We start from the raw sequence: 72,089 nt of genomic DNA on the forward strand, positions 1-72,089 counted from the left end.
TCAGGGGGCACATAGTTGTCATCGTACTCTTCTTCTTCGCCGTCTTCCATCATAACCCCTATTTCTCCGTGCCTTGTCCAAACATTATAGTGTGGCATGAAACCCTTGTAAAGAAGGTGGGAGTGAAGGATTTTCCGGTTAGAGTAAGACCTCGTATTCCCACATTCAGTGCATTGACAATAAATAAAACCATTCTGCTTGTTTTCCTCAGCCGCATAGAGAAACTCATGCACGCCCTTAATGTACTCGCGGGTGTGTCTGTCACCGTACATCCGTTGCCGGTTCATCTGCGTGCACTATATATAATTAAGTGTCCAAATTAATAGAAGTTCATCATCACATTAAAACCAAAGTGCATACATAGTTCTCATCTAACAACATATAGCTCTCCAGAGCATCTAATTAATTAAACCATACATTGAAACTATGTAAAACATTTCAATGCGAAGACAAATGCGATCATAATCGCAACCAAGGTAACAATTGATCCAACGGCATAATGATACCAAGCGTCGGTATGAATGGCATATTTTCTAATCTTTCTAATCTTCAAGCGCATTGCATCCATCTTGATCTTGTGATCATCGATGACATCCGCAACATGCAACTCCAATATCATCTTCTCCTCCTCAATTTTTTTTATTTTTTCCTTCAACAAATTGTTTTCTTCTTCAACTAAATTCAACCTCTCGACAATAGGGTCGGTTGGCATTTCCGATTCACATACATCCTAGATAAATAAAATCTATGTCACGTTGGTCGGCATAATTTTCATAAACAATAAATGAACCATAGTTATAAAGATAATATACATACCAAATCCGAATCATAGACAGGACGAGGGCCGACGGGGGCGGATACCAAAACCATCGCACTATATAAGATGCAATAATAAATGTAAGAAAATGATACAAGTATCTATCTAAACATACAAGTAAGAATATTTTTCCTTTTAGAAAGAAGATAAGAACAAGAGGCTCACCACGGTGGTGTCGGTGATGAGATCGGCGCCGGTGATCGACGGCGGTGAAGACGGGGACGGGGCGTGACGGACCGCTAAATCTAGACAAATCTCGAGGAAAATGGAGCTTGGAGGTCGAGCTTCGAGAGGAGAAAGCTTAAGTACTGTGGCTCGGGCATTCCATCGAACACCTCATGTGCATAGGAGGTGAGCTAGAGCACCACAAAGCCCTCTCCCCCTCGGCCAGAAAAAACAGAGCACTGTGCTCTGCTCTTGCGCGAGGGGGTATATATAGGCACCGCATTAGTCCCGGTTGATGACATGAACTAGGACTAAAGGGAAGCCTTTGGTCCCGGTTCAAGCCACCAACCGGGACCAATGGTGGTGGGCTAGGAGCGAGGCCCATTGGTCCCGGTTCGTCCCACCAACCGAGACCAAAAGGTCCAGACGAACCGGGACCAATGGCTCACGTGGCCCGGCCGGCCCCCTGGGCTCACGAACCGGGACCAATGCCCACATTGGTCCCGGTTCTAGACTGAACCGGGACTAATGGGCTGAGCCGGCCTGGACCATAGCCCTGTTTTCTACTAGTGTCACTGCTCAAGTGTGCAACACTCATTTCAAATCGTCTAGATTCCCGGCCGGTCACCCATCCTCTCACTACTCCAGCCTAAGCACGCTTAACTTCCAAGTTTTAATCCCCCTAATTTACATGTCTGCACTTGTTGTTTTCCTGACTGAGTTCTACTCAAGCCTAAGCTGTCAATCCTATTAACCCTTAGGTCTACATTTCACATGATTTAATTATTTGAGTTCCAAACAATTGTTAATATAAAATAAGTAATAATAATATTGAATTTCAATGAAAATAAAAGTCGTACTATTATTTTATTCATTTTTTACCATTTATTTATTTAATATGGCATAATTAATATCTTTAAATCTGTAAATCAAAACTCGACAAATAATATATCCATTATTATTAGAAAATTGTGAGGAATCCAAATATGACATCTTTAATTTTTAAAATTATTTCTCATATGCTTTAATCAATTGCTTCTTGGTGATGTGAACTGGATGAGAACTAATGAGCTTTCTATGTTTGGCTAAGCACAAGTGCCTGATCTAGATTCATTGATAGAATGGTTATAATTTGATGATCTGGTACTAGCTAAGGTATAAAATGGTGAATCCCTGAATCACTATATACACTGTATGTCCAGTTGCAGCAACTGTTGTCATTTGATTTCAGGAGTTGAACTTGAGCATGAAGTCACACGTTTCACCGTCTAAGCTTGAAACTATTATTCTAAAAAATATTATTTAGTAACACTAAAATTTATTCAATAAGTAGTTTGACCATAGTTTGACAAAAAAATTTAAAAAAAATTGAGGATAACTTTTTCCCTTTCAGAATCTAAGGATTCTAAAAATGTTCAAAACGGCCTACGGTAGCCGAAATCGGTTCCAGAGGGCCTTTAGTCCCCATTTTGGAACCGGGACAAAACAGATGGGACTAATGCCCAAAAATTTAGTCCCGGTTGGCTTACGAACCGGGACAAAAGGAGGTCCACGTGGCCGCTGTGGGGCGCCCAGGCAGGAGGACCTTTAATCCAGGTTTGTAACACCAATCAGGACTATAAGGTTTGACGAGAGGCTTCCCGTGCTCATATCTGAAGATCTCTACTACCTCTAACGTTTCAAACTCTACATCATCGCTCAGGTAATAACCAAGATCTTGTGCCATATGCATGTCCGGATCCTGTGCCATAGGGATGTCCAGCATGTCCGGTAGCATTGCGGCATTCTTACCATGGCTTGGCGCCGGCACGACTGGCGGTCCTGTCTGTGGGGTGGTGTCCCCCGCCCCCAAACGGATCTGGCTCTTCGGCCAAAGCAGGGGCCAACTTACGCAGGCGCTGAGGGTCATCTCATCTTCTTCGTCGGCCCCAGCGGGTCGAATCGAAGGTAACAGCTCGTCGTTGCCTGGCAGCACCCGAACCACTTCAACCCTATACATTGTGGGTGGCATCGGATTACCGTGGAACACGGGGTTACCCGGTTGAACGATTCTACCCTTGGCGACATCGACCAACTCACCGCCCACGAAGTGCAGGAGAGTGCAAGGAACGTCGGCGGCGCCCTGCGAAAACATGTAGGGCGTCAGGGATGCCCAGTCAAAGGCAAGGAGATGAAGTCCTCGGCTGAGAGGCTTAGTTACCGTGATGCCGTCGAGCTCGGCTAATGTTGAGGCACCGCCAACGGCGGGCGTGCAACTGACGGCGAGGTGCCGGCCGGGATACACCCGGGTGCATTAAGATCCAATGCCGGCGTCGGAGACACCAATACCGCCGCCGCCGGAGACACCAATGGCGCCGCTGCCGTAGACACCAATACCGCCGCCGCCGGAGACACCAATGGCGCCGCCTGCGCGTTGTGCGAGTTGCTGGCTGTGAAGCTGGGAATCGGGGGCGGCCCCTATTGGCCACCCGCAATCCACGTCATTATCCCATGAATCAAGGTAGGCATAATGCTGGTGAGCCTCGATCCAAGTTGTTGTTGCACTTGCTCTTGGACCATCTCCAGAATCCGCGCCACTTTCCCCTTGAGTGCTTCAACCTCGCGCGACTGGCTTTCCGAGCTGGTCTTTTTCTCCTTTCGCCCACCAGCGGTATAGTATGACGACCATTTTGTGGACAAGCCTTTGCCGGCCACACGACCAGCTGACGTTGGCTTACTGAGCTTATCCTTGTTTTTCATTACGTTCAATGCCCTATTCAAAGGGGTGTCGAAAGGGGAGCTCTGAGACGACCACACGCTACTGCTTTCTTTGTCCTGCGGAAGGAACGTGAACCATTTAGAAATATTGGGGATTAATTAGAATGCAACCATATGGAGCTAATTATGCGGGGGTGTATTCCTTACCAGAACAAGCTCAAGCACCTTTGTCTTCGGATCCGTGGTAAGCTCCTTTGTTACCAGGTCCTCCTTGTACCGGGCCCTGAGAAAGTTCCTGGTCTGCTTGTCACGGTATTTCTCGAAGCAGGGCGGTAGGCCTTGCTCGACACGCTCCGCGTCCTCCTTGTCCCATATAGGCTCCGCCACTCTGTAACCGTCGGGACCGAGTTGGTGGACCCCTATGTTCAACTGCCGCATTTCTTTCCCCCACTGACTTGACTCGGAGGTTGCGGGGCTCTTGCACTTGATCTTGAACTCCTTGTAGTCATCTTCGCTAATCAAGGATATTTCTCCTTGATCTTCTCATAACTATCACCTTTGTCAATCATTGCCTTCACCGTGCTTTTCCAAGTAGACAGGGCCATGCCCATCCTTGTGAGGGCGGCACCGTTCACTTTATTCCCCGAGAGGCGTGTGTTTGCGAACTCAGCGGGGAACTTGTATCGTTCGTGCAGCTTCGTGAAGAGGAGGCTGCGCAAATTCCCTCGGTCCTTATGCCTTAGGTTCTCGGTGTTGATCGAGGTGGTGCTCCGGAGAATGCACCCGAGCTGAACCGAGTACCCCGTGACTACGTGTTTGGGCACCGTCGGATGCCCGCCGGAGTTCACTTCAGTAAATTCCTCCCTGACGGTGCCGAGCACATTTGGGTGCCGGTCCTTCCGTTGCCTCTTCGGTTGGCTGCCATCTGTGCGTGCGCCGCCATCATCAGTGGTGTCATCCCCGACGCCACTAGGGTTTGTGTAGTCAGGATCGGTGTCTTCCGCGGCGTCCTCATAGCGGTGAGGTTCTTCCTCCAACTCCTGGGACAGCTCCCAGAATTACTTGCCGCCCGAACCGCCGGCCTCATTGTTGTGGGCCATGTTTCGCTCTAAATAGGAAAGAAGTTTGGTCAAAAAGTTGGTTATTGTCAAGGAACAAGATCATGGTCTCATCATTTAGGGTTTGTCGACACCGAGGCATCCTAAAAGCTAATCTTTTATCATTTAGGGTTTGTCGACGCCAAGGCACCCTAAAAGCCTAAGCGTACATAATTTGGGTCTCTCATCGACACCAAGGCACCCTATAGAAGCCAAGTTAAGTTTTCATCATTTAGGGTTTATCGATGCCGAGGCACCCTAGTTTGGGCCTAATCACTTGGCACTAATCACTTGGCTCTATTGCCACCTATGTTGGGTTTATCATCTAGTGTTTATCGATGCTAAGGAGAATTCTAAGTTGGGCCTAATCACTTGGCTCTATTGCCACCTATGGTTTAATGCAACAAGAATGGCGGGGCAGTTGATCCTACTTAACTAAGTACTAAGATACCCCGGCCCATGCATTAGTCGCAAGTACCCCATATGTCCTATTTTTAGCAAAGTCATGCTAAAATTCACGGAAAATTTCAGCATGACCTTTGCTGAAAATAGGACATATGGAGTACCCGAATTTGCCGGAAGGGAAGTAATCGACATTCCGGCAAACTCAAGGGCCTCTCGGGGTACCTGCAAATTCATCACGACACAATGGTCGGAGACAAAACCCAGCCACAGACCATATGGTTCTCTGCTTTCATATGGAAAAAAATCAGCTCAACTTATGTGAGCTTCCATTCCAGATATAATAGGTCACCCAACAAAAAATCATCAATAGTATGATCAATTTTGAATCAATAGACATATTTCTCAAAAGAGGCATGATCAAATTCTGGTGCCCTTGACTTACTAGTATTTATCTCTTATGACTGATGAATGTGCATTGAGTCCAGAAGCAAAGACTCTACAGTGAAATGAAAAAAACCTTGGAAATATATTTATGATAACTCTAAATGGATCAGAAGGTGCAGATGCACTTGTAAAAAAAAGGTATGCATTTGCAGCAGGTTTGTTCTGATTATGACACCATTCTGTTAAGAAGGCAAAATAACATTATCATCCCAATTCATGGTTGAAGTTGAAGACCCTAAGCTTTAAAATGCCAAGTCTCACTTACGCATGTTAACTTATTTACAAGTTCAGAACTATCACCAGAAAATAGTAAATCCACATTGACCACATAATATTATTTTGCAACCACTCAGTTTGTCCTTGACTGGGACACTTCAAGCACAAAACAACTAATGCAGAGATAGGTCTACTTTGGTTCTGACAGATCACATCCTGGTGCATATGTGGGGTTTTTTACTTAGAAAATACAAAACTTCTATTATTGTTTTTATTTTTAACCAGAGCCTAACCACCTCTATAGTTTACAAACTAATTCAGATAATCACTAATCAGGCATGGAAAATTATTTTAGCCATGATCCCTGAGGATTAGAGCCTCCACAAGTCAGAGAAAATTAGTGTCTCCACTTATGTTGTCAATGCTTGTTGTATGTTTGGCTTAAGGGTTTTCCTTTACAAATTCTGACTATGTTTCTAAACAAAGTAGGCTTCTATCCTATCTAGAATGTAATGAAGATGTCTTGGATAAGCTGAGTGTTGTAATGAAGATGTCTTGGTGAGACTTGATATATGTCCAAAATTAGAAAAATCACAAGGTACTTTCTCTACCTAATAAACTCTATATGACCACATAAAACCCAGTTTAACACGCCTGTAAAGAAGAACAACCCCCCTAAGGAGCTAGAAAGCTATGTGAAACAAAATTGTCAAGCATAGGCATACAAATTCAGTACTGTATGAAACAAAATAGGTACAACAAGTAGCTGCTAGAGTCATATGCTGAGAGTAGGTGTCAGCTTAAGACATTTTGAAATAGTAAATAACTAAAGGGCACTTAATTATGCACTTAGTAACAAGGTATATTGCATGATTCATAATTTTATAGGAGACCAATAGTAGAAATTTGATTAGGAGTGCTCCATTTCACTAGCGGCCCAATTGCTTTTATCAGTAGCATGTGCATCACTACATCAGGACATTAACAGCTGCAACAATGAATGCATCGGATCCTTGCATTGCATAGTGGAATACTAACTTTACAATCTTTGTAAGCCTAAGCTCCCCTTTGTGTCATCAGATTCAGTGGAGTGAGCAAGCTACTCACACTGAGCTGAGTATGTGCCAACTGCCAACTACCGAGAGAGAGACTTTACAACCACTCGTACGACAAAATCTACCTGTCTGTAACCAAAAGAACCGAAAGGCCGCAACCAACTAATAATGATAACATGGTAACGTAACAGCTTTGGGGAAACAAAGCCAACCCTGAATATAAAAATTACAGGAGTACTGCAAAATATTACCAACAGTACAGTACCAGCTCGCTCGGAAAAAGAATACAACCATTCATGCTTTCCCTGTGCCCTCAGGTTCAGGATAGGAAAATTGCAAGTACCTAAACCTCAGAAAATGTGGAACTAACTAATCTGATAAAATTGATGTGTACAAATCTGTTGCGTCCCAACTTGATGTTCATATGTTCAGCCAAATTAAATCTCATCTTCCACATCGCAGCCCGAACATAGAACAAATTAGATAGCACTTCACACACCAATCAATCCCAATGGAACGAACGGACGCACACCCACGCACGCACTGCACGGGCGGTGCTAGGGTGCAGTGAGCGCGCCTGGGCGGGGCCAGGGCGCGGCCAGGGGCCGAGGGGAGCACGGCCACGAGGGGCGGCAACCAGGAGCTGGGGCGCGGTGGTGCGGCAGTCTACGGCGATGAAATCGAAGGGGGGGAAGGGGAACCGGGGCAGCTCACCGAGAGGAAGACGATGGCGAGCTCGTGCGGGGCCGGGGTTGACGAGGTGACGCGGATCGACGGTGAGGCCGCGGTGGCCGGAGGTGGAAGAAGACCTCGATCCGCATGATGCAGAGTCGTCGAGCTCGAACGGCTGGCCGTAGATGACGTAAAAGAACACTGTAGAGCTCCTAGACTCCTTGGTGGGGTGCGGGGATAACGGTGGTCGCGGGGACGATGCGGTGTCTACGAGGACGACCTAGTCGGGTGAAGCAGTGCGAGGGGAGGGGAAGTGGGGAGGTGCTAGGGTGTGGAGCGGGCGCGGGGGTCGTCGGAGCGGGCGCGGGGGAGCCGGAGCGGGTGTGGAGCAGGCGCGGTGGTCGTTGGAGCGGGCCGGGGGTCGTCGGAGCGGGTGCGGCGGGGGAGGGAAGGGGGATCTGGCGAGGGAGAGGGAAGGGGGGATCGGACGAAGGGGTATCCAGCTAGACACTATAGCAATGGCGCACCACCCTCTGGTGCGCCATTAGTAGTTTTTTTTTGATAGCAATGGCGCATCCTTCTCTGGTGCGCCATTAGTAACTTTTTTTTCTGACAGCAATGGTGCACCCTCCTCTAGTGCGCCATTAGTAACATTTTTTTTCATTATTTCTTGTTGCATCTAATAATTTGTTTTTTATCAAATTTGTTATTTTCATGAGGACTAGAACAGAAGATATCATCAAATATCATCAATTTTTTTTGGAAATATCATCAATTTTTTTTATTATTTTTAATTGAAAATATCATCAAATTTGTTATTTGAAGATATCATCAAATTTCTTATTTGTAAATATCATCAAATTTGTTATTTAAAAATATCTTCAAAAAGTGGGGGAGGGTGCGGGTGTCGGCGGCGGCGGTGGAGCGGGCCGGGGGAAGGTGCGGGGTGTCGGCGGCGGCGGTGGAGCGGGGGAGGGTGCGGTGGGTCGTCGGCGGCGGTGGAGCGGGGGAAGGTGCGGGGGGTCGTCGGCGGCGGTGGAGCGGGGGGAGGGTGCGGGGGGTGCTCGGCGGCGAGGGGGATCTGGCGAGGGGGATAGCTATCGAGAGGGAGGGGGGTCGAGATCGAGTGTCCTCATGAATATTCAATATTTTTTCATATTGAATATGAAAAAGTATCATCAAATTTGAAAAAATATCATGAATTCAAAAAGTGCCCATGAAATTTAAAAATATTCATGATATCAAAAAGTGTCTGAGAAATGAAGGCTACAATTTAAATACAATCGATCTTAGCTAGCTATCTGTTCGCAATCTTCTTGCCCTTCTTTTTCGCAAATGGAGTTCTTCTGTGGAACGGACGTCCTTTAGGTAGGGTGGTCCTGCTTCTTCTTGTGGTGTATGCTACTACTTCATCGTCGTCGTCATGTTCGATCTTCGGGTCGCCGTACTTGTCGAAGTCTTGCTCATTGGCTACTCCATCCATTTCGATGATCTTCCTTTCCACTAGAAGAAATCTGTTAATACGTGACGGTCCTTAGCTGTCACAGATTAGCCAAAAACTGTCATGCGTGCCCATCCATGATGGTTTTTGGCCGTCATGGAACTACCTCAGGCCCGCCCCAGCCCAAACTAGTGTGTGCGGTACAGACCGTCATGGACCAATGCCACGTGGAATGATGTGGCTACCTACGTGGACACCATTTTTTTGTCACAGGAACCGTCATGGATTTAGCATCAATTTAAATTTGGTCTCATCCATTTCTTTCGGCCCAACTTTGATCAAATACACTTTTAGCATAATGCATCATGTAAATCATAATGCGAATTTTGGACCAGAACAATATTTCCAAAGTACCATACGTTACACAAATATTTCCAAAGTACAATATTTCCAAAGAAATTTATCATATCCTCCATGAAATGATAATATACAACATATATTGACACAATATATCACACAGCAAGGATTAGGAACTGGTTCAATCCAATTCACTACTAAGGTTGTCACTCGTGTTCTTGTCGTCGACTCTCCTGATGGCAACTATATGTCATGGCAGATTGTGATGGACATCACCAAGTAGCCTGCAAATTACATGCTTTCCAAAATCCTTAGATCTTATTGTGCCTACAAATGAGAATAACAAAGTATCTAGTATAAAACAACAATAAACATGAGGTTGCTACAAATTAATCAAATAGATATGTGTCAAATGAAAGTATAATCAAGTTGACCTAGAAGTGATAACATAATAGAACATACATTGCAGAACTCAAGTATTATAGAAGCAGCATTTGAGGCCATATAAATCCAACAAAAAATGGCATCACCAACAAACTATATCCATGGCGTAGAGCCACCGCTCGTCGACCTGGCTGGTGTAAGCTTCAAATGTTAATATCTCAACAAGTTTACACATGAAACTAAATATTTATCAAGGCACTGACAATAGTGAACAATTAAATGCCAAGTCAACTCAAACGGCATGCAAAATAACTAAGAGCCATGGCCACTAATAGATCTATAGCAATAAGAGGCAAATGGTTCTGTTAAGAGGTACTGAGATGGTGGTTAGGATGTATAGGTTTACTTTGATTGGAGTGCGTGAGATGATAAAATTAACCACCAAGATCCATGGGGCACAAAAAAATTAGTTCGGAATCACACCCTAGTGATAAATGCGTAAATTCGAACCAGATCAACTAAATAGGTCAGTTCAATAGCAATTGAGTTGGCGAATGCAAAAAACAGAGAAATCATAGTAGTGAAATCCAAATATGCCGAATCGCTCGGTAGAGAACTAAACCTTGGTTGATCGCGGTTCAGTTCCACAACAGCCATCGTGATCGCCCTCTGAAGCTCTATTGTGCGCCATGCAATGACACGGCTGTTACGAAGCTACCCAGACCTGCATACCGAAAACAAGAGATCATTGTCAGAAAATTAGAGTGTCAAGTTATCAAAATAAAAAGAGAGGAATAAAATGAAGAAAGAAGATTTAGGATCACTTGTCAGGAGCACTATTGAGGAGAGCGACCTACTGATGGAGCAAAGGATTTGAAGAAAAAATGCATTGTGTCACTGTGTTGGCAAGTGCTATCTCTGTTTGTGCCTCCAGGTTGATATAGAGTGAGCAAACACGTGGCCTTGGTACTAGTACTAGTAGGTGCACGACCAATGGTAGTACTACTACTCTAAATTGACTCACTAATACATGTGCGTAGTACAAAAATAAATAGATTTAAACCTCTGTATTCTTACTGTAGCACTGCCACAATGTAACAATGTAATTTTCTTCTTAGAATCGTATTAAACTTATTTCTGGAATACATATTCACCGGGCTGCAGGAGACAACAAGGATAGAAAAAGAAATGCCTAGGGAGAAAACTCCAAATAGAACATGTTGACATATTAATACAGTAGCAGAAATCATCTCTCCAAGACCTAGGGAGGAATCTAAACTTAATTAGATCTTGATAGAAGGCCACATACCACAGTGCATCGGTTTGTCTCTACTTGGTACCCTGGAGTTTGTCTCTACTTGGTACCCTGCAGTGTACAAGATACAGAAGAAATTTAGAGAAAAAATAGTGTTAAATATTCAGAGAGGAAGCACGCACACACAACACACCGGCTGCTGCACCAGAGCCCTCGATAGCAGCTGGCGCCACCTTGTCAGCACGCACACTCAACACACACGTATAGTTAGAGAAGGCGGTGGCCACACTAGGCAGTCGACGGTAACAGTTTGGCCCTTTGTTATCAATCTATATAGGAACAGAGGTGAAGCGACTGTCGAAATACGCGTGCATCATTAAGTACTATCTATATAGGAACAAAAAGGATTAACGGATTGGCTAAACCAATTGGCACCAAAGAATCTAGCATTGCAACTGAAATAAGCACTATAGTATATAGCGATTGGGAAAAAACTCATAAGATTGTAACTTGGTATATTACTCACTGCCTCCCTCAAATACATCCGCCATTAAAAAAAAGGCCATCAATCGGGTGAGTCAACAACACACTCTGAACCCAAAGACAGAATGTAGAGTAGTGGGTCAATCAAGCACAAGCACAAATTTCCTGCTGGAACTTTTGTCAAGACAGAGAGAATGAATTCATAAGGTTATTCACTACAAGTAGAATGAACAATTTACCTACAACTGCTAAGATTTCGTCTTGAAACTTACTGCTCATCGACAGTCTGCTCCTTGAATGCCAAGTACTCATAAACAGATCGCAAACAGCGGGGCTCTCAAACACTTCCTACACGCACGCACAGGGGGATCAGACCAAATCAAGAGAGGTGGGTCAGGGGGCATCAGGGACGAGTTAGTGTGATCTGGGTCGGACGGGGGGCTAACCTTGGTAGAGAAGAAGGTGTTCCCGACGGTGGCCTAGGGGTTGGTCGCCCGCCGCTGGATGTTGGACAGCGTCAGCACCGTGCAGCCCACAAGGTGATTTCCAAGGGGGCGGTGTGGACAGAGAGGAGCTGCCGAGAGGCGTTGTGTGGATGAAGAGGAGCCGCCGCAGATGTTCAGCGTTGGATATGATGCTGCAGCCGAAACCCTAGCCATGGCTAGGGGTCACGGGCGAGCGCCAGATACCGGGAGCGACAGATCCAGCCGAACTGGAGGACGAAGGGGTCAGAGAACAACTCCTGGTGACGGACGTTGTCGGAATCGTCGGGCATTTGGTCTCGGCGTGAGTGGTTGCACCAGGGAGAGAGATATGTTTTGCGAGAGGGATGGATGGGTGGGGGATGCGGCGGATCTGGTAGTTGACAAAGCTGCGAGGTGAGGGGGAGGGAGGGCAAGGGCCAGCGGCGAGCTATGGCAGGAGGGAGGCAAAGAGGCGATGAGTGGCGGCATGGTGTGGGAGATGAGGGAGGGGGCTGCGTAGGGAGAGAGGAGGGCCGATGAGGATTAGGGTTCTCATTTTATACGGGAACGGTTAGGCGGGCTTTAGCGGGCTTTCAGCGGGCTTGCGGGGCTGTACCAGGCTGTTCATGACAGTTTTCAATATTGTCACCGGAAATCCGTCATGGATTAACAGGTTTCTTGTAGTGTTTGCCTCTCCTCACGACAACACGACTGGGCTTTGACGAGTCGGTAATGAAGAAGCATTGGTCCACTTGTGAAGCCAGTACCCATGGCTCATTTTTCGCGGTGACGTTTGCGCCCGCGGTCTTGGATTTGGCTTCGGGTATAACCATGGTGGTGAAATACCGGTCTTCTTTTAGGACGCTCTTGGCCCATCTGACACGGAACATCGGGACCTTCTCTCCAGCGTAGCTCATCTCCCAGATCTCCTCGATCCTTCCGTAGTATCTGTCCTTGTCGTTACCGGTGTAGGATTCCATCGTTACCCCGGAGTTCTGATAACCATCGCCCTTCATGTCCTTGTCCTCGGTGTAGAATGTGTAGCCGTTGATATTGTATGCCTCATAGGTCATCAGGTTGTGCTTCCGCGGAAGAATATGAGTTGTTCTTCCGCGGAAGAATCCTCATGTAAAGGGTACGACAGAAGCTTCTGCTTGAACCAACGCGTGAAACATGAGTTGTGCTCTTTGATTATATCTCCGTCCATCCTCTGTTGGCCTCGGTCATTGTACGTCTTCTCAATAAAGGTTTTGTGCTCTACCACCCAAGGATCGACCACGTCTATGTGTTGTAGCACGACTAGGTTTGCTCTTTCAAAGTCGGCGAGTCGACCCTCAAAGTCGACATGCATTTCACGGCGACCCTTATGGTGACCCCATCCAGCGAGCCTGCTGAGGTGCCTGTTGACGGGCAGACCAACGGGGTTCTCGATGCCTAGATAATTCGTGCAGTAGGAGATGCACTCTTCAGTCAGAAAGCCCCTGGCTATACTTCCCTCTGGACGTGACATGTTGCGAACGTATTCTTTGATGACACCATTCATCCTTTCGAACGGCATCATGTTGTGCAGGAACGTCGGCCCGAGTTGGATGATATCCTCGACGATATGGACCAGCAGATGCACCATAACGTCGAAGAATGCGGGCTGGAAGTACATCTCAAGCTCGCATAGTATCACCACGATCTCTTCATGTAGCCTTCTGAGTTGCCTCACGCCAACCGACTTCCGAGAGATGACGTCGAAAAAGTTGCATAGGCCAAATAGCGTTTCACGGACGTGCGCGTCCATGATCCCACAGATTGCAACTGGAAGTATCTGCGTCATCAGCACGTGACAGTCGTGAGACTTCATCCCGCTGAACTTCTGCTTCGCTGGGTCTAGGTATCTGATATCTTCCCCGCATAACCGTAAGGAAGTTTTACTCCTACGAGGCAGGTGAAAATCTGCTCGATCTCCTCCTGACTTAGAGTGAAGCACGCGGGAGGGTAGTCATTTCCGGTCTTCTTGGCCTTTTTGCCTTTGCGATGACTTTCTGTGTCCTGCTTCGCCTCATCATCATCATCATCATCATCATCATTAGCGTGAAGCTCCTACCTGATGCCCATTGATTTCAAGTCTGCCCTTGCTTTCGGCCCATCTTTGGTCCTCTCTGGCATGTTGAGCAGGGTACCAAGCAGACTCTCGCACACGTTCTTCGTCATATGCATGGCATCAAGGCTGTGAGGCACACGGTGGATCTTCCAGTACGGCAAGTCCCAGAAAACAGACCTCATTTTTCCATACCTTCAGCAGCGGCTCTGGCACCTTTCGCTTCTTTCCCGGCTCTGGCGCCTTTTGCTTCTTTCCCGGCAGTGGGCAATCTTTCCAATTTTTCAACAGCTCGTCTATTTCCTTGCCGCTCCTCGTACACGGGCGTCTTCGGAGTTCGGTTTCACCATCGAACAGATCCTTGCGTTTCCTCCATGGGTCATCATCGCGAAGCTACCTTCGATGCCCCATGAACACGGTTTTAGAAGACCCAGGATCTCTATCTAGCTGGCGATACGTTGTGTCATCCATGCACCTGACGCATCCAGAAAATCCGTGGACCACCTGCCCCACAAGATATCCGTAACCGAGATAGTCGTGCACCGTCGTGAAATACTCCGTGGATGACGTACCTTTGGAATTAACGTAATGGAAGTGTCGTTTAGTCCAGCTGGTAGTTCACCACCATTCAGGAAATCAAGCACTGCCAGAATTATGTCATCTTTCAATAAGTTCCAGTGGCGCTGATAAAACCCCACAGTGAATCCGTCTACCCCGGGCGCTTTCGATGGCGCCATTTGAAATACTGCAGTGGTTATCTCCGAGGCTTCGTACGGTTTACACAGGAAGTCATTCATGGCCGGTGTGACCCGACTGGGTACATGTGATAACAGATCATCACTATTGCTGAAACCTTGGGAGGTGTATAGTGCTTCGTAGCAAGAATTTCCTCCTTATCTTCATTTCCCGAGGCGCAAACCGAGCCATCCGATCGCTGCAGGTTTGCGATCTTGTTAATACATTTATGTTGCCTTGCTTGCACGTAAAAATAAGTCGTATTCCGATCCCCTTCACGTAGCCAGGGGACCCGAGAACAGTTTTTCAACCATATCTCCCCCAGTCGTAGCGCTTCTCTGAGTTTTGACATGGTTACGCTTCTCTGAGTTCTAACATAATACACTAGATGCATGCTGGATTGCGGTCGATGTGTGGAGTAAAAGTAGTAGATACAGAATCGTTTCGGTCTACTAATTTTGAACGTGATGCCTATATTCATGATCATTGCTATGGATATCGTCATAATTATTTGATCTTCTATCAATTGCCTAACAGTAATTTGTTTACCCACCGTATCATATTTTCTCGAGAGAAGTCACTAGTGAAATCTACGGCCCTCGGTCCGATGTTTTATCATATTTGCTTTCCGATCTTCTATCTTCTATCTTTTGCGATATTATTTTCGGATCTATATTTCCAAAAATCCAAAAATACCTTGCTGCACTTTTTTTTATTTCGTGTTTCATCAAGATCTATCTATCCAAACTCATACAAATTTATATATCTTTTTACCGAGGAGGGATTGCCAACCCCTCTTATGCGTCGTGTTTCAAGTATTTGTTCTTTGTGTGCAGGTACTATTTACATAGTGTTGCTTGGTTCTCCTACTGTATTGATAACTTTGGTTTTATAACTGAGGAAAATACCTACTGTAGCTGTAGTGCATCATCCCTTCCTATTTATGAAAATACCGACACAGTTTCAAACCGCATCATCCGGCGGGGTATCCAGTGATTTTCATAGGAGCTGGTAAGAGAAACCAACGACTGTAGCAATTGCATGTGAATCATAGTGGTTAGCGGTGGATAGGACCAGTGTGGCTTTAGTCATGACTAAGCCAGCTAGGAGACGTCCCTTCCCAGATTGGTGTCGACCATGGTCCTTGGCTTCGCTTCGAAGTGGTGGTAGATGGATGTAGACATGGATACTGCTCGTTGTTATTGTCCAATCTGCCGTTTGCCTCTCCCCCTTCCCTTTTCCATTGATCGATCGGCGGGAATGACGGATGACGGTCCATCATAGTCACTAGTGGGTCAGGGATTCGTTTTCTATTAGAAGCCAGCTTGTGATGAAGTATGGTAGTGAATTTTTTCCACAGATTGATTTGTCATGGCGATTGGAAACACCGGTTGTTGCGGGAACATATATTGTTCCCATTTCTATTCTTTTTGTAAGTAGACTAGTTCGACCTTTAATTTTTTCGAGAAGGAGTTCGACCGTTAATAAAGATAATATTTTATGCCCAAGAGAATGAAGAGACAGGAGGCTTGCCTTGCCTTTTTCAAAAATTAAAATAGTTAAACCATATGATTCATTTATCATGATGCACATGCATAACAATCTTAAATTACTTTTGCTAGATGAACATCGCTGAATTCAAACATCTAGATGGTTAAATTTTTTATATTAATATATTTGTAATGAATTATAAATATTTGAAACAAAAGTATGGTCGATTCATGATCTTTTTTGGTGGACAGATATTGCATTAACATAGATGACGTTGTGCTACAATTCTGAATAAGGATTTTGTTTTTTAGTGTTATCTTAACGTCCTAAACACTGCTCACTTCCCCTAAAAAAACATGGCTCACCTTCTTTGGATGTACTTTAAGCCTTAATTACAATATTTGAAAGAATAATTCTGAAGTTTTGAGAATCTATCTCCAATGCTAGCACCCATGCGAAGTTCAGGACCTGAAACCAGGCGGATAGGTTCTACTGCAAGTAACGGAACTAACTAAGCAACTCAGTCCACTTGTTAAATGCTAACACTGTATTAGAATTTTGTTTTTGTTTTCGTCAGAAGTATGAAACCAAGGATAAACTTTAATATATATAGTTAGGACTTTACCTGTACATTAAGGACCATCTACATTATACCTTTCTCGGCCTTTTGACAAGGATCTCCCCCGAAGAATAATTTATTAGTTTGTACTACCTCTTTTTCCGGCTTATACTTCGAAGGCTTTAATAGATCATGTGAGTATTGCCGTTCCGTTTTAAAAAAAAAGTATTGCCGTTCCCATCAATTTGGTGATGAAATGATAGGAATTTATGCAAATACATCAATGTATGAAAATTAAAATGTTCATATATCAAGATATTTATTTGTTAGTAATGGAAGAAATGAATCATTGTTTGTAATGGGGAAATTAAATCTTTGGGCTGCTTTTCATGTGACAAGGTCATAGCATACAGTTTATTGTCCTGATTGTCAGCCTTCTTTTACACATCCAAAGGCATAACCCAAAACTGTACACCAGGAGAACCCAGATCTCTTGTTCTCTTCCCCAGCACCGGAGGCACCTCACTAGAATACCCCTCAATATAGGAAGCTAATTAGCCAGTGAGAGTTGAAAAAAGTGTCTTGTTCAAACATTATCTAACTCCCATGGCCGCCTGCACACATGCACTGGAAACATCATAATTTTTTAAATTATCCAAACTCATATGTAAGATTTATTGTCTATGTTTATTTGTCCTATAGCAAAATCCTTCCTGTATGGTTGATCAAAAACAATGTGAATAGAAACAATTTTAAGAAAATTACATCGACTATAGAGAATACAATAAAATCAAAACACGTAATCTACACCGGTAGCAATAACTATATCACTAAATTAACATCAAACTATCTAGGTGGACTACTCTGATATGTAGTCGTGAAACCAGTGATCATGGAGTCAGCGCACATGGGGTCATCCCCCCACAGTGGAGGACCAAGCATCGTCAGGAATGATGGTGGGTGGTCTCAATGGCACCGGGTCGTCACTCTCCTTACATGGTGGGGCCTTCCTCTCCTTAGCTAGCGGATTCTTCTTGGCTAGATCCTCAAAATACTTTATTAGGATCAGCTGCTGGTTCTTCTCAATGAGCGCCGCTAAGAGGTCCTCCGCACGCTTCTCCTTGACCGCGGAGTCGACCCTAATGGAAGCTGCGTCATCGGAGGAAGCCATAGCCGTGAAATCTATCGGTGCTAACACCTTTCATCACATAATAAAAAATAGCATAAGAATCAAACATCAAAGATTACTTATAAGCCAATTAATCATGGTGGATACTCTCTCACGGATATTTCGACTTTCAATGATGGTCGAGCTGGGCGAGTCCATCTTGCGTGAAAAATGTATATCACATGACGAACTCGCGCAGGTCGACCGCCATCGGAAAAAGTCGATTTTGTTCCTCAAAGAACAACTCTCATCTACACTCTCTCACGTATATATGGTGGACACTCTTTCTGGTGGCGGTATATATGGTGGACACTCTCTCAAGGATATTTTGTCTTTTGGTGACAGTCAAGCTGGGTGAGTCCATCGTGCATGACAACTATATATCACATGACAAATTCACCCAGATTGACCACCATCGGCAAAAGTTGATTTTCTTCCTCCAAGAACAACTCTTATCGATTGTTGGTGATGGTCGCTCTTCCTCTGATCCTCCTGATTTACAAAGATCGCAGAGGAGGAGCAGAGGAAGTGCGACCCCCTACGGCAACAGTCGGTAGCATTCCACTGAAAACATCTCTTATCTGTTAAATACGATCAACACTCACTCAAGATAAAAATGAATACAGACAAACTACTACCAAAATCAATACAATCATCCATAGCACCCATATAGCATTCATCCATAGAACCCATCTAGCATACATGCAAAGTACTATGAAAAATAGTACATAAAAACATCTACATAAACTACTATATAGGAATTACTAAATAAAAACAACTACAAAAAATTAATCCATGATAGCATCCAAGCACTCATATAGCATTCATCCATTCATTGGGGAGAGGAAAGCTCACCAAGTGGGGGCCCGGTGGCATGGCCTGCCCCTCCCTCGTCTGCAGAAGGCCTATGCATGAAAAATGCGGGGGCCCAAGATGGATGAAAGACTAAAGAATAATAGTAATTGATTTAACAAAAAGCGTCGACATCCATCATTGGAACATGGCATATCATTGTGAATCCTCTCTGCCCGGAACAAGTGAAGATTCATAGTGATGGTTCATCTCCTTAATAGGGGTGTAATGAAGACCAAAGCTTACTGCATCTGGACTATCTGACTATTTAAATAGGTCATGTTGCTTATCCCTTGGCGAGGTGGGACTAAAGTTTGCCGAGAGCCTAATCTTTACCGAGAGCCATTCTCGGCAAAGAAGTCACTGTGCCGTCAGTCGCCGCCGGATGTGCCACGTGGCAAAACTTTGTCGTGCGGCGGCTGCTTGGCTCTCGGCAAATTGTGCCTTTGGCGAGTGTTCTCCTTTTGCCGAGGTCTACTCTTGGCAATATCCTGTGTCTGCCAAGTTGTTCCAGTTGCCGAGAGGCCCTCTCGGCGTATGTTACTTTGCCGAGTGTCCGTGATTTGGCTCTCGGCGAAGAGCCTCGCACCTGGCGTATACGAAAATTCTAGTAGTGCTAGCACATCTTCTAACATGGGAACAGATATGTGTTCCGTCAAGACTACATAATTTATTCAAAAGAAACATCAAACGAACAATTTGACCGTGTTCGGATCAAAATTATCGTGCTACAGGATGGAGTGACGGACTAGCTACATGTGAGGGTGTCACCCTATGTTTGGTTGCAACGCTCGGACAGCCACAAACAAACTTGTGTGGCTGTGAACAAGTGAGGGCGACAAGGTGGAGCGTCGGAACCGTTGATACGCCGGGAAGACAATGATTAGATAGCGTCTGCTGATCAGACTTTTTCGATCTATAGTATAAATTAGTCTAGCTAGCTGGCTAGAACAGAATACCATGGCGGCGCTCAACGAACAAGACGAGCTCGCCATGACCACCAAGGAGATCACGAGATGCTTCAAGCCCAGGTCGAGCTCTACCACCAGTGCTTCGCGTGCGTCAAGTCGTTGGCGCTCAAGGCCGCCACAGAGCGTTGTGTTAGTGGACGGTAAAAATCGGACTTTGCTATTACAGGTTTCAGGGACTGTCACGTGTCATCATTTGATTTGGATTAAAGGGAGGAAGGGTCCCACCCTCCCTGAAACTCAGGGGGCGGAGAAGTTAATTTGCACTAAGGCCTCTATAAAGTCCTGTTGTTTGCCCGTGAGTATAGGATTATTGGTAGTGGTCCCACTTTGGTCAGGCATTGGCGAAGCTGCTGGCTTGCATGGCCGGAGGGCCAGCCGTGGCTTCCGCATGGTGCGGGTGGCTACGTTGGCTGCAATGTGGCCTGTTCCGTGGTGGCAGCAGGGGTGGTGTGGTGGACCATCTCGTTGGAGGTTGACCGCCGGTTAGCTCCGCGAGGTGCGGTTGGCTCCGACGGTCTCGGTGCCTCTTCCAAGATGGACAACTTTGTTGGCGGTGACAGTTGGTAGGCTTGCTGGCACTGGTGCGGGATGATGTGCGACCGAGGTGTTGTGGGAGCTGGGGTGAAGACCTTGTCTCGACCTTATGCCGTCACCAGCAATGGCGGCGGCCGTGGCCGTCGTAGACCTCCCTGGAGGCATCGCTTATTTGCTGCCGCACCCCTCCTGCACGGATCCGGCCGTCGCGTCCTCTCTAGATGAAACCCTTCATTTTGTGTTCCGACGATGGTGGCACATTGGTGTGTCGTTTTTCTACTTGGGGGCCTTGTCTCGGAGCTCTACATCAGCAAGCGTGACCGGTGGTTTGTGGCGATTGTGGAGTTCATACTTTTGTGACAAGGATGAAGGTCGGAGCCATGTCGGTGAGGCGGCAATGGTTGTAGTAGTCGTTTCTTCTTCGGTGTATCTGTGGTATTGCCTCCGTTTTTTGGTTGTTGTGGAGTCGAAGATGCTGGAGCGGAGCCCTCTGGTATACGGGCTGTAGGTGGCCCGTTCGATGATCTTCTGCGGCACCAACCGTGCCTAGATTTGTTCTTCAGAGTTCTCCGTCGGAGTCGGAGTTGCGCTATTTTGCAGCATGTGGCTGTGTTTTGCCCAGATCTTCATGGAGCTTCACGCGTCCGCGATGATGTGGATTGTGTCAACAATGCTGACGGCGAAGTCGGAGTTGTTTGCTCAGAGTTTAGGGGTGGCGATGATGCCTCTAGTGGAGGAGGGATCACGATGGCGCACACGTGCTGTCTCGTTGGGGCCCTCTTTCGAGCTTTGTGCATGGGATTTCTTATGTGTGCAGCTCAGCGTTTGTGATAGTTTTAGTCCGGTTCTTCATAATTAACTAGGCAATCTGGATTTCGCTTGGTTTTCTCTAATTAACTCAGCAACCATTTTGAAAAAAGAAAAACAATCTCTTCGGTAGGGGTTGACAAATGAGGATCCTCGAATCTTGGCCTTTGCACAAACAGAATATGCATAAAATTAGACAAATGTCTTTTCCATGTAGCCAACTAAGCCATACATTCTTATTCTTATACAATATCATCGAAACATTTTTTTACATATTAAATGGCAGGGTTTCTAGCGTATTTGCTTGCCATAAAATTCATGGAATTGACAAGGAAACATCCTTTTCCATACGTACAAAATATTAACAAAACATCTTTTACATATAATATGTGATGGACCGGAAATACTGAACTCCCCGCATTTATTCGAATTGACACTTGAGAAGTATTTCTTAGTGCTTGGCCTTCAAATAGATGATAATTATAGGATACTTGGCCTTCGCTTTCTTGAGGTGCTTTGAAATCATGCTGGCATAAACCATAAACAGATCATCAAGAATGGCCTCTCCGAAGTGTTTCTTAATCAGCGGTTCCGCCACCGCCCTTATGCACCTGGCAACATTCAACCCACTACTGCTGCAGCCCAACACGACATCATCGTTTGTGTCGTAGTCTTGTGGATCCCAGCTTGATTCAAACACACTCATGTGTTCCACATTGAAGAGATTGTTCTCCTCAACCACAGCCTTCACTTCGTCCATAGATGGCGCATAAAATGGAAGGTTGAAAGAGACCAGCTTCTCCTTCTCCACAAGGCCCTGCCACACGTTGCAGAAAAATAGTACTTTTTTTCAAAGCTTGTATGAATTCATATGCATGTTTTAAGATGCTAAATATAAATAGTTTTCCTCCCATGATATCTCGTAGATGGATACCCGTAGTCACAATAACTTTAGACCATGCAGACTTGGACACACTTCTATTTCTCCTCAGCGATGTGTGCTATGCGTGGCTCCAACAATTCATTTGGGCACCACCCTTTACATTGTTTCCAACCGTATAGGTTCCAGCGCTCCATGGAAGGACCCTCTGCCGCCTTTATCCATTAGCTGTCATGCCTAAATATAATGTTATTGAGATTGGCCGCTGCCACTGCTAGCTAGGCATTAGAGTATCACGTCCTCTGCCTCCACTACGTGTCCAAGTTTCACAGACGTCACCAATTCGTGCTCTTAACCCGCATGTGGCCTTCAGCTACCATACCATCGTTATAGCTACCATGCCTATTGTTATCATTGGGCCAGAGACTGTAGAAGGTGGCATATATAATTTTATTTTCTTCCAGTTATTGTAAACTCTAGAAGTTCACATGAAATTTTTGAAATTTTATTAGATAATGATGTTTTAATATTTGGATAGTTCGACCCAAAATCTTTGAAAACCATTTGATCTTTTACTATTCTGAAAGTTTATGAGAAATTTCTAGAGTAGTTTCTTGTAATTTATGAAAGTTGTGTCTCGTAGAGGCTCATAAGAAATCTTGGAAATTTGCCGCACTATTTTGGAAGTTTAGAATTTGTTGAAAGCTCTAATTTCTGAAAGTCGAGCTTATGATTTCAAGCTACCTATGATGGAATCATAAAAATTTAAAGAATATTCGTCGAGACAATCCTTCTTTTCTCTTTTCCCGGTTCAATTTGTCTCTACGTTGAGTTGAAAAGGGATGCGGCCTTCTGGTCTCTCACTTGGTCGAACCACTCATGTCTCATTAGCAACGCTGATGGAAAATGATCATTGGGGAAGATTCGGGCGGGTGACAGCCTATTAGCTGCTTCCAAGTCCTTCATTCATAAGATAGCACTAGGAGATATATATACGAATTAGCATTCAGTCAGCACATTATAGAGCATACCTTCAGCACTAGAGAGAGAAGCGCTTGGGCGAGCAAGTCCCACATGCTGCTTGCTTCACCATGTAACAACATGTCTTTGCTCTTTCTGCCTAGAAATGTTAGAACCATATGCCCACCACATACAAGTTCATTGAATCGCAGCGTCAGGAACAAAGACAGGTCCTTTTGGTACTCTTCTTGGTATAGTTTTATCACAGCTGGAGGAGTACTCTTGCCAATGTAGATGCTCTCTTCATTCAGGTAAGCACCTCTTGAAAGCTCATCCGGTACCTTTGGAAGCCATAAAGGAATTGATATAGTTATGTGATTAGTTGGACAAAATCAATATACTGGTATGTACAAATTTATTTTTCTTTAAAATTTCCAAAACCCCATGAATATATATTGCATCTATGCACAATGTTATTCAAAAATATGTTAATAAGCGACATGAAGAAATACAAATTTGCACAAATAGTAAGTCAATCTTTGATCGACACATTTGTTTTCTTGTGTGCAAGCTACAGCAGAAAAGACATACAGTAATATGTTAAACTTTATACACACGTGCTATATATATGTCCATATGTATACGTAAAATTGATTTTTGTAGGATTTGAAATACCTTTTTCTCCCCCGATGTAACAAAACCACGGTAACTGAACTGATATGAACCGTAATGAATGGTAGCGACCAGTGACAACTTTTGCACCTGGATAATTAGTCATTGGCTAATGCACTTGATCCCTAAAAGTGGCTTCTTTCTTTCAAGTTCAACAACCAATATTCCTTAGTATTTATCTTCTCTCAAAGTTTGGATTATCGTTTGAATTAAATTTCACCAGGGAATTGTAGCTGGATGAGTTGGATTTTGGCTAGCACTTGGCATTTAATCCACCCACACTTTAGTTTGTCCATCGCATGCACTTCATTATTCTCTTAAGATCATCTTACATAGCAAGTAGCAAAACATGGGATACCCTCTTTTTTGATATAAGGACAATGGATAGCCATCTATAACGTCATGGTCAGCATATTTCTCGAAACTAATTCTGGTACTCCCTCCTTTTCTAAAAAAAAATATAGCGCGCCCGCGTTTCCCGAGGTTCAACTTTGACCATAAATTTAACCAACAAGACCGACTGTGGCGGGAGCAAAAATTATATAATTGAAAACTTCTTTTGAATACGAATTCATTGATATAATTTTTGCTCCTGCCACAATCGGTCTCGTTGGTTAAATTTATGGTCAAAGTTGAAGCGCGGAAACCGAGAACACACTATATTTTGGAACGAAGGGAGTAGCAAGTATAGAGAAAAAAAATAAGGGATAACATGTAATTACATTCTAGAGTTTACATTCCTCTCGTTTCTCTAGACGCAGTTGTCTTCTTGCACCTTGTGGCAAGACATGATTGTTTGGAAAAGTATATTAATTTTTTTCTCTTGCTAAGAAATGAGTGAGTAAATCATGTGAGTTTGTTGAAGAGATTCTCAAGCAGTTTTAACACGGGTTTCAGTTGAGCTCAAACAATGCCTCGAACTGGTTTGTACGCACGCACCTTGGACCTCCACATGAGGGAGTAGGAGGAATGGAAGAGGTGGACACTCCGGCATGGGAACAGCCTGGTGTAGAAAGAACCCGGCATCCCGGCCACGTAGTATTGCGGCCTCCTATCGGCGGTGAGCTCCTGCAGCCGATCCAGCGACCTGAAGACGAGGTTGAAGTCGTTCCCCGGCAGGTCGTTGAGGAAGAACTGCAACTCCATGGCTGCGGCAGGAGGGCGCTGCTCCTGCTCTTCTTCCCGGTTGTGGTCGGAGATTGTACCGATGACCTCCGACACAAGCAGCAGCGTGTTCGGCCCTGACGAGCAGCCTAGGTCGGCGACGACCATGGTGCTCTTGTCCGGCAGTGACCTGTACAGCTCCACCACGGCGCCCTGGAGCACCGGCCTGGTCTCAAGCATGGCCTTCTCCTGCTCGGGCGGGAGTAACAAATTAATTAATCGATCGAGCACCCTCTGGACGCAAAAGGCAATAAATGCATGCACTTTTTTCCCCAACCAGGCTCACAACAAATTCCATTAATTTCTTAACGGAAATATTCAGTACAGGTAGTTCAACCTAGAACAAAGCAGCTGAAGGAGAACAAGCATGCATGCATGGGACGGTAGTTACTTGGAGTCTGGAGTTGGTGGCGTAGCTGTTCTCTCCGTCGCCGTTGGCCATGTGAAGCCATTGCTCTACCTCCATGGCTAGCTATCACTTGCGAGTTGTGACTTCTTGTGAGGATGATTTAAGTACTCACGCAGACGGGAGGAGTCGTCCCCTTTTATAGGTATATCTAGCTAGGATCACTAGCAATAGATGAAGACGAGGACAAAAGTTTTGGACTTTTGCTTTTCTGAAAGCAATCTGCTGCATACAAATTCTTGGCTGACCACTGCATGGATGTCACGGCGAGTACCTCAGCACATAAACGTACGGCTCCCTCCCTCAAATCAGGTCACGTGCACTCAATCGGATTGATTCTTCATAGCAGAATACTCTTCACGCGAGGAAATTGCACAAACCACCTACTTTTGGTGCTAGTGTTGCACATAACACCTATTTTATAGGTTTGTTGCACAAAACACCATATATTGGGGTAATTCACAGCTAGGTCTAATCCACCATTTGGATGTGTCGACATGATTTCTGACAATTGGGTCCAGTTTGTAAGTACACTGGTGTCAGGAAAATGGCGGCGAGGATAAGAAAGCAACAGAGCGTATTCCTACTTCACTTCAAGTCCAGCCTCGACAAGAATGAATACCGTATATTAGTACGTGATGCCTATACTGCAACTTGGGATGTATTTGGATAATAAAACCCCATGGCGGTAATATTTTGGTGTGTGAGACTTGATGATGTCTATAATGGCCATATGGCGACTACTTGGATGCTAAAGCCCAATGGCAACAATATCATCCATGTTTTGGTGCTACTGATCTTATTTTATGAATATTGTGGCTATTTATGAATCTTTTCAGATTTGTCTAGCAATCTTATGTTTTGTCATTCAAAAGTTTGTGGTGTGGTACTAGTTAGATGTAACTAGTGATGAATCTAGAAAGTTTCAGCTGATTTGGATCACATTATAATGAGATATTGGTAGTTTATATTGGCTCGTATATTTCTGTACTCAAAATTTAAAATTTTCAAAAGAAATGCGAAACAATTTCAGTAAATCACACCTGTATCCAATACTATTCTGGAAAAAACACAGCTCATTTGGACCAATAGTTTGTGAGATATTTGCAACGTTAGTTGGCTCGTTCAATATTTTTCTCAAATTAATATTTTTTAAATGCAAAAATAACTCCCAATAAATCATACATGCACTCACTAATATTTTAGGAAAAATTCAGCTCAATTCGAGCAAAGGATTGTGAGATATTGATAGTTCTAGTTGGCTATTGATGTGACTGGTTTTTTGCCACCGGTGCACTTACACACTAGACCCACTTGTTACAATCATGTTAACACACACAAATCATGGATTAGAGCTAACTGCAACGAATTGCCCCAATATGCGATGTTTTGTGCAACAAACCTGTAAAATAGATGTTTTGTGCAACACTAACACCAGAAATAGGTGGTTTGTGCAATTTTCTCTCTTCACGCCTGCTGCTTTGCTGGCCTTGCTGCGTCCCCTGCATGCGTGCTGCACGTGTATTTTTCAGAGTGTGCAAGTAGATATACCCATGGGTACTTCACGTGTGCAACCGGAGCCCTACAACGTCCCATCGGACAGCCCAGTCACTGTTCAGACAGAAGAAAGAAGTTTAAAAACCATCCAACTGTAATCTTCATTTTGTCTGGACATGTTCGAGCAGTCCACAAATCCCCATATCCAAGCCATATACATGGAGGATATGTAGGGATCTCCGGGCGTGCCCAGGCAAGGTGCTACGTAGGATTTGGCGAACCACGGACTTCTTTTTCTCTTTCTTTATTCTTTCTTTCTCTTCATTGTCTTCCTGTTCACCAATCATATGCACGTGACCCGACAATATGAGGATAATATGAGAAGTGTGGTTGTTTCGCAAGAAAAATGAGGATCCAAAATAGACGTGCCATGACACTGACCGGGCACATCCGCGGATGTATCAGTAACCGAATCAAGCAATTGTGGTTGTAGAGGCTCTAAGTTGGTCTTCCTACTGACTAAGCCATAAAGTCCTTGAGCATGCACCAAACCCTTACAAGTTCTATTAGTTCTTTTCTTTAACACAGTACATACATAGACACTCATACATACACACACTCACCCAGATGAACATACACACACAAATCCTATTCCTATGATCACCTCCCAGACACTTTCTCTGCATGGAAAAAGGAAGAAGATGTTGCTTCGGCTTCCGTTTGTAGCGCTGGTTTGCGTTTACCCTATTTTCGTGACTCTCCTCTCTTTCTTCTCCCCCTACCATTATTTTGATCGAGCCGGCACATCATTTTGGGATTGACAAAATCGTTATAGACGTCTTCGTAGTCGATGGGAACATCTTCTTCCACTAAACGCACATTGCCAAAAAGCTTCGAATATATCCAGAAAAATGTGAGCACTAGTGTCAAGTCCATGTCCCGAACCCTGATAGGCTGAGGATACAACTGCCCGGCCCCATAACCATCCAACTACATATTTGGTTCTCAAGTTCTATTAGTTTAATCACCCAATTAAGCTGAATAGGATCCTTAGGTTGCATGTCCATCCTTATCTTCACGAAGTACCTACCTTGGTACGATTGGGTGCTTAGCTTGTCCATCCTTATCTTCACAAAGTACTTACCTTGGTACGATTGTGTGCTTGATAGGGGGCTAGGTGGACGAGGATTTGTGGCTCACAAGTGCAGAGGTACGCATGTCCCTGGTGCCTGCTTTAATTTTTAATTTGGCTTCCGATTTTAAAGTTCTATATCTTTTAAACGATAACTCTAAATTAAGTTATGTTTTCATATTCATGTTTCTCTTGACCAGTGCTTTCAAATAAGATCCATTTTTTAATATATTTGATGACCTTAGAAAAATATGTTCAGTTTCAACGTCGAGACTTAGTACGAGCGATCAATAAAAATCAATTATTTTGTGTTGACGACCGACAAAAAAAATTGCTTGCAGTTATATCTATAAAACTGGTGAAAACTTGGCAGTTTTAGATGCAAAAACCGTAAAGTTAATCATTGAAGCTAAATTTTTGAGAGATTTTCTTTTTTAGTTTGCCCTTGTGTGGAATTGAAGTACTATGCGAATCGCGAGTCAAAACGAGCGGGCGGAAGGACTTGGCAGATGACTGCCCCCCACACTTGCCCTAAAACGTATGTTTGGCATGCGCGTGAACATGATTTAAGTACTCACGCAGACGGGAGGAGTCGGCCCCTTTTATAGAGGGGGCACATATATATAGGTATATCTAGGATCATACAAGCAATGGACGATGAAGACGGGGACAAAATTTTTGGACTTCTGTTTTTCTGAAAGCAATCTGCTGCATACAAATTCTTGGCTGACCACTGCATGGACGTTACGGCGAGTACCTCAGCACATAAACGTACGGCTCCCTCCGTCAAATCAAGTCACTCAGACGAATTGATTCTTCATGCCAGAATGCTCTTCACGCCTGCTGCTTTGCTGGCCTTGCTGCGTCCCGTGCATGCGTACTGCACGTTCTTTGAAGGCAGAGAGAAGAAATTGGTGAAATTGTTGTTGATTTTCTATTGCTTGAGCCTTGTGGGTATATATGTAGGAGTACAATGACCAATTTAAAGTACAAAACAAGGCAGGACCAAATCCTAGTATATACTATATTTCGTAATAATCATATACTTGACATCCCTCTCCGTAGTCACAACGATAGCGAAGCAGACGGTGAGACTGGAGAAGAATCCGAAAGCAAGCTGACGGACAACCCCACGTAACAATCGTAACGGTCGATGCATCGCGGAAGTTGTGGCTGCCGTGGAAACTGACGAGTTTGCTCAGGCAAGGAGGGAAGCCCTTTGTGTCATTTATCGATTTAGCCAAGAGCGTAGGGTGGTGTAGTCGTGGTCGAGGTAGCAGTGCGAAGAACTTCGTGGTCGATGTCGAGTTGGGGAGCCGGTGTCGAGGATGTCGCCGTGGAGCTGTGGGTGTAAGGAAGCGCCGAGTTTGTCATGGGCGTAGTGGTGTCAAAGTAGTGTGCGCCGGGTAGAGGACGGTGTTGACGAGGCTTCGCGCTAGGTTTGCCAAACACGGGGATACGTCGTAGACGAAGGCACGCATCGGTGATGCCAGCAACGGGAATGCGAAGACAGACAAAGAAGAAGTTTACGAAGCACCCTACCGGGCTTGCCTGGGGACACATCGTGGACGAAGGCACACATCGTTGTTGCCAGCACCATGCATGCGTAAATGAGAGACCTACAAGAGCTGTAGGCCATGTCGAGGAGTCGGAGGGCCAGCAGAGAAGAAGACTCGGCGACGGTTGTGGCACCAATCGGCGCGAGGCCGATGTCGCCATCGATGGTGGGAGTAGACGAAGTGGTCGGGGGTAGATGACGGCGACGCTGCCGGACGGGCTGATGCTGGACGAAGACGAAGGGGCTGGACTGGTGGCGACGGCTACCGGGGTAGCGGCGGTGGCGGCCGAAGAAGAGCGGCGGAGAACAAGATGAAGCCGGCGACGACGGACGGCGTGGGACGACGTGCGGACAAGTAGCGTCAGCACCGGCACCCGGGCTACCAAAGAAGTTGCGGTGCCCGGGCAGCGAGGCTCGAGCGACCAAAGAAGCTGCCGCGCTTGAGCTCGAGGCAGCTGACGAGCCTGACGCCACCAGGGATGAGGCCGACATAGATCGACGGGTCGGCCGGTGCACGCAGGGGTGGCTATGATGGGCCGCCACATTGTGTGATGCCGCCGGGTTGGGGCGACGCACGAGGCCAGGTTGGAGCAGGGCGGTGACGGTTGGCGCAGGGCGACAGCCGGGTCGACACGCGGGCGGCGGTGGGCCTTGATGGGCCGCCTCGACGCATGTGGCCTTTGGGTCGGAGGAGAGGCCGGCTGGTCGCGCCGGGGTCAAAGTAGACCTGCGCGGGGGCGACAGCGGCGACGGACGACATAAACTGATCTTAAATTGGAAAACCAAAAAGAAATGCCGATCAGACGTCTTCATAGTTGACCGGAATGAATTCTCTCATTAAACGCACATCACCAGAAAGCCTAGAATATATATAAAAAAGTATGAGATCAGTGTCATATTTATGTGTCTTAAACCTTGATAGACTGAGGATACCATTACCCTCATAATCATCCAACTACGTATTGCGTTCTTAAGTCCTATTAATTTGTCAACAACTTAACTAGTTTAATCAACCAATTAAGATCAATAGGGTCCTTGGGTAGCGTGTCCATTCTTATCTTCACGAAGTAAGTACCTATATTCGGTGCTTACTACGGGGGCCTAGATGGACGAGTATTTGTGGCACGCAAGTGCAGAGGCACGCATTTCCCTAGTGCCTGCTTTTTATTTTGGCTTTCGATTTTTAAAGTTCTATATCTTTTAAACCATAATTTCAAATTAAGTTATGTTTTCATATTCATGTTTCTCGTGACCAGTACTTTCAAATAGGATCCATTTTTTAAATATATTTGATGACTAAAAATATGTTCTATTTCAATGTTGACATTTAGTACGAGAGATCAATAAAAATCAATTATTTTGTGTCGACAACCCACAGAAAAAATTGCTTGCAATTATATCTCAAAAACTGGTTGAAACTTAGCAGTTTTAGATGCAAAAACCGTAAGTTTAATCGTTGAAGCTAAAACATTTTAAGGGATTTTTTTTAGTTTGCCCGCGTGCGGGATTGCACTACTGTGTGAATCGCAAGTCAAAATGAGCGGGCGGCAAGACTTGGCAGATGACTGCCCCCGCACTCACGTGGCCCCTTGCATTTCTGGGGCCTAGGCTACCTTTTTGTCGACTAGTAAACGTGTAGGTACAAATGCCCGTATTAACTAACTAAACGTTTGAAGTACACACCATGAACATTGTTTTTTTTCATACCTGGACAAAAATAATTATCACGAAACTTTGCCTGTTAGTAAACATTTGAATTTTTTCCCCATTTTTTTGGACAGATGTTTTTTTATCAAAAAAGAAATCAGTTTTTTTGCATTAATTTCATGGAGCAGTTTCTTTTTCTATTTTGTGCTAAATGTGTTGAGGTGCTCACCATTGGTATGATATAGATCATTAGATCTACATGGTTTAATGGATGACATGATTTGGATCTGCCTTTTAGGATATTTTTGTACTGGTATAGACATAGATATGGTTATACATGCAGTTTGTCCACTCGTACATAAAGATGGCAATTTTAATATTTCAATACTATTCCCTAACACTTCTCACCGATTTACTCACATTCATTTAGAGGAGATGCTAGTGGTCGTCTATGGTGAGAGAAGAAAGGGTGGTAGATAGTTCATAATGAAACTGGATGCTTCATATTACATAATGCCTTAATATATTACTTTTACTTATTCATTATGACATCATGCAAGATCATGGCATTGAATCATGAATTCGTAAAAAAATCATGAAATCTTACTGTCATTCCTACAAAGACATACTTGCCTATGTTCTAGCATTTCGGTCCAGTGCGGTCCACAAAACAAAAGATTGAACCAACGAGATGAGATGAAAGAAATATACAAAAGGCGGATGATATATGTTCCACAAACTAAAAACAAGGAGAAAGATCTGATATTAATCGTTAGGATTTGAGTTCGGAACACTCGGCTATGCATGTGTATCTTTTGACCTCTCATAGCTGCTATAACTATCTTGTTTTGGTCATTGTCAGCGTCACCTTTCGTGTGGTTACTGCTTGGCTAGCTGAGGACAGGGATTCAAATTATCAATCGACATGATAGTCTAGCTGACGTGCCGAACAATTGGTTTGACACGTAATAAATATATAATTTGTGTGTTAGAAGGGCACTCAAATATAAAAATAGATAGAAATACTATTCAGAACCTCGGGTGTAGACTAAATTGTTTTGCACCGGAAGTATTTGTTATGATAATTTCACTAAAGAATTGTGTTTGGCATACACACAATTATGTTAATATTGATTCACTACATAAAATTTTGCATAAAAAATCAGAATATTAGTCATAAGGCCACAAAATTTGCATGTCTGCACTTGTTGTTTTCCTGACTGAGTTCTACTCCAGCCTAAGCTGTCAATCCTATTAACCCTTAGGTCTAGATTTCACATGATTTAATTATTTGAGTTCCAAACAATTGTTAATATAAAATAAGTAATAATAATATTGAATTTCAATGAAAATAAAAGTCATACTATTATTTTATTCATTTTTTACCATTTATTTATTTAATATGGCATAATTAATATCTTTAAATCTGTAAACCAAAACTCGACAAATAATATATCCATTATTATTAGAAAATTGTGAGGAATCCAAATATGACATCTTTAATTTTTAAAATTATTTCTCATATGCTTTAATCAATTGCTTCTTGGTGATGTGAACCGGATGAGAACTAATGAGCTTTCTATGTTTGGCTAAGCACAAGTGCCTGATCTAGATTCATTGATAGAATGGTTATAATTTGATGATCTGGTACTAGCTAAGGTATAAAATGGTGAATCCTTGAATCACTATATACAATGTATGTCCAGTTGCAGCAACTGTTGTTATTTGATTTTAGGAGTTGAACTTGAGCATGAAGTCACACGTTTCACCGTCTAAGCTTGAAACTATTATTCTAAAAAACATTATTTAGTAACACTAAAATTTATTCAATAAGTAGTTTGACCATAGTTTGACAAAAAAATTAAAAAAAATTGAGGATAACTTTTTTCCTTTCAGAATCTAAGGATTCTAAAAATGTGCAAAACGGCCTATGGTAGCCGAAATCGGTTCCAGAGGGCCTTTAGTCCCCATTCTGGAACCGGGACAAAACAGATGGGAATAATGCCCAAAAATTTAGTCCCGGTTGGCTTACGAACCGGGACAAAAGGAGGTCCACGTGGCCGCAGCTGTGGGGCGCCCAGGCAGGAGGACCTTTAATCCAGGTTTGTAACACCAATCGGGACTATAAGGTTTGACGAGAGGCTTCCCGTGCTCATATCTGAAGATCTCTACTACCTCTAACGTTTCAAACTCTACATCATCGCTCAGGTAATAACCAAGATTGGTACCGGGCAGTAGCCCCGGATGATTAGCGACAGTATCGCTAGACACCTTGAGTGGGGGGCATGATTGCTTTGCCTGTTCGCCGAGCTGGGGAATTGTTTTCCCACTTTTTCGTTTTGCTAATCTTGCATCACTGGAAGTACTTCCCGACCACCGCGCTTCATCATATGTCTTTGCAATACAACGGTCATAGTTGGATTGCGGCGGAGGCGGTGGTGGTCTCTTAAGGGCATCCATGGTGTGCTTCACTTTCACCGGATCTGCCATTTCCTTCGGAGGTGGAGGTTTCTGTTCAAAATGGGCCTTCACTTCAGCAGCACTTATGTCCGCATTTTCCTCTTCAGTCCTCTCATATAGTAACTTTGGAAGAGGCTTCATGCTTGGACCAAATTTGTATTTCTGGAGGGAAATATGCCCTAGAGGCAATAATAAAGTTGTTATTTTATATATCCTTATTCATGATAAAGGTTTATTATTCATGCTAGAATTTTATTGATCGGAAACCTTAATACATGTGTGAATACGTAAACAAATATTGTGTCCCTAGGGAGCCTCTACTAGACTAGCTCGTTGATCAAAGATGGTTGAGGTTTCCTGACCATGGACATGAGTTGTCATTTGATAACGGGATCACATCATTAGGAGAATGATGTGATGGACAAGACCATCCGTTAGCTTAGCATAATGATCGTTCGTTTTTAATGCTATTGCTTTCTTCATGTCAAATACATATTCCTTCGACCATGAGATTATGCAACTCCCGGATACCGGAGGAATGCCTTGTGTGCTATCAAATGTCACAACGTAACTAGGTGATTATAAAGATGCTCTACAGGTATCTCCGAAGGTGTTTGTTGACTTGGCATAGATTGAGATTAGGATTTATCACTCTGAGTATCGGAGAGGTATCTCTGGGCACTCTCGGTAATACACATCATAAGAAGCCTTGCAAGCAAAGTGACTAATGAGTTAGTTACAGGATGATGTATTACGGAACGAGTAAAGAGACTTGCACTAGTAGGAAAAGGTCTACTAATGGCGCACCAGTTTTTCCTACTAATGGCGCATCACTGGTGCGCCATTAGTATCACGCCACTAGTATTTATTACTAATGGTGCACCACCACTGGTGCACCATTAGTATCTGGTATACTAATGGCGCACCACCCAGTGCGCCATTAGTATGCCTCCCAGGGGCCATATTTAACCATGTGCTTTGGCACACTAATGGCGCACTGCGGATGGATGCGCCATTAGTATACTTGGCATACTAATGGCGCACTGTTTGGTGATGCACCATTAGTATACTTTGGCATACTAATGGCGCACTCTGTAGTGATGCGCCATTAGTATGAATATTAGGTTTTTTTTTACTTTTCTGATTTTTGCACATGTTATAAAATATATTATTTGACAGAATATAGACAGTAGCACACAGCAACAGCAGATTCATCGAATACAATAGAAGATTAGTCTCTGAATACAATTCATCATATTAGTCTCCGAATTCAAAAGACCGAACAAATATAAAACATTACAAGTCTCGAGACCGCGAGTATCGAGTTTGTCTTCACATTACAAGTCGATATCGATCATCTAAACTACCATCACATAGAAGAGAGCTGCGGTCATCACGATGAGCATCATCGCGATGAAACTGGTCTTCATCCGGTTCCTCCAACGCTCCCTCCTCTCTCCCGCTAGATAGCGGGCGTATCTAGATTCCGCCTTCGCCCTAGTGGTGTACCCTTTGTAACTGTTACCGCTGAAACGGTGAACCTGTCTCCGACACTCCTCCCAGTTTTCGTAGACTCCGGGAACCTTACCCTTGTACACAACATACGACGGCATCTCTATGCACAAGCCAAACAACAGACAATACATACATAAGCAATATATAAGTATGCAACAAAAGGATCGGAAAAGAAAAGCAAGACATGACATTAATAGCACGATTCATGGTCCTACTAATAAATAGCATCGATTACATCTAAGTTGAACGACTGTCCAAACCAAAGAGACATACAAGTTCATTAAAGTTTAATTACAACATGAGCCAATCAATGTTTCAGAACTACACATAGCATCACTACTGTCGACTCGACTCATGGGATCGGAGCATGGATGAAGCCGCCATCTGTCGTGATGGTCATGAAATCACGGGCGTTGTCAGCCTGCATTTGTAGCGTTCCGTCTATCTCCTTGTTGGACGGTTGATATCTGAGGTAGAACTGCCCCGAGGTATGAAGGACATCTTGATGGATGATGTCCGCAAACTCCGACTGGATGCGAAAGAATTCTTGTCTGATGTCCACGTCCTGGATGGCCGACAAGCTTGCGGCCCAATCTTTGTGATTATTTTGTAGCAGAAGGTGATGATGGTCCCTTACGATCGCCCGCATGTGATGGAGGGCGTAGTAGGCATCCTTCTGACCGCCAGGCGCCTGCTTGACGCAGCAAAACATCGTATTGTGGGTGAACACGTGCTTGCCGTACTTACGAACTGCCCTGGTGAAGGTGCCTCCAGATTTGGCGTAGCCGGGGAGAACATCATCAAGAACTTTCTTGATATTTGTGTAGTCTATCTTGGAGTTACGGTTTGGGTCGAAATACGTGGCCATGGAATATTTCGGGCTTAAGAGGATGAGTGTGCAATGTGTGTCACTGCACAGAACACGGAATGTTAGAAGAAAAAAAGAACGATCGAAATCTAAAAAATCATATGTTACGAGGCGGTTAAGAGATGACTTACTCGGGAAAGTAAGCCACAAGGAAGTTATCCTTATCTGGGTTTGCCAAAATGACGTCTTCGAGGTATGAACTCGCGACTTGGCGGTCCCCAGCGCTGCTCAAGAGCTTGGCACGCATGTAGAAGGGGTCGACGATCACGATGTCCGGGGTCTTGTCTCTAATGATCCGCATCTCCATACTCAGCGAAAACAGCCGAACGAAGGTGTAGTGCAGCGAATAAAGGTTAAACATAGGAAAGATGTCATCAAACCGCAGGACGATCATACCCCCGATGTCGCCATCCACAAAGCCCTTGCCCTCTGGCACCTTGGCCACGAAAACCGGGTATGCCACATCATTCTCTCTTAGACGCCGCTTCTCCAAAGAAAGAACACTGTCGTGCAGACTTCGCATAGCACCGGTTGCAGCATTGAGCATATTTGACGGTAGCATCGCCCTACCCGCCACATGCACCCTCCTCGAGATATCCTTAGGTGAAGGTGGCCCGTCCTGAGCACGGATCCTCCTCGGTGCCGGCTGGCTCGCACTGGCGCCCTTTTTAGTCTGCCGTTTCCGGCTCTTCTTCTTGATCTGTTGTAATGGGACCGAGTTCTGCTCAAAGACCGCCTTCTTGAGCATGTTGGGGCTGATAATATTTCGCACCTCAGCTATCTGAGGCTCGGTGAAGGCGGCAGCCGGAGGCGTCTCCTGAGAACTGAACACCAGACGACGCCTGTTGCAACTGGGTTTCTCCGATGTACCAGCTAGATCGCGGTCGTCTTGGTTGGGTTCTTGAGAAGGAGGCCCGCAGAACTCGTCATCGTACCCATGTTCGGCAAAGTACTTATTGACGTTGGTAAATGTACCGTTGTCGTCGTCGTCCGGATCTTGTGCCATATGCATGTCTGGATCCTGTGCCATAGGGATGTCCAGCATGTCCGGTAGCGTTGCGGCATTCTTGCCATGGCTTGGCGCCAGCATGACTGGCGGTCTTGTCTGTGGGGTGGTGTCCCCCGCCCCCAAACGAATCTGGCTCTTCGGCCAAAGTAGGGGCCAACTTACGCAGGCGCTGAGGGTCATCTCATCTTCTTCGTCGGCCCCAGCGGGTCGAATCGGAGGTAACAACTCGTCGCAGCCTGGCAGCACCCGAACCACTTCAACCCTATACATTGTGGGTGGCATCAGATTACCGTGGAACACGGGGTTGCCCGGTTGAACGATTCTACCCTTGGCGACATCGACCAACTCGCCGCCCACGAAGTGCAGGAGAGTGCAAGGAACGTCGGCGGCGCCTGCGAAAACATGTAGGGCATTAGGGATACCCAGTCAAAGGCAAGGAGATGAAGTCCTCGGCCGAGAGGCTTAGTTACCGTGAAGCCGTCGAGCTCGGCTAATGTCGAGGCACCGCCAACGGCGGGCGTGCAACTGACGGAGGGGCCGCTTGCTGGCGAGGTGCCGGCCGGCATACACCCGAGTGCATTAAGCTCCAATGCCGGCGTCGGAGACACCAATGCCGCCGCCGCCGGAGACACCAATGGCGCCGCCGCCGGAGACACCAATGGCGCCGCCTGCGCGTTGTGCGAGTTGCTGGTCGTTAAGCTGGGAATCGGGGGCGGCCCCTGTTGGCCACCCGCAATCCACGTCGTTAACCCATGAATCAAGGTAGGCATAATGTCGGTGAGCCTCGATCCCAGTTGTTGTTGCACTTGCTCTTGGACCATCTCCGGAATCCACGCCACTTGCGCCTTGAGTGCTTCAACCTCGCGCGACTGGCTTTCCGAGCTGGTCTTTTTCTCCTTTCGCCCACCAGCGGTATAGTATGACGACCATTTTGTGGACAAGCCTTTGCCAGCCACACGACCAGCTGATGTTGGCTTATTGAGCTTATCCTCGTTTTTCATTATGTTCAATGCCCTATTCAAAGGGGTGTCGAAAGGGGAGCTCTGAGACGACCCCGCGCTACTGCTTTCTTTGTCCTGCGGAAGGAACGTGAACCATTTAGAAATATTGGGGATTAATTAGAATGCAACCATATGGAGCTAATTACGCGGGGGTGTATTCCTTACCAGAACAAGCTCAAGCGCCTTTGTCTTCGGATCCGTGGTAAGCTCCTTTGTTACCAGGTCCTCCTTGTACCGGGCCCTGAGAAAGTTCCTGGTCTGCTTGTCACGGTATTTCTCGAAGCGGGGCGGTAGGCCTTGCTTGACACGCTCCGCGTCCTCCTTGTCCCATATAGGCTCCGGCACTCTGTAACTGCCGGGACCGAGTTGGTGGACCCCTATGTTCAACTGCCGCATTTCTTCCCCCACTGACTTGACTCGGAGGTTGCGGGGCTCTTGCACTCCTTGTAGTCATCTTCGCTAATCAAAGGATATTTCGCCTTGATCTTCTCGTAACTATCACCTTTGTCAATCATTGCCTTCACCGTGCTTTTCCAAGTAGACAGGGCCGTGCTCATCCTCGTGAGGGCGGCACCGTTCACTTTATTCCCCGAGAGGCGTGTGTTTGCGAACTCAGCGGGGAACTTGTATCGTTCGTGCAGCTTCGTGAAGAGGAGGCTGCGCAAATTCCCTCGGTCCTTATGCCTTAGGTTCTCGGTGTTGATCGAGGCGGTGCTCCGGAGAATGCACCCGTGCTGAACCGGGTACCCCTTGACTACGTTTTTGGGCGCCGTCGGATGCCCGTCGGAGTTCACTTCAGTAAATTCCTCCCTGACGGTGCCGAGCACATTCGGGCGCTGGTCCTTCCGTTGCCTCTTCGGTTGGCTGCCATCTGTGCGTGCGCCGCCATCATCAGTGGTGGCATCCACGGCGCCATCATCAGTGGTGTCATCCCCGACGCCACTAGGGTTTGTGTAGTCAGGATCGGTGTCTTCCGCGGCGTCCTCATAGCGGTGAGGTTCTTCCTCCAACTCCTGGGACAGCTCCCAGAATTACTTGCCGCCGAACCGCCGGCCTCATCGTTGTGGGCCATGTTTCGCTCTAAATAGGAAAAAAATTTGGTCAAAAAGTTGGTTATTGTCAAGGAACAAGATCATGGTCTCATCATTTAGGGTTTGTCGACACCGAGGCATCCTAAAAGCTAAGCTTTTATCATTTAGGGCTTGTCGACGTCGAGGCACCCTAAAAGCCTAAGCGTACATAATTTGGGTCTCTCATCGACACCGAGGTACCCTATAGAAGCCAAGTTAAGTTTTCATCATTTAGGGTTTATCGATGCCGAGGCACCCTAGTTTGGGCCTAATCACTTGGCACTAATCACTTGGCTCTATTGCCACCTATGTTGGGTTTATCATCTAGGGTTTATCGATGCTAAGGAGAATTCTAAGTTGGGCCTAATCACTTGGCTCTATTGCCACCTATTGTTTAATGCAGCAAGAATGGCGGGGCAGTTGATCCTACTTAACTAAGTACTAAGATACCCCGGCCCATGCATTAGTCACAAGTACCCCATATGTCCTATTTTTAGCAAAGTCATGCTAAAATTCACGGAAAATTTCAGCATAACCTTTGCTGAAAATAGGACATATGGATTACCCGAATTTGCCGGAAGGGAAGTAATCGACATTCCGGCAAACTCAAGGGCCTCTCGGGGTACCTGCAAATTCATCACGACACAATGGTCGGAGACAAAACCCAGCCACAGACCATATGGTCCTCTGCTTTCATATGGAAAAAAATCAGCTCAACTTATGTGAGCTTCCATTCCAGATATAATAGGTCACCCAACAAAAAATCATCAATAGTATGATCAATTTTGAATCAATAGACATACTTCTCAAAAGAGGCATGATCATATGCTGGTGCCCTTGACTTACTAGTATTTATCTCTTATGACTGATGAATGTGCATTGAGTCCAGAAGCAAAGACTCTATAGAGAAATGAAAAAAACCTTGGAAATATATTTATGATAACTCTAAATGGATCAGAAGGTGCAGATGCACTTGTAAAAAAAAGGTATGCATTTGCAGCAGCTTTGTTCTGATTATAACACCATTCTATTAAGAAGGCAAAATAACATTATCATCCCAATTCATGGTTGAAGTTGAAGACCCTAAGCTCTAAAATGCCAAGTCTCACTTACGCATGTTAACTTATTTACAAGTTCAGAACTATCACCAGAAAATAGTAAATCCACATTGACCACATAATATTATTTTGCAACCACTCAGTTTGTCCTTGACTGGGACACTTCGAGCACAAAACAACTAATGCAGAGATAGGTCTACTTTGGTTCTGACAGATCACATCCTGGTGCATATGTGGGGTTTTTTACTTATAAAATACAAAACTTCTATTATTGTTTTTATTTTTAACCAGAGCCTAACCACCTCTACAGTTTACAAACTAATTCAGATAATCACTAATCAGGCATGGAAAATTATTTTAGCCATGATCCCTGAGGATTAGAGCCTCCACAAGTCAGAGAAAATTAGTGTCTCCACTTATGTTGTCAATGCTTGTTGTATGTTTGGCTTAAGGGTTTTCCTTTACAAATTCTGACTCTGTTTCTAAACAAAGTAGGCTTCTATCCTATCTAGAATGTAATGAAGATGTCTTGGATAAGCTGAGTGTTGTAATGAAGATGTCTTGGTGAGACTTGATATATGTCCAAAATTAGAAAAATCACAAGGTACTTTCTGTACCTAATAAACTCCATATGACCACATAAAACCCTGTTTAACACGCCTGTAAAGAAGAACAACCCCCCTAATGAGCTAGAAAGCTATATGAAACAAAATTATCAAGCATAGGCATACAAATTCAGTACTGTATGAAACAAAAAAAGGTACAACAAGTAGCTGCTAGAGTCATATGCTGAGAGTAGGTGTCAGCTTAAGACATTCTGAAATAGTAAATAACTAAAGGGCACTTGATTATGCACTTAGTAACAAGGTATATTGCATGATTCATAATTTTATAGGAGACCAATAGTAGAAATTTGATTAGGAGTGCTCCATTTCACTAGCTACCCAATTGCTTTTATCAGTAGCATGTGCATCACTGCATCAGGACATTAACAGGTGCAACAACGAATGCATCGGATCCTTGCATTGCATAGTGGAATACTAACTTTACAATCTTTGTAAGCCTAAGCTCCCCTTTGTGTCATCAGGTTCAGTGGACTGAGCAAGCTACTCACACTGAGCCGAGTATGTGCCAACTGCCAACTACCGAGAGAGAGACTTTACAACCACTCGTACCACAAAATCTACCTGTCTGTAACCAAAAGAACCGAAAGGCAGCAACCAAGTAATAATGATAACATGGTAACGTAACAGCTTTGGGGAAACAAAGCCAACCCTGAATATAAAAATTACAGGAGTACTGCAAAATATTACCAACAGTACAGTACCAGCTCGCTCGGAAAAAGAATACAGCCATTCATGCTTTCCCTGTGCCCTCAGGTTCAGGATAGGAAAATCGCAAGTACGTAAACCTCAGAAAATGTGGAACTAACTAATCTGATAAAATTGATGTGTACAAATCTGTTGCGTCCCAACTTGATGTTCATATGTTCAGCCAAATTAAATCTCATCTTCCACATCGCAGCCCGAACATAGAACAAACTAGATAGCACTTGACACACCAATCAATCCCAATGGAACGAACGGACGCACACCCATGCACGCACTGCACGGGCGGTGCTAGGGTGCGGTGAGCGCCTGGGCGGGGCCAGGGCGCGGCCAGGGGCCGAGGGGAGCATGGCCACGGGGGGCGGCAACCAGGAGCTGGGGCGCGGTGGTGCGACAGTCTACGGCGATGAAATCGAAGGGGGGGAAGGGGAACCGGTGCAGCTCACCGAGAGGAAGACGATGGCGAGCTCGTGCGGGGCCGGGGTTAACGAGGTGACGCGGATCGACGGTGAGGCCGCGGTGGCCGGAGGTGGAAGAAGACCTCGATCCGCACGATGCAGAGTCGTCGAGCTCGAACGGCTGGCCGTAGATGACGTAAAAGAACACTGCAGAGCTCCTGGACTCCTTGGTGGGGTGTGGGGACGACGGTGGTCGCGGGGACGATGCGGTGTCGACGGGGACGACCTAGTCGGGTGAAGCAGTGCGAGGGGAGGGGAAGTGGGGAGGTGCTAGGGTGTGGAGCGGGCGCGGGGGAGCTGGAGCGGGTGTGGAGCGGGCGCGGGGGTCGTTGGAGCGGGCCGGGGGTCGTCGGAGCGGGTGCGGTGGGGGAGGGAAGGGGGATCTGGCGAGGGAGAGGGAAGGGGGGATCGGGCGAAGGGGTATCCAGCTAGACACTATAGCAATGGCGCACCACCCTCTGGTGCGCCATTAGTAGTTTTTTTTCTGATAGCAATGGCGCACCCTTCTCTGGTGCGCCATTAGTAACTTTTTTTCTGACAGCAATGGCGCACCCTCCTCTAGTGCGCCATTAGTAACATTTTTTTTCATTATTTCTTGTTGCATCTAATAATTTGTTTTTTTTATCAAATTTGTTATTTTCATGAGGACTAGAACAGAAGATATCATCAAATATCATCAATTTTTTTTGAAAATATCATCAAATTTGTTTTTCTATTTTTAATTGAAAATATCATCAAATTTGTTATTTGAAGATATCATCAAATTTCTTATTTGAAAATATTATCAAATTTGTTATTTAAAAATATTTTCAAAAAGTGGGGGAGGGTGCGGGTGTCGGCGGCGGCGGTGGAGTGGGCCGGGGGAAGGTGCGAGGTGTAGGCGGCGGCGGCGGAGCGGGGGAGGGTGCGGTGGGTCATCGGCGGCGGTGGAGAGGGGGAGGGTGCGGTGGGTCGTCGGCGGCGGTGGAGCGGGAGAGGGTGCGGGGGGTCGTCGTCGGCGGTGGAGCGGGGGGAGGGTGCGGGGGGTGCTCGGCGGCGAGGGGGATCAGGCGAGGGGGATAGCTATCGAGAGGGAGGGGGATCGAGATCGAGTGTCCTCATGAATATTCAATATTTTTTCATATTGAATATGAAAAAGTATCATCAAATTTGAAAAAATATTCATGAATTCAAAAAGTACCCATGAAATTTAAAAATATTCATGATATCAAAAAGTGCCTGAGAAATGAAGGCTACAATTTAAATACAATCGATCTTAGCTAGCTATCTGTTCACAATCTTCTTGCCCTTCTTTTTCGCAAATGGAGTTCTTCTGTGGAACGGACGTCCTTTAGGTAAGGTGGTCCTGCTTCTTCTTGTGGTGTATGATGCTACTTCATCGTCGTCGTCATGTTCGATCTTCGGGTCGCCGTACTTGTCGAAGTCTTGCTCATTGGCTACTCCATCCAGTTCGATGATCTTCCCTTTCACTAGAAGAAATCTGTTAATACGTGACGGTCCTTAGCTGTCACAGATTAGCCAAAAACTGTCATGCGTGCCCATCCATGACGGACTTGAAACCCGTCATGTATATCGCGTCATAATTTGACAGCATAGCTTCCATGACGGTTTTTGGCCGTCATGGAACTACCTCAAGCCCGCCCAAGCCCAAACTAGGCTGTGACGGTACAGACCGTCATGGACCAATGCCACGTGGAATGATGTGGCTACCTACGTGGACACCATTTTTTGTCACAGGAACCGTCATGGATTTAGCATCAATTTAAATTTGGTCTCATCCATTTCTTTCGGCCCAACTTTGATCAAATACACTTTTAGCATAATGCATCATGTAAATCATAATGCGAATTTTGGACCAGAACAATATTTCCAAAGTACCATACGTTACACAAATATTTCCAAAGTACAATATTTCCAAAGAAATTTATCATATCCTCCATGAAATGATAATATACAACATATATTGACACAATATATCACACAGCAAGGATTAGGAACTGGTTCAATCCAATTCACTACTAAGGTTGTCACTCGTGTTCTTGTCGTCGACTCTCCTGATGGCAACTATATGTCATGGCAGATTGTGATGGACATCACCAAGTAGCCTGCTACCCAATCATACCTACCATATTCACAACAACATTAGACATTTGTAGATATGAATAGATAGTAGAAGAAACTTAAAAATCAAATTACATGCTTTCCAAAATCCTTAGATCTTATTGTGCCTACAAATGAGAAGAACAAAGTATCTAGTATAAAACAACAATAAACATGAGGTTGCTACAAATTAATCAAATAGATATGTGTCAAATGAAAGTATAATCAAGTTGACCTAGAAGTGATAACATAATAGAACATACATTGCAGAACTCAAGTACTATAGCAGCAGCATTTGAGGCCATATAAATCCAACAAAAAATGGCATCACCAACAAACTATATCCATGGCATGGAGCCACCGCTCGTCGACCTGGCTAGTGTAAGCTTCTAATGTTAATATCTCAACAAGTTTACACATGAAACTAAATATTTATCAAGGTACTGACAATAGTGAACACTTAAATGCCAAGTCAACTCAAACGGCATGCAAAATAACTAAGAGCCATGGCCACTAATAGATCTATAGAAATAAGAGGCAAATGGTTCTGTTAAGAGGTACTGAGATGGTGGTTAGGATGTATAGGTTTACTTTGATTGGAGTGCGTGAGATGATAAAATTAACCACCAAGATCCATGGGGCACAAAAAAATTAGTTCGGAATCACACCCTAGTGATAAATGCGTAAATTCGAACCAGATCAACTAAATAGGTCATTCAATAGCAATTGAGTTAGCGAATGCAAAAAACAGAGAAATCATAGTAGTGAAATCCAAATATGTCGAATCGCTCGGTAGAGAACTAAACCTTGGTTGATCGCGGTTCAGTTCCACAACAGCCATCGTGATCGCCCTCTGAAGGTCTATTGTGCGCCATGCAATGACACGGCTGTTACGAAGCTACCCAGACCTGCATACCGAAAACAAGAGATCATTGTCAGAAAATTAGAGTGTCAAGTTATCAAAATAAAAAGAGAGGAATAAAATGAAGAAAGAAGATTTAGGATCGCTTGTTAGGAGCACTATTGAGGAGGGCGACCTACTGATGGAGCAAAGGAGTTGAAGAAAAAATGCATTGTGTCACTGTGTTGGCAAGTGCTATCTCTGTTTGTGCCTCCAGGTTGATATAGAGTGAGCGAACACGTGGCCTTGGTACTAGTACTAGTAGGTGCACGACCAATGGTAGTACTACTACTCTAAATTGACTCACTAGTACATGTGTGTAGTACAAAAATAAATAGATTTAAACCTCTGTATTCTTACTGTAGCACTGCCACAATGTAACAATGTAATTTTCTTCTTAGAATCGGATTAAACTTATTTCTGGAATACATATTCACCGGGCTGCAGGAGACAACAAGGATAGAAAAAGAAATGCCTAGGGAGAAAACTCCAAATAGAACATGTTGACATATTAATACAGTAGCAGAAATCATCTCTCCAAGACCTAGGGAGGAATCTAAACTTAATTAGATCTTGATAGAAGGCCACATACCACAGTGCATCGGTTTGTCTCTACTTGGTACCCTGGAGTTTGTCTCGACTTGGTACCCTGTAGTGTACAAGATACAGAAGAAATTCAGAGAAAAAATAGTGTTAAATATTCAGAGAGGAAGCACGCACACACAACACACCGGCTGCTGCACCAGAGCCCTCGATAGCAGCTGGCGCCACCTTGTCAGCACGCACACTCAACACACATGTATAGTTAGAGAAGGCGGTGGCCACACTAGGGAGTCGACGGTAACAGTTTGGCCCTTTGTTATCAATCTATATAGGAACAGAGGTGAAGCGACTGTCGAAATACGCGTGTATCATTAAGTACTATCTATATAGGAACAAACAGGATTAACGGATTGGCTAAACCAATTGGCACCAAAGAATCTAGCATTGCAACTGAAATAAGCACTATAGTTTATAGCGATTGGGAAAAAACTCATAAGATTGTAACTTGGTATATTACTCACTGCCTCCCTCAAATACATCCGCCATTAAAAAAAAGGCCATCAATCGGGTGAGTCAACAACACACTCTGAACCCAAAGACAGAATGTAGAGTAGTGGGTCAATCAAGCACAAGCACAAATTTCCTGCTGGAACTTTTGTCAAGACAGAGAGAATGAATTCATAAGGTTATTCACTACAAGTAGAATGAACAATTTACCTACAACTGCTAATATTTCGTCTTGAAACTTACTGCTCATCGACAGTCTGCTCCTTGAATGCCAAGTACTCATAAACAGATCGCAAACAGCGGGGCTCTCAAACACTTCCTACACGCACGCACAGGGTGATCAGACCAAATCAAGAGAGGTGGGTCGGGGGGCATCAGGGACGAGTTAGTGTGATCTGGGTCGGACGGGGGGCTAACCTTGGTAGAGAAGAAGGTGTTCCCGACGGCGGCCCAGGGGTTGGTCGCCCGCCGCTGGATGTTGGACAGCGTCAGCACCGTGCAGCCCACAAGGTGATTTGCAAGGGGGCGGTGTGGACAGAGAGGAGCTGCCGGAGAGGCGTTGTGTGGACGAAGAGGAGCCGCTGGAGATGTGCAGCGTTGGATATGATGCTGCAGCCGAAACCCTAGCCATGGCTAGGGGTCGCGGGCGAGCGCCAGATACAGGGAGCGACAGATCCAGCCGGACTGGAGGACGAAGGGGTCAGAGAAAAACTCCCGGTGACGGACGTTGTCGGAATCGTCGGGCATTTGGTCTCGGCGTGAGTGGTTGCACCAGGGAGAGAGATATGTGTTGCGAGAGGGAGGATGGGTGGGGGATGCGGCGGATCTGGTAGTTGCCGGAGCTGCGAGGTGAGGGGGAGGGAGGGCAAGGGCCAGCGGCGAGCTATGGCAGGAGGGAGGCAAAGAGGCGATGAGTGGCGGCGTGGTGTGGGAGATGAGGGAGGGGGCTGCGTAGGGAGAGAGGAGGGCCGATGAGGATTAGGGTTCTCATTTTATACGGGAACGGTTAGGCGGGCTTTAGCGGGCTTTCAGCGGGCTTGCGGGGCTATACCAGGCTGTTCATGACAGTTTTCAATATTGTCACCGGAAATCCGTCATGGATTAACAGGTTTCTTGTAGTGTTTGCCTCTCCTCATGACAACACGACTGGGCTTTGACGGGTCGGTAATGAAGAAGCATTGGTCCACTTGTGAAGCCAGTACCCATGGCTCATTTTTCACGGTGACGTTTGCGCCCGCGGTCTTGGATTTGGCTTCGGGTATAACCATGGTGGTGAAATACCGGTCTTCTTTTAGTACGCTCTTGGCCCATCTGACACGGAACATCGGGATCTTCTCTCTAGCGTAGCTCAGCTCCCAGATCTCCTCGATCCTTCCGTAGTATCTGTCCTTGTCGTTACCGGTGTAGGATTCCATCGTTACCCCGGAGTTCTGATAACCATCGCTCTTCATGTCCTTGTCCTCGGTGTAGAATGTGTAGCCGTTGATATCGTATGCCTCATAGGTCATCAGGTTGTGCTCGGCGCCCTGTGACAAGGCGAATATGAGTTGTTCTTCCGCGGAAGAACCCTCATGTAAAGGGTACGACAGAAGCTTCTGCTTGAACCAACGCGTGAAACATGAGTTGTGCTCTTTGATTATATCTCCGTCCATCCTCTGTTGGCCTCGGTCATTGTACGTCTTCTCAATAAAGGTTTTGTGCTCTACCACCCAAGGATCGACCACGTCTATGTGTTGTAGCACGACTAGGTTTGCTCTTTCAAAGTCGGCGAGTCGACCCTCAAAGTCGACATGCATTTCACGGCGACCCTTATGGTGACCCCATCCAGCGAGCCTGCTGAGGTGCCTGTTGACGGGCAGACCAACGGGGTTCTCGATGCCTAGATAATTCGTGCAGTAGGAGATGCACTCTTCAGTCAGAAAGCCCCTGGCTATACTTCCCTCTGGACGTGACATGTTGCGAACGTATTCTTTGATGACACCATTCATCCTTTCGAACGGCATCATGTTGTGCAGGAACGTCGGCCCGAGTTGGATGATATCCTCGACGATATGGACCAGCAGATGCACCATAACATCGAAGAATGCGGGCGGGAAGTACATCTCAAGCTCGCATAGTATCACCACGATCTCTTCATGTAGCCTTCTGAGTTGCCTCACGCCAACCGACTTCCGAGAGATGACGTCGAAAAAGTTGCATAGGCCAAATAGCGTTTCACGGACGTGCGCGTCCATGATCCCACGGATTGCAATTGGAAGTATCTGCGTCATCAGCACGTGACAGTCGTGAGACTTCATCCCGCTGAACTTCTGCTTCGCTGGGTTTAGGTATCTGATATCTTCCATGCGTAACCGTAAGGAAGTTTTATTCCTACGAGGCAGGTGAAAATCTGCTCGATCTCCTCCTGACTTAGAGTGAAGCACGCGGGAGGGTAGTCATTTCCGGTCTTCTTGGCCTTTTTGCCTTTGCGACGACTTTCTGTGTCCTGCTTCGCCTCATCATCATCATCATCATCATCATTAGCGTGAAGCTCCTGCCTGATGCCCATTGATTTCAAGTCTGCCCTTGCTTTCGGCCCATCTTTGGTCCTCTCTGGCATGTTGAGCAGGGTACCAAGCAGACTTTCGCACACGTTCTTCGTCATATGCATGGCATCAAGGCTGTGAGGCACACGGTGGATCTTCCAGTACGGCAAGTCCCAGAAAACAGACCTCGTTTTTCCATACCTTCAGCAGCGGCTCTGGCACCTTTCGCTTCTCTCCCGGCTCTGGCGCCTTTTGCTTCTTTCCCGGCAGTGGGCAATCTTTCCAATTTTTCAACAGCTCGTCTATTTCCTCGCCGCTCCTCGTACACAGGCGTCTTCGGAGTTCGGTTTCACCATCGAACAGATCCTTGCGTTTCCTCCATGGGTCATCATCGCGAAGCCACTTTCGATGCCCCATGAACACGGTTTTCGAAGACCCAGGATCTCTATCTAGCTGGCGATACGTTGTGTCATCCATGCACCTGACGCATCCAGAAAATCCGTGGACCACCTGCCCCACAAGATATCCGTAACCGAGATAGTCGTGCACCGTCGTGAAATACTCTGTGGATGACGTACCTTTGGAATTAACGTAATGGAAGTGTCGTTTAGTCCAGCTGGTAGTTCACCACCATTCAGGAAATCAAGCACTGCCAGAATTATGTCATCTTTCAATAAGTTCCAGTGGCGCTGATAAAACCCCACAGTGAATCCGTCTACCCCGGGCGCTTTCGATGGCGCCATTTGAAATAGTGCAGTGGTTATCTCCGAGGCTTCATGGCCGGTGTGACCCGACTGGGTACATGTGATAACAGATCATCACTATTGCTGAAACCTTGGGAGGTGTATAGTGCTTCGTAGCAAGAATTTCCTCCTTATCTTCATTTCCCGAGGCGCAAACCGAGCCATCCGATCGCTGCAGGTTTGCGATCTTGTTAATACATTTATGTTGCCTTGCTTGCGCGTAAAAATAAGTCGTATTCCGATCCCCTTCACGTAGCCAGGGGACCCGAGAACGGTTTTTCAACCATATCTCCCCCAGTCGTAGCGCTTCTCTGAGTTTTGACATGGTTACGCTTCTCTGAGTTCTAACATAATACACTAGATGCATGCTGGATTGCGGTCGATGTGTGGAGTAAAAGTAGTAGATACAGAATCGTTTCGGTCTACTAATTTTGAACGTGATGCCTATATTCATGATCATTGCTATGGATATCGTCATGATTATTTGATCTTCTATCAATTGCCTAACAGTAATTTGTTTACCCACCGTATCATATTTTCTCGAGAGAAGTCACTAGTGAAATCTACGGCCCTCGGTCCGATGTTTTATCATATTTGCTTTCCGATCTTCTATCTTCTATCTTTTGCGATATTATTTTCGGATCTATATTTCCAAAAATCCAAAAATACCTTGCTGCACTTTTTTTTATTTCGTGTTTCATCAAGATCTATCTATCCAAACTCATACAAATTTATATATCTTTTTACCGAGGAGGGATTGCCAACCCCTCTTATGCGTCGCGTTTCAAGTATTTGTTCTTTGTGTGCAGGTACTATTTACATAGTGTTGCTTGGTTCTGCTACTGTATTGATAACTTTGGTTTTATAACTGAGGAAAATACCTACTGTAGCTGTAGTGCATCATCCCTTCCTATTTATGAAAATACCGACACAGTTTCAAACCGCATCATCCGGCGGGGTATCCAGTGTTTTTCATAGGAGCTGGTAAGAGAAACCAACGACTGTAGCAATTGCATGTGAATCATAGTGGTTAGCAGTGGATAGGACCAGTGTGGCTTTAGTCATGACTAAGCCAGCTAGGAGACGTCCCTTCCCAGATTGGTGTCGACCATGGTCCTTGGCTTCGCTTCGAAGTGGTGGTAGATGGATGTAGACATGGATACTGCTCGTTGTTATTGTCCAATCTGCCGTTTGCATCTCCCCCTTCCCTTTTCCATTGATCGATCAGCGGGAATGACGGATGACGGTCCATCATAGTCACTAGTGGGTCAGAGATTCGTTTTCTATTAGAAGCCAGCTTGTGATGAAGTATGGTAGTGAATTTTTTCCACGGATTGATTTGTCATGGCGATTGGAAACACCGGTTGTTGCGGGAACATATGTTGTTCCCATTTCTATTCTTTTTGTAAGTAGACTAGTTCGACCTTTAATTTTTTCGAGAAGGAGTTCGACCGTTAATAAAGATAATATTTTATGCCCGAGAGAATGAAGAGACAGGAGGCTTGCCTTGCCTTTTTCAAAAAATAAAATAGTTAAACCATATGATTCATTTATCATGATGCACATGCATAACAATCTTAAATTACTTTTGCTAGATGAACATCGCTGAATTCAAACATCTAGATGGTTAAATTTTTTATATTAATATATTTGTAATGAATTATAAATATTTGAAACAAAAGTATGGTCGATTCATGATCTTTTTTGGTGGACAGATATTGCATTAACATAGATGACGTTGTGCTACAATTCTGAATAAGGATTTTGTTGTTTAGTGTTATCTTAACGTCCTAAACACTGCTCACTTCCCCTAAAAAAAACATGGCTCACCTTCTTTGGATGTACTTTAAGCCTTAATTACAATATTTGAAAGAATAATTCTGAAATTTTGAGAATCTATCTCCAATGCTAGCACCCATGCGAAGTTCAGGACCTGAAACCAGGCGGATAGGTTCTACTGCAAGTAACGGAACTAACTAAGCAACTCAGTCCACTTGTTAAATGCTAACACTGTATTAGAATTTTGTTTTTGTTTTCGTCAGAAGTATGAAACCAAGGATAAACTTTAATATATATAGTTAGGACTTTACCTGTACATTAAGGACCATCTACATTATACCTTTCTCGGCCTTTTGACAAGGATCTCCCCCGAAGAATAATTTATTAGTTTGTACTACCTCTTTTTCCGGCTTATACTTCGAAGGCTTTAATAGATCATGTGAGTATTGCCGTTCCGTTTTAAAAAAAAGTATTGCCGTTCCCATCAATTTGGTGATGAAATGATAGGAATTTATGCAAATACATCAATGTATGAAAATTAAAATGTGCATATATCAAGGTATTTATTTGTTAGTAATGGAAGAAATGAATCATTGTTTGTAATGGGGAAATTAAATCTTTGGGCTGCTTTTCATGTGACAAGGTCATAGCATACAGTTTATTGTCCTGATTGTCAGCCTTCTTTTACACATCAAAAGGCATATCCCAAAACTGTACACCAGGAGAACCCAGATCTCTTCTTCTCTTCCCCAGAACCAGAGGCATCTCACTAGAATACCCCTCAATATAGGAAGCTAATTAGCCAGTGAGAGTTGAAAAAAGTGTCTTGTTCAAACATTATCTAACTCCCATGGCCGCCTGCACACATGCACTGGAAACATCATAATTTTTTAAATTATCCAAACTCATATGTAAGATTTATTGTCTATGTTTATTTGTCCTATAGCAAAATCCTTCCTGTATGGTTGATCAAAAACAATGTGAATAGAAACAATTTTAAGAAAATTACATCGACTATAGAGAATACAATAAAATCAAAACACGTAATCTACACCGGTAGCAATAACTATATCACTAAATTAACATCAAACTATCTAGGTGGACTACTCTGATATGTAGTCGTGAAACCAGTGATCATGGAGTCAGCGCACATGGGGTCATCCCCCCACAGTGGAGGACCAAGCGTCGTCAGGAATGATGGTGGGTGGACTCAATGGCACCGGGTCGTCACTCTCCTTACATGGTGGGGCCTTCCTCTCCTTAGCTAGCGGATTCTTCTTGGCTAGATCCTCAAAATACTTTATTAGGATCAGCTGCTGGTTCTTCTCAATGAGCGCCGCTAAGAGGTCCTCCGCATGCTTCTCCTTGACCGCGGAGTCGACCCTAATGGAAGCTGCGTCATCGGAGGAAGCCATAGCCGTGAAATCTATCGGTGCTAACACCTTTCATCACATAATAAAAAATAGCATAAGAATCAAACATCAAAGATTACTTATAAGCCAATTAATCATGGTGGATACTCTCTCACGGATATTTCGACTTTCAATGATGGTCGAGCTGGGCGAGTCCATCTTGCGTGAAAAATGTATATCACATGACGAACTCGCACAGGTCGACCGCCATCGGAAAAAGTCGATTTTCTTCCTCAAAGAACAACTCTCATCTACACTCTCTCACGTATATATGGTGGACACTCTTTCTGGTGGCGGTATATATGGTGGACACTCTCTCACGGATATTTTGTCTTTTGGTGACAGTCAAGCTGGGTGAGTCCATCGTGCATGACAACTATATATCACATGACAAATTCACCCAGATTGACCACCATCGGCAAAAGTTGATTTTCTTCCTCCAAGAACAACTCTTATCGATTGTTGGTGATGGTCGCTCTTCCTCTGATCCTCCTGATTTACAAAGATCGCAGAGGAGGAGCAGAGGAAGTGCGACCCCCTATGGCAACAGTCGGTAGCATTCCACTGAAAACATCTCTTATCTGTTAAATACGATCAACACTCACTCAAGATAAAAATGAATACAGACAAACTACTACCAAAATCAATACAATCATCCATAGCACCCATATAGCATTCATCCATAGAACCCATCTAGCATACATGCAAAGTACTATGAAAAATAGTACATAAAAACATCTACATAAACTACTATATAGGAATTACTAAATAAAAACAACTACAAAAAATTAATCCATGATAGCATCCAAGCACTGATATAGCATTCATCCATTCATTGGGGAGAGGAAAGCTCACCAAGTGGGGGCCCGGTGGCACGGCCTGCCCCTCCCTCGTCTGCAGAAGGCCTATGCATGAAAAATGCGGGGGGCCGAGATGGATGAAAGACTAAAGAATAATAGTAATTGATTTAACAAAAAGCGTCGGCATCCATCATTGGAAGATGGCATATCACTGTGAATCCTCTCTGCCCGGAACAAGTGAAGATTCATAGTGATGGTTCATCTCCTTAATAGGGGTGTAATGAAGACCAAAGCTTACTGCATCTGGACTATCTGACTATTTAAATAGGTCATGTTGCTTATCCCTTGGCGAGGTGGGACTAAAGTTTGCCGAGAGCCTAATCTTTACCGAGAGCCATTCTCGGCAAAGAAGTCACTGTGCCGTCAGTCGCCGCCGGATGTGCCACATGGCAAAACTTTGTCGTGCAGCGGCTGCTTGGCTCTCGGCAAATTGTGCCTTTGGCGAGTGTTCTCCTTTTGCCGAGGTCTACTCTTGGCAATATCCTGTGTCTGCCAAGTTGTTCCAGTTGCCAAGAGGCCCTCTCGGCGTATGTTACTTTGCCGAGTGTCCGTGATTTGGCTCTCGGCGAAGAGCCTCGCACCTGGCGTATACGAAAATTCCAGTAGTGCTAGCACATCTTCTAACATGGGAACAGATATGTGTTCCGTCAAGACTACATAATTTATTCAAAAGAAACATCAAACGAACAATTTGGCCATGTTCGGATCAAAATTATCGTTCTACAGGATGGACTGACGGACTAGCTACATGTGAGGGTGTCACCCTATGTTTGGTTGCAACGCTCGGACAGCCACAAACAAACTTGTGTGGCTGTGAACAAGTGAGGGCGACAAGGTGGAGCGTCGGAACCGTTGATACGCCGGGAAGACAATGATTAGATAGCGTCTGCTGATCAAACTTTTTCGATCTATAGTATAAATTAGTCTAGCTAGCTGGCTAGAACAGAATACCATGGTGGCGCTCAACGAACAAGACGAGCTCGCCATGACCACCAAGGAGATCACGAGATGCTTCAAGCCCAGGTCGAGCTCTACCACCAGTGCTTCGCGTGCGTCAAGTCGTTGGCGCTCAAGGCCGCCACAGAGCGTTGTGTTAGTGGACGGTAAAAATCGGACTTTGCTATTACAGGTTTCAGGGACTGTCACGTGTCATCATTTGATTTGGATTAAAGGGAGGAAGGGTCCCACCCTCCCTGAAACTCAGGGGGCGGAGAAGTTAATTTGCACTAAGGCCTCTATAAAGTCCCGTTGTTTGCCCGTGAGTATAGGATTATTGGTAGTGGTCCCACTTTGGTCAGGCATTGGCGAAGCTGCTGGCTTGCGTGGCCGGAGGGCCGGCCGTGGCTTCCGCATGGTGCGGGTGGCTACGTTGGCTGCAATGTGGCCTGTTCCGTGGTGGCAGCAGGGGTGGTGTGGTGGACCATCTCGTTGGAGGTTGACCGCCGGTTAGCTCCGCGAGGTGCGGTTGGCTCCGACGGTCTCGGTGCCTCTTCCAAGATGGACAACTTTGTTGGCGGTGACAGTTGGTAGGCTTGCTGGCACCGGTGCGGGATGATGTGCGACCGAGGTGTTGTGGGAGCTGGGGTGAAGACCTTGTCTCGACCTTATGCCGTCACCAGCAATGGCGGCGGCCGTGGCCGTCCTAGACCTCCCTGGAGGCATCGCTTATTTGCTGCCGCACCCCTCCTGCACGGATCCGGCCGTCGCGTCCTCTCTAGATGAAACCCTTCATTTTGTGTTCCGACGATGGTGGCACATTGGTGTGTCGTTTTTCTACTTGGGGGCCTTGTCTCGGAGCTCTACATCAGCAAGCATGACCGGTGGTTTGTGGCGATTGTGGAGTTCATACTTTTGTGACAAGGATGAAGGTGGGAGCGATGTCGGTGAGGCGGCAATGGTTGTAGTAGTCGTTTCTTCTTCGGTGTGTCTGTGGTATTGCCTCCGTTTTTTGGTTGTTGTGGAGTCGAAGCTGCTGGAGCGGAGCCCTCTGGTATACGGGCTGTAGGTGGCCCGTTCGATGATCTTCTGCGGCACCAACCGTGCCTAGATTTGTTCTTCAGAGTTCTCCGTCGGAGTCGGAGTTGCGCTATTTTGCAGCATGTGGCTGTGTTTTGCCCAGATCTTCATGGAGCTTCACGCGTCCGCGATGATGTGGATTGTGTCAACAATGCTGACGGCGAAGTCGGAGTTGTTTGCTCAGAGTTTAGGGGTGGCGATGATGCCTCTAGTGGAGGAGGGATCACGATGGCGCACACGTGCTGTCTCGTTGGGGCCCTCTTTCGAGCTTTGTGCATGGGATTTCTTATGTGTGCAGCTCAGCGTTTGTGATAGTTTTAGTCCGGTTCTTCATAATTAACTAGGAAATCTGGTTTTCGCTTGGTTTTCTCTAATTAGCTCAGCAACCATTTTGAAAAAAGAAAAACAATCTCTTCGGTAGGGGTTGACAAATGAGGATCCTCAAATCTTGGCCTTTGCTCAAACAGAATATGCATAAAATTAGACAAATGTCTTTTCCATGTAGCCAACTAAACCATACATTCTTATTCTTATACAATATCATCGAAACATTTTTTTTACATATTAAATGGCAGGGTTTCTAGCGTACTTGCTTGCGATAAAATTCATGGAATTGACAAGGAAACATCCTTTTCCATACATACAAAATATTAACAAAACATATTTTATATGTGATGGACCGGAAATACTGAACTCCCCGCATTTATTCAAATTGACACTTGAGAAGTATTTCTTAGTGCTTGGCCTTCAAATAGATGATAATTATAGGATACTTGGCCTTCGCTTTCTTGAGGTGCTTTGAAATCATGCTGGCATAAACCATAAACAGATCATCAAGAATGGCCTCTCCGAAGTGTTTCTTAATCAGTGGTTCCGCCACCGCCCTTATGCACCTGGCAACATTCAACCCACCACTGCTGCAGCCCAACACGACATCATCGTTTGTGTCGTCGTCTTGTGGATCCCAGCTTGATTCAAACACACTCATGTGTTCCACATTGAAGAGATTGTTCTCCTCAACCACAGCCTTCACTTCGTCCATAGATGGCGCATAAAATGGAAGGTTGAAAGAGACCAGCTTCTCCTTCTCCACAAGGCCCTGCCACACGTTGCAGAAAAATAGTACTTTTTTTCAAAGTTTGTATGAATTCATATGCATGTTTTAAGATGCTAAATATAAATAGTTTTCCTCCCAAGATATCTCGTAGATGGATACCCGTAGTCACAATAACTTTAGACCATGCAGACTTGGACACACTTCTATTTCTCCTCAGCGATGTGTGCTATGCGTGGCTCCAACAATTCATTTGGGCACCACCCTTTACATTGTTTCCAACCGTATAGGTTCCAGCGCTCCATGGAAGGACCCTCTGCCGCCTTTATCCATTAGCTGTCATGCCTAAATATAATGTTATTGAGATTGGCCGCTGCCACTGCTAGCTAGGCATTAGAGTATCACGTCCTCTGCCTCCACTACGTGTCCAAGTTTCACAGACGTCACCAATTCGTGCTCTTAACCCGCATGTGGCCTTAAGCTACCATACCATCGTTATAGCTACCATGCCTATTGTTATCATTGTGCCAGAGACTGTAGAAGGTGGCATATATAATTTTATTTTCTTCCAGTTATTGTAAACTCTAGAAGTTCACATGAAATTTTTGAAATTTTATTAGATAATGATGTTTTAATATTTGGATAGTTCGACCCAAAATCTTTGAAAACCATTTGATCTTTTACTATTCTGAAAGTTTATGAGAAATTTCTAGAGTAGTTTCTTGTAATTTATGAAAGTTGTGTCTCGTAGAGGCTCATAAGAAATCTTGGAAATTTGCCGCACTATTTTGGAAGTTTAGAATTTGTTGAAAGCTCTAATTTCTGAAAGTCGAGCTTATGATTTCAAGCTACCTATGATGGAATCATAAAAATTTAAAGAATATTCGTCGAGACAATCCTTCTTTTCTCTTTTCCCGGTTCAATTTGTCTCTACGTTGAGTTGAAAAGGGATGCGGCCGTTCTGGTCTCTCACTTGGTCGAACCACTCATGTCTCATTAGCAATGCTGATGGAAAATGATCATCGGGGAAGATTCGGGCGGGTGACAGCCTATTAGCTGCTTCCAAGTCCTTCATTCATAAGATAGCACTAGGAGATATATATACGAATTAGCATTCAGTCAGCACATTATAGAGCATACCTTCAGCACTAGAGAGAGAAGAGCTTGAGCGAGCAAGTCCCACATGCTGCTTGCTTCACCATGTAACAACATGTCTTTGCTCTTTCTGCCTAGAAATGTTAGAACCATATGCCCACCACGTACAAGTTCATTGAATCGCAGCGTCAGGAACAAAGACAGGTCCTTTTGGTACTCTTCTTGGTATAGTTTTATCACAGCTGGAGGAGTACTCTTGCCAATGTAGATGCTCTCTTCATTCAGGTAAGCACCTCTTGAAAGCTCATCCGGTACCTTTGGAAGCCATAAAGGAATTGATATAGTTATGTGATTAGTTGGACAAAATCAATATACTGGTATGTACAAATTTATTTTTCTTTAAAATTTCCAAAACCCCATGAATATATATTGCATCTATTCACAATGTTATTCAAAAATATGTTAATAAGCGACATGAAGAAATACAAATTTGCACAAATAGTAAGTCAATCTTTGATCGACACATTTGTTTTCTTGTGTGCAAGCTACAGCAGAAAAGACATACAGTAATATGTTAAACTTTATACACACGTGCTATATATATGTCCATATGTATACGTAAAATTGATTTTTGTAGGATTTGAAATACCTTTTTCTCCCCCGATGTAACAAAACCACGGTAACTGAACTGATATGAACCGCAATGAATGGTAGCGACCAGTGACAACTTTTGCACCAGGATAATTAGTCATTGGCTAATGCACTTGATCCCTAAAGGTGGCTTCTTTCTTTCAAGTTCAACAACCAATATTCCTTAGTATTTATCTTCTCTCAAAGTTTGGATTATCGTTTGAATTAAATTTCACCAGGGAATTGTAGCTGGATGAGTTGGATTTTGGCTAGCTCTTGGCATTTAATCCACCCACACTTCAGTTTGTCCATCGCATGCACTTCATTATTCTCTTAAGATCATCTTACATAGCAAGTAGGAAAACATGGGATACCCTCTTTTTTGTAAGGACAATGGATAGCCATCTATAACGTCATGGTCAGCATATTTCTCGAAACTAATTCTGGTACTCCCTCCTTTTCTAAAAACAAAATATAGCGCGCCCGCGTTTCCCGAGGTTCAACTTTGAACATAAATTTAACCAACAAGACCGACTGTGGCGGGAGCAAAAATTATATAATTGAAAACTTCTTTTGAATACTAATTCCTTATTATAATTTTTGCTCCTGCCGCAATCGGTCTCGTTGGTTAAATTTATGGTCAAAGTTGAAGCGCGGAAACCGAGAACACAATATATTTTGGAACGGAGGGAGTAGCAAGTATAGAGAAAAAAAATAAGGGATAACATGTAATTACATTCTAGAGTTTACATTCCTCTCGTTTCTCTAGTCGCAGTTGTCTTCTTGCACCTTGTGGCAAGACATGATTGTTTGGAAAAGTATATTAATTTTTTTCTCTTGCTAAGAAATGAGTGAGTAAATCATGTGAGTTTGTTGAAGAGATTCTCAAGCAGTTTTAACACGGGTTTCAGTTGAGCTCAAACAATGCCTCGAACTGGTTTGTACGCACGCACCTTGGACCTCCACATGAGGGAGTAGGAGGAATGGAAGAGGTGGACACTCCGGCATGGGAACAGCCTGGTGTAGAAAGAACCCGGCATCCCGGCCACGTAGTATTGCGGCCTCCTATCGGCGGTGAGCTCCTGCAGCCGATCCAGCGACCTGAAGACGAGGTTGAAGTCGTTCCCCGGCAGGTCGTTGAGGAAGAACTGCAACTCCATGGCTGCGGCAGGAGGGCGCTGCTCCTGCTCTTCTTCCCGGTTGTGGTCGGAGATTGTACCGATGACCTCCGACACAAGCAGCAGCGTGTTCGGCCCTGACGAGCAGCCTAGGTCGGCGACGACCATGGTGCTCTTGTCCGGCAGTGACCTGTACAGCTCCACCACGGCGCCCTGGAGCACCGGCCTGGTCTCAAGCATGGCCTTCTCCTGCTCGGGCGGGAGTAACAAATTAATTAATCGATCGAGCACCCTCTGGACGCAAAAGGCAATAAATGCATGCACTTTTTTCCCCAACCAGGCTCACAACAAATTCCATTAATTTCTTAACGGAAATATTCAGTACAGGTAGTTCAACCTAGAACAAAGCAGCTGAAGGAGAACAAGCATGCATGCATGGGACGGTAGTTACTTGGAGTCTGGAGTTGGTGGCGTAGCTGTTCTCTCCGTCGCCGTTGGCCATGTGAAGCCATTGCTCTACCTCCATGGCTAGCTATCACTTGCGAGTTGTGACTTCTTGTGAGGATGATTTAAGTACTCACGCAGACGGGAGGAGTCGTCCCCTTTTATAGGTATATCTAGCTAGGATCACTAGCAATAGATGAAGACGAGGACAAAAGTTTTGGACTTTTGCTTTTCTGAAAGCAATCTGCTGCATACAAATTCTTGGCTGACCACTGCATGGATGTCACGGCGAGTACCTCAGCACATAAACGTACGGCTCCCTCCCTCAAATCAGGTCACGTGCACTCAATCGGATTGATTCTTCATAGCAGAATACTCTTCACGCGAGGAAATTGCACAAACCACCTACTTTTGGTGCTAGTGTTGCACATAACACCTATTTTATAGGTTTGTTGCACAAAACACCATATATTGGGGTAATTCACAGCTAGGTCTAATCCACCATTTGGATGTGTCGACATGATTTCTGACAATTGGGTCCAGTTTGTAAGTACACTGGTGTCAGAAAAATGGCGGCGAGGATAAGAAAGCAACAGAGCGTATTCCTACTTCACTTCAAGTCCAGCCTCGACAAGAATGAATACCGTATATTAGTACGTGATGCCTATACTGCAACTTGGGATGTATTTGGATAATAAAACCCCATGGCGGTAATATTTTGGTGCGTGAGACTTGATGATGTCTGTAATGGCCATATGGCGACTACTTGGATGCTAAAGCCCAATGGCAACAATATCATCCATGTTTTGGTGCTACTGATCTTATTTTATGAATATTGTGGCTATTTATGAATCTTTTCAGATTTGTCTAGCAATCTTATGTTTTGTCATTCATAAGTTTGTGGTGTGGTACTAGTTAGATGTAACTAGTGATGAATCTAGAAAGTTTCAGCTGATTTGGATCACATTATAATGAGATATTGGTAGTTTATATTGGCTCGTATATTTCTTTACTCAAAATTTAAAATTTTCAAAAGAAATGCGAAACAATTTCAGTAAATCACACCTGTATCCAATACTATTCTGAAAAAAAAACACAGCTCATTTGGACCAATAGTTTGTGAGATATTTGCAACGTTAGTTGGCTCGTTCAATATTTTTCTCAAATTAATATTTTTTTAAATGCAAAAATAACTCCCAATAAATCATACATGCACTCACTAATATTTTAGGGAAAATTCAGCTCAATTCGAGCAAAGGATTGTGAGATATTGATAGTTCTAGTTGGCTATTGATGTGGCTGGTTTTTTGCCACCGGTGCACTTACACACTAGACCCACTTGTTAGCAATCATGTTAACACACACAACTCATGGATTAAACCTGTAAAATAGATGTTTTGTGCCACACTAACACCAGAAATAGGTGGTTTGTGCAATTTTCTCTCTTCACGCCTGCTGCTTTGCTGGCCTTGCTGCGTCCCCTGCATGCGTGCTGCACGTGTATTTTCCAGAGTGTGCAAGTAGATATACCCATGGGTACTTCACGTGTGCAACCGGAGCCCTACAACGTCCCATCGGACAGCCCAGTCACTGTTCAGAAAGAAGAAAGAAGTTTAAAAACCATCCAACTGTAATCTTCATTTTGTCCGGACATGTTCGAGCAGTCCACAAATCCCCATATCCAAGCCGTATACATGGAGGATATGTAGGGATCTCCGGGCATGCCGAGGCAAGGTGCTACGTAGGATTTGGCGAACCACGGACTTCTTTTTCTCTTTCTTTATTCTTTCTTTCTCTTCATTGTCTTCCTCTTCACCAATCATATGCACGTGACCGGACAATATGAGGATAATATGAGAAGTGTGGTTGTTTCGCAAGAAAAATGAGGATCCAAAATAGACGTGCCATGACACTGACCGGGCACATCCGCGGACGTATGAGTAACCGAATCAAGCAATTGTGGTTGTAGAGGCTCTAAGTTGGTCTTCCTACTGACTAAGCCATAAAGTCCTTGAGCATGCACCAAACCCTTACAAGTTCTATTAGTTCTTTTCTTTAACACGGTACATACATAGACACTCATACATACACACACTCACCCAGATGAACATACACACACAAATCCTATTCCTATGATCACCTCCCAGACACTTTCTCTGTATGGAAAAAGGAAGAAGATGTTGCTTCGGCTTCCGTTTGTAGCTTTGGTTTGCGTTTACCCTATTTTCGTGACTCTCCTCTCTTTCTTCTCCCCCTACCATTATTTTGATCGAGCCGGCACATCATTTTGGGATTGACAAAATCGTTATAGACGTCTTCATAGTCGATGGGAACATCTTCTTCCACTAAACGCACATCGCCAAAAAGCTTCGAATATATCCAGAAAAATGTGAGCACCAGTGTCAAGTCCATGTCCTGAACCCTGATAGGCCGAGGATACAACTGCCCGGCCCCATAACCATCCAACTACATATTTGGTTCTCAAGTTCTATTAGTTTAATCACCCAATTAAGCTGAATAGGATCCTTAGGTTGCATGTCCATCCTTATCTTCACGAAGTACCTACCTTGGTACGATTGGGTGCTTAGCTTGTCCATCCTTATCTTCACAAAGTACTTACCTTGGTACGATTGTGTGCTTGATAGGGGGCTAGGTGGACGAGGATTTGTGGCTCACAAGTGCAGAGGTACGCATGTCCCTGGTGCCTGCTTTAATTTTTTATTTGGCTTCCGATTTTAAAGTTCTATATCTTTTAAACGATAATTCTAAATTAAGTTATGTTTTCATATTCATGTTTCTCTTGACCAGTGCTTTTAAATAAGATCCATTTTTCAATATATTTGATGACCTTAGAAAAATATGTTCAGTTTCAACGTCGAGACTTAGTACGAGCGATCAATAAAAATCAATTATTTTGTGTTGACGACCGACAAAAAAAATTGCTTGCAGTTATATCTATAAAACTGGTGAAAACTTGGCAGTTTTAGATGCAAAAACCGTAAAGTTAATCATTGAAGCTAAATTTTTGAGAGATTTTCTTTTTTAGTTTGCCCTTGTGTGGGATTGAAGTACTATGCGAATCGCGAGTCAAAACGAGCGGGCGGAAGGACTTGGCAGATGACTGCCCCCCACACTTGCCCTAAAACGTATGTGTGGCATGCGCCTGAACATGATTTAAGTACTCACGCAGACGGGAGGAGTCGGCCCCTTTTATAGAGGGGGCACATATATATAGGTATATCTAGGATCATACAAGCAATGGACGATGAAGACGGGGACAAAATTTTTGGACTTCTGTTTTTCTGAAAGCAATCTGCTGCATACAAATTCTTGGCTGACCACTCCATGGACGTCACGGCGAGTACCTCAGCACATAAACGTACGGCTCCCTCCGTCAAATCAAGTCACTCAGACGAATTGTTTCTTCATGCCAGAATGCTCTTCACGCCTGCTGCTTTGCTGGCCTTGCTGCGTCCCGTGCATGCGTACTGCACGTTCTTTGAAGGCAGAGAGAAGAAATTGGTGAAATTGTTGTTGATTTTCTATTGCTTGAGCCTCGTGGGTATATATGTAGGAGTACAATGACCAATTTAAAGTATAAAACAAGGCAGGATCAAATCCTAGTATATACTATACTTCGTAATAATCATATACTTGACATCCCTCTCCGTAGTCACAACGATAGCGAAGCAGACGGTGAGACTGGAGAAGAATCTGAAAGCAAGCTGACGGACAACCCCACGTAACAATCGTAACGGTCGATGCATCGCGGAAGTTGTGGCTGCAGTGGAAACTGACGAGTTTGCTCAGGCAAGGCGGTAGCCCTTTGTGTCGTTTATCGATTTAGCCAAGAGCGTAGGGTGGTGTAGTCGTGGTCGAGGTAGCAGTGCGAAGAACTTCGTGGTCGATGTCGAGTCGGGGAGCCGGTGTCGAGGATGTCGCCGTGGAGCTGTGGGTGCAAGGAAGCGCCGAGTTTGTCATGGGCGTAGTGGTGTCAAAGTAGTGTGCGCCGGGTAGAGGACGGTGTTGACGAGGCTTCGCGCTAGGTTTGCCAAACACGGGGACACGTCGTAGACGAAGGCACGCATCGGTGATGCCAGCAACGGGCATGCGAAGACAGACAAAGAAGAAGTTTACGAAGCACCCTACCGGGCTTGCCTGGGGACACATCGTGGACGAAGGCACACATCGTTGTTGCCAGCACCATGCATGCGTAAATGAGAGACCTACAAGAGCTGTAGGCCATGTCAAGGAGTCGGAGGGCCAGCAGAGAAGAAGACTCGGCGACGGTTGTGGCACCAATCGGCGCGAGGCCGATGTCGCCATCGATGGTGGGAGTAGACGAAGTGGTCGGGGTAGATGACGGCGACGCTGCCGGACGGGCTGGCGCTGGACGAAGACGAAGGGGCTGGACTGGTGACGACGGCTACCGGGGTAGCGGCGGCGGCCGAAGAAGAGCGGCGGAGAACAAGATGAAGCCGGCGACGACGGACGGCGTGGGACGACGTGCGGACAAGTAGCGTCAGCACCGGCACCCGGGCTACCAAAGAAGTTGCGGCGCCCGGGCAGCGAGGCTCGAGCGACCAACGAAGCTGCCGCGCTTGAGCTCGAGGCAGCCGACGAGCCTGACGCCGCCAGGGATGAGGCCGACATAGATCGACGGGTCGGCCGGTGCACGCAGGGGCAGCTGTGATGGGCCGCCACATTGTGTGATGCCGCCGGGTTGGGGCGACGCACGAGGCCAGGTTGGAGCAGGGCGGTGACGGCTGGCGCAGGGCGACATCCGGGTCGACATGCGGGCGGTGGTGGGCCTTGATGGGCCGCCTCGACGCACGTGGACTTTGGATCGGAGGAGAGGCCGGCTGGTCGCGCTGGGGTCAAAGTAGACCCGCGCGGGGGCGACAACAGTGACGGACGACGTAAACCGATCTTAGATTGAAAAACCAAAAAGAAATGCCGATCAGACGTCTTCATAGTCGACTGGAATGAATTCTCTCATTAAACGCACATCACCAAAAAGCCTAGAATATATATAAAAAAGTGTGAGCATCAATGTCATATTTATGTGTCTTAAATCTTGATAGACTGAGGATACCACTACCCTCATAATCATCCAACTACGTATTGGGTTCTTAAGTCCTATTAATTTGTCAACAACTTAAATAGTTTAATCAACCAATTAAGATCAATAGGGTCCTTGGGTAGCGTGTCCATTCTTATCTTCACGAAGTAAGTACCTATATTCGGTGCTTACTACGGGGGCCTAGACGGACGAGTATTTGTGGCACGCAAGTGCAGAGGCACGCATTTCCCTAGTGCCTGCTTTTTATTTTGGCTTTCGATTTTTAAAGTTCTATATCTTTTAAACCATAATTTCAAATTAAGTTATGTTTTCATATTCATGTTTCTCGTGACCAGTACTTTCAAATAAGATTCATTTTTTAAATATATTTGATGACTAAAAATATGTTCTATTTCAATGTTGACATTTAGTACGAGAGATCAATAAAAATCAATTATTTTGTGTCGACAACCCACAGAAAAAATTGCTTGCAATTATATCTCAAAAACTGTTTGAAACTTAGCAGCTTTAGATGCAAAAACCGTAAGTTTAATCGTTGAAGCTAAAACATTTTAAGGGATTTTTTTTTTAGTTTGCCGCATGCGGGATTGCACTACTATGTGAATCGCAAGTCAAAATGAGCGGGCGGCAAGACTTGGCAGATGACTGCCCCCACACTCACGTGGCCCCGTGCATTTCTGGGGCCTAGGCTACCTTTTTGTCGACTAGTAAACGTGTAGGTATAAATGCCCGTATTAACTAACTAAACGTTTGAAGTACACACCATGAAAATTGTTTTTTTTTCATACCTGGACAAAAATAATTATCACGAAACATTGCTGTTAGTAAACATTTGAATTTTTTCCCCATTTTTTTGGACAGATGTTTTTTTATCAAAAAAGAAATCAGTTTTTTTGCATTAATTTCGTGGAGCAGTTTCTTTTTCTATTTTGTGCTAAATGTGTTGAGGTGCTCACCATTGGTATGATGTAGATCATTAGATCTACATGGTTTAATGGATGACATGATTTGGATCTGCCTTTTAGGATATTTTTGTACTGGTATAGACATAGATATGGTTATACATGCAGTTTGTCCACTCGTACATAAAGATGGCAATTTTAATATTTCAATACTATTCCCTAACACTTCTCACCGATTTACTCACATTCATTTAGAGGAGATGCTAGTGGTCGTCTATGGTGAGAGAAGAAAGGGTGGTAGATAGTTCATAATGAAACTGGATGCTTCATATTACATAATGCCTTAATATATTACTTTTACTTATTCATTATGACATCATGCAAGATCATGGCATTGAATCATGAATTCGTAAAAAAACCACGAAATCTTACTGTCATTCCTACAAAGACATACTTGCCTATGTTCTAGCATTTCGGTCCAGTGCGGTCCACAAAACAAAAGATTGAACCAACGAGATGAGATGAAAGAAATATACAAAAGGCGGATGATATATGTTCCACAAACTAAAAACAAGGAGAAAGATCTGATATTAATCGTTAGGATTTGAGTTCGGAACACTCGGCTATGCATGTGTCTATCTTTTGACCTCTCATAGCTGCTATAACTATCTTGTTTTGGTCATTGTCAGCGTCACCTTTCGTGTGGTTACTGCTTGGCTAGCTGAGGACCGGGATTCAAATTATCAATCAACATGATAGTCTAGCTGACGTGTCGAACAATTGGTTTGACACGTAATAAATATATAATTTGTGTGTTAGAAGGGCGCTCAAATATAAAAATAGATAGAAATACTATTCAGAACCTCGGGTGTAGACTAAATTGTTTTGCACCGGAAGTATTTGTTATGATCATTTCACTAAAGAATTGTGTTTGGCATACAAACAATTATGTTAATATTGATTCACTACATAAAATTTTGCATAAAAATCAGAATATTAGTCATAAGACCACAAAATTTATATTTTTATGTATATTGTACACTATGCTTTTACGTTCATAATTTTACATAACATCAAACTTTTTTAACAGCCGATATATATTTTCTATCTTCTCATTTGACTTCTTATATAAGAACAAAAAAATACAGGACCTAAAAATATGTTGCAGTGATGTTAGAATAGAGGGAGTGAAGAATAATTATTTTTCACCCTGAGTGATGAATAGGGCGACCCTATAGGTAGCTATGTGTCATCATCAGCACGTGCTAATTTATATGTACCATCGATGACCAAACCCTGTCGTATGTAGTTACTGAAAAATACTCTCTCTGTCTCATAATATAAAGAACGTTTCTGACATTAGTATAGTGTAAAAAATGCTCTTATATTATGAGACGGATAGAGTAATTAACATGCATGCCATGTCAATTACAGCGGCTGATACGCACATACCTGCAATTAATTAATAGATAGACAGTCACACCGAGTGATCTAATGCCTAACATACGTGCACGTACGTTGCTTTGGTACCAGTCCCTTACGCACGCACGCGCCTAAGCACCAGATGTGTTCTTTTCAACACGCGTATCCTAAAACGTACGTGCAGCACGCGCATGAACATGATATCTCGTCAGTGGCCAAGGATGAAATTCTTTTAAGATAGGGTAGATAAAAGCTATACACTGTTGTTGCCGTTGTTCATAGGTCTAATGCCATCTCGGTGGGCACAATGTTCTATGGGCAACTCCAACGGGTTTCACTGAAACGGACATCATCAAATCTCGATGGATGTATCTGAGGGCAGCCAAGCGGCACCTGCCATCCAACCATATTCGACTATTATCCAATGGACAGAAAGGGGTGGAGGCCGTAAAATTGGATTTGTGTTGGGAACCAAGGTTGGGTTGGCATGTCTGAAGTCCCCCAAGCCTCCCACTCCTTTGGTTCTAGTTTTAAGAATCTCGGATGTCGACCATCCGGTCTGGACATTTAGGAGCGATTTGTTGATCCGTGTTGGAATCCGCTAGGGTTTGTCATCATCTCACATGGTGTGGCAGTTAGTATGGTCATATTCTCATGTGCTAGTATAGGTCATCGCAAAAATATGCATGCTGATGCTGGATTGTCTTGCCAAGCAGTTTTAATTACGGACGCCCAGGCCTTATATCGTTTTTTGATGCTGAGAGATCGTTCTTTGGTTAAAAAAATAGCAGTCCTTGCTTTCCACATGACCACGTGATACACACCCTTATTTTTTTTATTTTGGGAACTGCTTTGCACGTCTTATTGCCTGCATACGTGACTCCTTAACAATATGTATGTGACATGTTTGACCAGGTGTTGTACATAACAAGACTAATGTGGTGGTTCTATTTTTCCTCCATTTTTTTCTTTTAATATATATAATAGAATAAAAAGATATATTATGAACTGTTGCTTGTTTGTTTTTGATCATAGCTTACCAGGCTTGCCGGCTGGTTCTGTGTCTATCTTTTGACAGCTCGGAGCTGCTATGGCTATGTTGGTGTCGTCATGCTCAGCGTCACCTTTGTGTGGTCATTCCTTAGCTCAAATATGTTGTTTCGCGGGCGCAGGTACATAGGTAGGTCTGCGTCACCATCAGCACGTATTACTCTATATGTACGAACGATCAATTAAACGCCACCATATGTACTTAGTCAAAATTAATTTACATGTGCATGCGATGTCAATTAGAGCGACAACGTACATATCGGCAATTAGTGATCTCACGCCTGACATACATGCGCGTATGTTGCTCTGGCCTCAGTCCTTTACGCACGCACTAAGTGATAGGATATGTTGCTTTCGCACGGGCGTACCCTAAAGCGTATGTGTGGCATGCGCCTGAACATGATATTATCGACTCATATGTATTATCATCATAGCAGCAAGAAATGGATAAAAAGGAGACTATACAAAGCCACCGAATAAAAATCAATAATTAGGAGTTGTTTAAAAAGTAGTGGTAGTATCGTGATCGGCGGACGATGAAATTCTATGATGGGGCAGACTAAACTTGTACATTGTTGTTGTCGTAGTTGTTGGAAATTTAGGGTTTGTGGTCTACCCCCTATTCCTCTGCGCTTATCCGTGGTGCCGCTCACAAATCGCATCTTTGAGGCTAGGGGGTTACAAATATTTAAATGATCGTTTTGGACAAGTGGTAGATGTTGGAATTATGTGTCCTGCAACTATATTCAAATTACATGGAATTGTCAATATTCGGAATACCGCATTATGGAATTATACATGTATTTCTACATGGAATTGCTTTACATGTTTACCATGGAATTGTTACTTGTTGGAATGTACTTAAGTAATATATGCTTAAGGAAGCTGGTCAATCATCAATGGAATACAATATACTATTTATATTGGAAAGATTGCCCGGATACACTGATGATTGGAAGGAGCTAGATCGTATAGTTAGATTATAGCCCTAACGTTGAGCTACGTAATTAGAGGAATTTATAATCTATTATGGCCCGTTGCTCACAAGCGTGTGCTCCGGGGACATAACGGGTAGAATCCGTTAACAGACAAATATGATCGTGGTTGGTAATTTGATCTGGACTCTATCCCGAAAACTAGTTGTAATGACTACGAATCTTATCTGTATAAGGGGTGGACTCTTTGGAAAGACAGTATAAGAAGGTCCCTACCCCCTAGCCTCAAAGATGCGATTTGTGAGCGGCACCACAGATAAGCGCAGAGAAATAGGGGGTAGACCACAAATTCTAAATTTCCAACAGTAGTTCACCGGCCTAATGCTGCCTCCGTTGCTACAATGGTCTAAGGGCAACTCCAATGCGTTTAACCAAACCAGGCATCATCAGATATTTGTGAATGTGTCCGCCGAAAACCAAGCCGGTGCTGGCAATCCAACCATATTCATCACATGTACCTTTCAAAAAAAATATTCATCAGATGTCCGCCTTTTTTCCAATGGAGAGGGAAGAGCGGAGGAAATATGGGCTTGTCCATTAGTAGAAAACGAGCCTTTAGTCCCAGTTTCAGAGGGCCTTTAGTCCCGCTTCTGCAACCGGGACAAAACTATCGGGGCTAATGACCATTACTTTTAGTTCTGGTTGGCTTACGAACTGGGACTAAAGGAGCTCCACGTGGTCGCTGTTTGGAGCGGGGCCGGAGGACCTTTAATCCCGGTTGTTAGTGACTAAATGCTTAGGAATTCTTTTAAAAAATTGATTTTTTTATTTTTAAATTTCTGAATTATTGACAATTTAATCTCTAATCACCCCTCATCACTGCTCAAGTGTGCAACACTCATTTCAAATCGTCTAGATTCCCGGTCGGTCACTCATCCTCTCACTACTCCAGCCTAAGCACGCTTAACTTCTAAGTTCTAATCCCCCTAATTTACATGTCTGCACTTGTTGTTTTCCTGACTGAGTTCTACTCCAGCCTAAGCTGTCAATCCTATTAACCCTTATGTCTAGATTTCACATGATTTAATTATTTGAGTTCCAAACAATTGTTAATATAAAATAAGTAATAATAATATTGAATTTCAATGAAAATAAAAGTCATACTATTATTTTATTCATTTTTTTACCATTTATTTATTTAATATGGCATAATTAATATCTTTAAATCTGTAAATCAAAACTCGACAAATAATATATCCATTATTATTAGAAAATTGTGAGGAATCCAAATATGACATCTTTAATTTTTAAAATTATTTCTCATATGCTTTAATCAATTGCTTCTTGGTGATGTGAACCGGATGAGAACTAATGAGCTTTCTATGTTTGGCTAAGCACAAGTGCCTGATCTAGATTCATTGATAGAATGTTTATAATTTGATGATCTGGTACTAGCTAAGGTATAAAATGGTGAATCCCTGAATCACTATATACAATGTATGTCCAGTTGCAGCAACTGTTGTTATTTGATTTTAGGAGTTGAACTTGAGCATGAAGTCACACGTTTCACCGTCTAAGCTTGAAACTATTATTCTAAAAAAAATTATTTAGTAACACTAAAATTTATTCAATGAGTAGTTTGACCATAGTTTGACAAAAAAATTAAAAAAAATTGAGGATAACTTTTTTCCTTTCAGAATCTAAGGATTCTAAAAATGTGCAAAACGGCCTACGGTAGCCGAAATCGGTTCTAGAGGGCCTTTAGTCCCCATTCTGGAACCGGGACAAAACAGATGGGACTAATGCCCAAAAATTTAGTCCAGGTTGGCTTACGAACCAGGACAAAAGGAGGTCCACGTGGCGGCTGTGGGGCGCCCAGGAAGGAGGACCTTTAATCCAGGTTTGTAACACCAATCGGGACTATAAGGTTTGACGAGAGGCTTCCTGTGCTCATATCTGAAGATCTCTACTACCTCTAACGTTTCAAACTCTACATCATCGCTCAGGTAATAACCAAGATTGGTACCGGGCAGTAGCCCCGGATGATTAGCGACAGTATCGCTAGACACTTTGAGTGGGGTGTTGGGGAACGTTGCAGAAAACAAAAATTTTCCTACGGTTTCACCAAGATCCATCTAGGAGTTCATCTAGCAACGAGTGATTGGATTGCATGTACATACCTTTGTAGATCACGCGCGGAAGCGTTCAAAGAACGGGGATGAGGAAGGCGTACTCGACGTGATCCACATCACCGGAGATCCTAGCGCCGAACGGACGGCACCTTCGCGTTCAACACACGTACGGTCAGCGTAACGTCTCCTTCTTCTTGATCCAGCAAGGGGGAAGGAGAGGTTGAGGAAGATGGCTCCAGCAGCAGCACGACGGCGTGGTGGTGGTGGAGCTGCAGTACTCCGGCAGGGCTTCGCCAAGCACTATGGAGGAGGAGGATGTGTTGGAGAGGGAGAGGGAGGCACCAAAGATGTGTTCTGAGAGGCCCTCCTTCCTTCACTATATATAGGGAGTCCAAGGGGGGGGAGCCGGCCCTAGGAGATCCAATCTCCTAGGGGGGGTGCGGCCAAGGGAGGAATCCCTTCCCCCAAGGCACGTAGGGGTGCCTTCCCCGTTTGGGACTCTTCCCTTCTTGAACCCTAGGCGCATGGGCCTCTTGGGGCTGGTGCCCTTGGACCATATAGGCCAAGGCGCACCCCCTACAGCCCATGTGGCCCCCCGGGGCAGGTGGCCCCACCCAGTGGACCCCCGGGACCCTTCCGGTGGTCCCGGTACAATACCGGTGACCCCGAAACTTGTCCCGATGGCCGAAATAGCACTTCCTATATATAATTCTTTACCTACGGACCATTCCGGAACTCCTCGTGATGTCCGGGATCTCATCCGGGACTCCGAACAACATTCGGGTTACTGCATATACATATCCCTACAACCCTAGCGTCACCGAACCTTAAGTGTGTAGACCCTACGGGTTCGGGAGACATGTAGACATGACCGAGATCGATCTCCGGCCAATAACCAACAGCGGGATCTGGATACCAATGTCGTCTCCTACATGCTTCTCGATGATCTCATCAGATGAACCACGATGTCGAGGATTCAAGCAACCCCATATACAAT

The 72,089-nt window shown here is 44.6% G+C and overlaps 2 protein-coding genes across 2 annotated transcripts; both read right to left on the reverse strand.

The window, feature by feature from the left end:
* Nucleotides 1–21,609: 21,609 nt before the first annotated feature.
* On the reverse strand, nucleotides 21,610–25,367 carry LOC147992740 (anthranilate O-methyltransferase 2-like). The gene is made up of 4 exons (XM_087541249.1): nucleotides 25,226–25,367; nucleotides 24,610–25,023; nucleotides 23,070–23,339; nucleotides 21,610–21,975 (listed from the first exon to the last, which is right to left on the reverse strand). Exons 1-4 carry the CDS (start codon nucleotides 25,298–25,300, stop codon nucleotides 21,610–21,612), a joined length of 1,125 nt encoding a protein of 374 aa, XP_087397375.1. The 5' UTR covers nucleotides 25,301–25,367.
* A 30,593-nt stretch (nucleotides 25,368–55,960) lies between these two features.
* LOC147992741 (anthranilate O-methyltransferase 3-like) lies at nucleotides 55,961–59,717 on the reverse strand. Its single transcript, XM_087541256.1, has 4 exons — nucleotides 59,576–59,717; nucleotides 58,960–59,373; nucleotides 57,422–57,691; nucleotides 55,961–56,326 (listed from the first exon to the last, which is right to left on the reverse strand). Exons 1-4 carry the CDS (start codon nucleotides 59,648–59,650, stop codon nucleotides 55,961–55,963), a joined length of 1,125 nt encoding a protein of 374 aa, XP_087397382.1. The 5' UTR covers nucleotides 59,651–59,717.
* Nucleotides 59,718–72,089: the final 12,372 nt, after the last annotated feature.

Source organism: Triticum urartu, chromosome 1A, assembly GCF_056163025.1.
Source record: "Triticum urartu cultivar PI428250 chromosome 1A, HENAU_Tu73, whole genome shotgun sequence".
Taxonomy (NCBI): domain Eukaryota; kingdom Viridiplantae; phylum Streptophyta; class Magnoliopsida; order Poales; family Poaceae; genus Triticum; species Triticum urartu.

Excerpts from the sequence above, each read along its gene's own strand:
- LOC147992741 (XM_087541256.1), bottom strand. The coding sequence starts at position 59,650 with ATGGAGGTAGAGCAATGGCTTCACATGGCCAACGGCGACGGAGAGAAC. Across the intron at positions 59,374-59,575 it reads CCACCAACTCCAGACTCCAA|GAGAAGGCCATGCTTGAGAC; the intron begins GTAACTACCGTC and ends CCGCCCGAGCAG. Across the intron at positions 56,327-57,421 it reads TTCTCTCTCTAGTGCTGAAG|GGCCTTGTGGAGAAGGAGAA; the intron begins GTATGCTCTATA and ends AACGTGTGGCAG.
- LOC147992740 (XM_087541249.1), bottom strand. The coding sequence starts at position 25,300 with ATGGAGGTAGAGCAATGGCTTCACATGGCCAACGGCGACGGAGAGAAC. Across the intron at positions 23,340-24,609 it reads CCCTCATGTGGAGGTCCAAG|GTACCGGATGAGCTTTCAAG; the intron begins GTGCGTGCGTAC and ends TGGCTTCCAAAG. Across the intron at positions 21,976-23,069 it reads TTCTCTCTCTAGTGCTGAAG|GGCCTTGTGGAGAAGGAGAA; the intron begins GTATGCTCTATA and ends AACGTGTGGCAG.